This window comes from Dioscorea cayenensis, chromosome 6, assembly GCF_009730915.1.
Source record: "Dioscorea cayenensis subsp. rotundata cultivar TDr96_F1 chromosome 6, TDr96_F1_v2_PseudoChromosome.rev07_lg8_w22 25.fasta, whole genome shotgun sequence".
NCBI classification, from domain to species: domain Eukaryota; kingdom Viridiplantae; phylum Streptophyta; class Magnoliopsida; order Dioscoreales; family Dioscoreaceae; genus Dioscorea; species Dioscorea cayenensis.
The window spans coordinates 14,182,165-14,254,253 of NC_052476.1; the positions used below are offsets into that span (position 1 = coordinate 14,182,165).

General features: G+C 33.4%; 2 protein-coding genes across 2 annotated transcripts in view; one reads left to right on the plus strand and one right to left on the minus strand.

Annotated features, from left to right (window-relative positions):
• LOC120263849 overlaps window positions 1-723 on the plus strand; it is a 798-nt gene extending 75 nt beyond the window's left edge. Inside the window, exon 1 of the mRNA XM_039271824.1 lies at window positions 1-723. This exon is cut by the window's left edge and continues 75 nt beyond it. Within this exon, the coding sequence (XP_039127758.1) occupies window positions 9-569 (561 nt within the window). The 5' untranslated portion in view covers window positions 1-8 and the 3' untranslated portion in view covers window positions 570-723.
• Window positions 724-31,242: 30,519 nt separating this feature from the next.
• LOC120263570 lies at window positions 31,243-54,951 on the minus strand. Its single transcript, XM_039271528.1, is given in 21 exon segments — window positions 31,243-32,091; window positions 32,170-32,556; window positions 33,890-33,949; window positions 39,612-39,665; window positions 40,105-40,242; window positions 40,481-40,552; window positions 40,717-40,770; window positions 40,876-41,103; window positions 41,184-41,204; window positions 41,206-41,403; window positions 41,494-41,747; window positions 41,933-42,175; window positions 42,255-42,367; window positions 42,512-42,681; window positions 42,683-42,720; window positions 45,552-45,612; window positions 47,505-47,960; window positions 48,036-48,119; window positions 48,234-48,608; window positions 48,696-48,781; window positions 53,545-54,951. Coding segments are annotated over 21 exon segments (4,479 nt in total). The 5' UTR covers window positions 54,764-54,951; the 3' UTR covers window positions 31,243-31,923.
• Window positions 54,952-72,089: the final 17,138 nt, after the last annotated feature.

Genomic DNA, 72,089 nt, shown 5'->3' on the forward strand with positions numbered 1-72,089 from the left:
AAAATTTGATGGGCAAGAACAACAACAATCCCTACCACCAAATTAGCTTTTTCAATCCCACATACTGTTTACAACCTCTCACCTCCAAAGAACTCCCACAAAAATGCTCCAAAGAAAGCATGAGTTTCTCTTCCGGCCGCCATCATCTCACCCTTCCTTCATGTGAGATCGGTAATAACCCTTCTTCACCAAAAGTTGGCTGCATGGGCCAGATCAAGAAAGACAAGGTTTCTTGGCCATGGACAAATCCTTTAACAACAAGAAGCAGCAGTAATGGAAGCAAGAAGTTCTTGAAACTTGGTAGAGTGTTCTCGTCTCGAAACATGATAAGCCCAAGAGTGTCATCAGAGAAGATGGAGCATGAACCTTATCCGGTTAATACGTTGGCAAGTGTGCATGACATGGATCCACCATTGCCAGTGGTGAAGTATGTGATGAAGGAAGGAAACTCAGGTGATAGTCTTTGGAAAAGACGACGAGGAGATCAGAATGGACTCGAAGGTTTGCAGATCAACAGCAATGGCAGATGCAGCATGTCTGTGTTTACAGCAGATTCATGTGGGTCATGAGAGATCCAGCTGGTTTTTTACTATTTGTTCCTTTGTTTGTTAACTGTATTTATTTATGAACTATGCACATGAAGATTGACTATATGGTATGGGAAAGGAAAGAAGATTGGAAAATATTTTTTGGACATGGATGTGAGTTATTAGATGAAATGATGAAGCCCTTTTTGTTAAATAATAATAATAATAATAATTTTGGTCAATTATTTGATTGCACATGAAGTTTCATGTTTAGAACATGAGTAATGTGGTCATGTCATGCATAATGGGACCATTGTCTTCTAGTTTTTGCTTGCCATTCTGATCTAGAATGGTTTATTCTTGCTAGTGTTGGGACTATGTTCAGTGGCAGCATAAAAGAATCATGTGATGGGGTACCAAGAAGGATTTTAGTAATATGTTTTAGATTTAGTTTTTTGTTTTTTGTGTTTGTTTGAGATTATTAAAGTTGGGGCTAGGTTGGGTTTGGAGCTTAGCTATTGGTGAATTTATTTTGGAGAGAGAAATTTTATTTTCAGGTGAAAATCTTTTTTCTAATTAATTATTAATGTTGAGTATTAATGAACTTTTGAAAAGTATATATATATATATATATATATATATATGTACTTTTTGCAAAGACACTCTTAGGCAAATTGGTGAAAACTTGTTTTAGATGATGGTGTGTTTTTAAGATGTGAAGTTAATAGCAAAAGGATTGGTGATGAGGTTAGCTAGACTTAACAGCAATTTTCATAATATATGTTACTAACTTGAATTGTTGAATGGATTATAGGACTCCTGTTGGCGGGTTATTATTAAATAACTCAAGATTCCAGTCCAACAATATGAGTCATATGATGTTTGTTTATTTCTTTTCAGTGTGACTGTAAATGGACAATTGCGTACCAATTTAATTAAGAGAAATTAAATTGCATTGTTTTGGGTGTTTCCAGGATTGTTCTCTCCATGACAATTATTTTGGAGTTGAGGATTTTATTGTTTTTTATAATTCTATTTATTTATTTATTTTTAAATATTATCAATTTAAATATAAATTGAATTTTTTTAAAATTTTTTAAATGTACATACCATTTATTTATGTTTAACATCGCATGCACTTAAGGAGTGTTTGATTCAACAGACTAAAATGATTGATATTATAAAATCAAATTTTTATAAGAGACCTAATTTTTAAAGTGTGATTGTACTTTTTAATCAATCAAAATAGTGGGGAATAAAACTGACATTTCAATCATTTTCGTTGTTGATGAAAATTATATAGGAGAGTGATATGTGATAAAACTAATATCAAAAATATTTTCAAAAGCTGTATACAAATCTTATAAAAAAAATGAAGTTATATTTGCATGCATCTCAATTAGTAATATATGTATGTATATATCCCCAAAAAAATTATTTTTTATATATAGATAGTAGTAAAATTACTTTTCAAATCTAAAACTAAAGCATGTGAAATATTCATCTTTTGTTATGCATTCTTTTTAATTCTACCAAATTCAGTGTTTTCCTTTTAATTTATTTTTTAAAAAGAACCCATTAAAGAAGAAGAAGAATAAATATATATATATATATATATATATATGAAACAATTGCATTTTTTCTGGAAATATGCAATTGATTTTTTTTAAATAAGATAAGTGCAAAATTGGTTTAAATTTGTTCGAAGTAATACTTAGGTATACTTATTAGTATATTTATTTAAATTAAATTAAAATTCCAGTTTCTCAAAAAAAAATTGTAGAACTTAAAAACAATAAAGTGATACTTTTCATGAGTCCCGTTTTTTAACTTCAGAAGCCATTTTTGTGAAACAAATATACTAAGATTTACCAAAATAACCCACCCATTTCTGATTTCTATGGTTTCACTCCTATGAAATAAGCACCTCAGCTGAAATTGTCAGCTCTATATCATTTGGTTATAAGTGTTATCGAGTTTACTAATCTATATTAATGTGAGAACTACTAATATTTGGCAAATGGGCTAAGCAAGTCAAGCTCACCTGAAGGTCATCTTAACCATAGATTTCAAGTATAGGTAGGATTTACCTTCTTGTTTCTACAAGCATATAGCATATATATAAATCACTTCTTGTTTTATACAAGCATATATATATAAATCACTTATTTATAACCGGGCAAATAGGTCTAGCCAAACACACCCGTAGGTCATCCTACCTATGGGTGAATGGTGGGCATTCCCATCTTTTACAAGCATATAAAAGGCTTTTTTTTTTTTAATATTATAATTTTTTTTATTAATTACATAAATGAGCATGTTCTAAATTCAAAACGGTATACTAATTATCATTTTGTGTGGCTTTTATAGAAAATGGGATCAAGGTTCCCATTTTTATTTATGTAATTAAATAAAAAAATTGTAATATTAAAAAAAAAGCCCCATTATGAAGGATGCAAAAAAAATAAAAAAAAATAAAATAAAATAAAAAATCTACCAAGGATCCTAGGAGGTTTCATAGAATCGATTGGAATCTTACGATTGGATGAGGATTATAAGATTTAATAAAAGAAATGTTAAAAAATTCACACACAAGTAGGTTGTTTTAATAAAGAAATTATTCATCCCATTGATTAATGACATCAAACTTGAATTTACAAAAATTAATTAAGGCTTGTCATACATGATCCTTTATATTATCGTAACAATTAAATAAAAAATATCTATTTTATAGTTCTATAGCACTCACAAAATGTTCAACAAATAAACATCATTATGTTTGTTAAATTCCTTCAACAGGAAAAAAAAAAACTAACATATATAATCATCATAACTATAATTGAGATAATTAACATCACCATAATCTTCATCAGTAATAAGATTATTGGTTTAATCGTCAAAACTCTAGATGCATCTCAAAAAAATTTTGGAGAGGTAACAATCAAAATTGTTAATATTAAGGAGAGAACACCACTTTCTGATCTCGACCTTCCTCTATTTTGTTCCCTAATTTTCTCTCAATTCTCCTCTCTATGGCTGGTCAAGGAACTCTCTCTCTCTCTCTCTCTCTTAAATTTGGTGCATCATTGTTAGTGTGTTTTTTCTTAAAGGCTATCAGGTTTCATTAGGTTTTGAAAATATATAGATCAACTTAAATGATCTAGTTTGACTCAACTTAATTAACAATACCTTTCAACTATACCATTATGTGGAGGGTGTCTGACTCAATTAACTTAAGTTGAATACCATGATTGCAGCAATGCTCATTAAAAACTCTCGAATTATATATACTCACCACAATTACCTATGCATAGTTATTTCAAAGATCATCATATTGTCCTCTCAAATCTAGCATGAAAATGTTGATGAAATTTCCCAAAGAATCTATCTATGCTCCTCCTAGAATATACCCAAACCTTTCAAGTATCATCTATAAGTTCGACAAAATAGGTTGAACCACCTATGCATTTACCCTTTATATCACAAACATATGAGTGAACCAAATCCAAAATATTGTGTTTTCTTCTAGAAATAAGTTTAAAAAATACTCTATGCCACTTGTCGTAGAAGCAATGAACATATCAATTTAAATTTGTACACTTCTTAAAGAAAAGTAGCTTTTTCCTAGCAAGAGCTTCCATTCTCCTATCACTAATGTGCTACAAGTCTACTGCAAAACCTTTCTCTACTACATTCACTTCATTTGCAAAAAACCTTTTATGTCTTATAGAGCGTGTACCACCTTCTTCCTTTCGCTAGCTATCACCACTAACCCTTTAGCAAATCTTCAAGCGCAATAATAAAATTTGTATTTTGTGGCGAGCATTTCATGGCAATTTTTACTAAACTGCAGCTAATTACGACCATTGCAACAGTTTTGGTGGTAATTTATGAAAACAGATGTAACATATTACATTCTTAGCTGTTATTAGAAAACCTCCACAAATGTAATGCAATTCCTTGTGGTTTGATGAAAATTTTCACAAGTTGTATTACAATTCTTAGTGGTTTTCTAAAAATTGTAGCTAATTGCTCTGCAATTCTCAATAATTTTCTCAAAACAACTACTACTTACACTGCAAGCAATTCTGGAAAGTTTTTTTAAGCGGCTACTAAATGTAGACTAAGCAATTCACGGCAGTTTTTGATTAACATCCACTATAAACAACAATTTATCCAAAAATGATTATAAATTATTTTAATATATATATATATATATAATATTTATTTATTTCATTGTATATATTCCATCTCGATAACCAAATATATTTCAATATGAATGTAATATAAATATCTTTTATTGGGAACCATCTACATTTATTGATATATGGTTTTTCAATACTCATTAAAAAATTAAATATTTATAAGGATTAAAAGAGAAAAAAAAAACCAAAATCCTTTAATCCTTTAATATTTATATTATGAAAAAGATAACTCTGACAATTGATTTGGTTCAGATTTTGTAATTAGATCCATTAAAGAGAAGATTTGTCTTGAATTCATGTAAATTATATTAGTTAAAAAATTAGACTAGCCAAAATAATTTTTTACCCGAATTATCATTGTATTATTAATCATTAAGTATATAATTTAAATTTTAAAAATAAATTCTAAGGCTAGACTTATAAGAAAAAATAAAAGTATATTTCAATATATTTCAATGTACAATTTAAAAAATATATATATTTTAATGTAATATTAATATTATTATTTTGAGCCATTTATAAAAAAAACCCAAACCATCAAAATATACAATTTATTATATTTTTAATATTTTCGATTTACAAATTGAGAAATTGTTTAAAAAATCCATCTATCTTTTCCACTTGAGTAAAAGATCCTTTGATTTTTTACATATCCCCATAAAATCCTTGCTTTTTGAAAAGTGGAGTTTTCAGTCCAACACAAGGCTAACAGGGTTAAATTTGATGGAAATTGACAATAATGCCATTAGATCATAGTATTCAGTTTTCAAAAAGTATTAACAGTTAATGGATGATATCTTTCGTCATTCGAGAAGACTATGGGAACCCATTCCTCTCCTCTATGAGTTCCTTCTTGCTAGCCGGAAAAGGACTACAAACCGGAGTGGTCAATCTCGTGAGAAGATATAGAGAGGAATGAAGAGAAGAAGAGCGACATTGTTTATAGTAGATTTTCGGGTGACCCAAGATTAGAAGATCGGAAAAAGGGGCCTGAGCGAAGAAAGGCGAGGGAGAAGAAATTCATAAGGGAAACAACCTACAAATACCCCCGTGGTTGAGAGATATGAAGGCTCGATGACATCCAGGGCCAATCGACACCCATTTTTTCCCCAAAGCATATGCAATTTGTGCAAAATGGTGTTGTTGTGCTCTAATTCCAATAGTAAATAACAGAAGATAATATTTTACTTTTTATTTTCATGTAGTTTGTATTCAAATTCTACAATAATTAGTCAAAATGGCAATGTTTTACATATCTAAGATCATTGTGCAAAGTTTAATTGTTTCATTGTTTAATGGATTTTAGTAGAACACCAAGGCTCAAAGGAATTCATATTGTCTCAGTGTATCCATGTTCAAATTCTATGCATATCTCCATTTGTTGTATGCAATTTATCCGTCAGTTTATTAGAGACAAGAAGTTGTTAACATAAAGTTGGTTAACAAGAGGATGATAGTGTGTTTGAAGAAATATTCTAATTTTTCTCTTGAAAACATATGCTTGGAATAATGTAATTCATCATCTTGTTCATTATCACATGACTATGTGTAGTTATAACATATGAAGTAGATATTATTATGTTCTTGTATAGTATCAACAAAATTTAAAGGCTTACTTAGTATATTAGTATTTGTACAAGAGTTTTTGTTTACTTTTGGAGTTTTATTGAAACCGTTTATAGAAGAAGGTGTGTTTTGGGAAAATACCATGTATCCTCTGCTACGGCCAAAACAGTTGCGGAAAATAAGACAATGTCACTACGCTACTCGAGTCACTTAAGGGAACAGAAGTAAGTAACTATAGAACTTTTTATATAGAATTATGAGTAATTGTACAAGAATCCGCACAAATGTTCATATTCATATGTATGTAGATCAACTTATGTGATTAACTTTAAGCTATGTGCAAATAAAATAATTTTAGTGTAAACTATTTATTACCCTTCTAATATGATCTCTAATGTACAAAACCATTTATATTACTACCTCTTCATTGTTCGAGTATTAAATAAATTGTTTAAAATTCATTTGTTGTTATGGCCCTACTTAGTCCTTCATTGCAGATGTTTTCCTTTAGATTATAAGTTTCTTTTGTTAACGATTGTCATATTTTGCCAATTTTTCGATTTGGCACCAGCCAACCAGGCTGAAGTTGACCTCATTGGTCTTGGAAGAGCCGTATGTACGAATACACAAAGAACCTGGTGGATTTGGCTATTGGTGTGCAAGCATCAAGCTTCAGTAAATTAAGGACAACAAAGGCTTCTCTCATAAAGAGTCGACAAAGTCGCAGTCATTCTGTCTCATCTAGCACAGAAAAAATGGCTATGGAGGATGAGAAATTCATGTTGGTGCTCAATGAAATGAAAGCACTCAGATCAGCAGTTATTAAACTTGAGACAAGATTGAATGCGTTCGAGAAGACTATGGATCAACCGAACTGAAAATTGGAATTGGAATCTGAACCTTTGCAAGGAGAACCCTCTGCCCCACCCCAAAAATGAGTAAAAAAGGTTATCGTCAAACCCCATAAAGCCCCGGATGATGAACTTGTAGAAGAGACCCAATACAAATGACCCGTCACCCTTGTTGTATTGGCAACAAAGGCCCGGGCACCATGGCCTATACCTGGCCTCTCCAAGAAAGCTGTGCCAGCTAAGAAAGGGAAAAAAGGGCTACACAAATACAAACCCCTTATGAATTCACTGTAGTCAATGAAGAGACAATCAATGACGTTAGTAAAATAATAGCGTCCTTTGCAACTTTGAAGAAAGAGGAACTACTAACCGGCAATGTTATGCTATAACCACATTTTCTGAACACGATCAAGTTGACAAATCAGAAATTGCTCCGGATGCTAGCGTCATAGAAAAAAATATAGTCAAACCTAATGTACGAGTTGATTTCATCGCCCCTCCCAAGAAACGGCCTACAGGTTTCGCACACCTCGATCAGTTGGAACAAATGACTCTGTCTGGTTTTCTCAATACCTGAATTGACAGATGAGAGTTATCGAACTTTGAAATAGTCCTATTAGTTTGAAATTGTGTGCAATATTGTTGTTGTTCATGTGTGATTCCCATTTGAAGTTCATATATTTCATGCTTACAGGCCATCATTATTACAAAACAAAGTGGTATCTCCATAAGCATTTAGTTATTTTGATTGCTATTTACTTTTATCATAATTTATTCTTCCATTTAGTTACTAGGCCAGTTTTTTTTTAATTGTGTATTTACGGTTAACATATGTTTGTATTTGAGGATTTGGTTTCGGATATTAATCACACATAAATTACTTTCCCTACTTATACTAGTACAATTGTTTGGGCCAATAGCTACGGCTATACTTGTGCACATTTGTATGCATTTTTAGATGGAAAGCAGTTGGTGCTGGATAACATCGTCAATGTTTTCATCTTAATATTGTTAGATGATATGAATAAGCACCCAAGCAGTTACAAGATATCAGCTACCATTACCAAACCGCATATCCTCGCCTTATCCAAACAAAAGCTTTCTCGCAAGGGGCTGGATGACTTGATTGCCCTGCTATGCATGATTATCCCAATGTGCAAATGGTGCTTATGCCATTTGTGCTTAACAAGCACTACCACCTTGTTGTGCTAGACAAGGCAAAAAAAGAATACTTTTATTATTCCTCACTTGCAAGCATTGTATATAATGAGTCAGCAAATGCTATGGTAATCTCTGAACTATGATATCATAGTCTGTTTTGAGAGTTCATTTGCATAATTTGGTTTCCATCTTGCTTGTAGCGTGCATTGTTTGACATGTACTTGTAGATGAAGCTAGACATTACCAAAACAAAGCCTTACCGCCTGTCACATGTGCGAGACTATCCACAACAAAAGAAAGACAGTGTGGATTACTCTGTCTACGTCATGGATTTCATGGAGAAAATATTACATGCTGATCAACTATATCTTCCCCACGGTGACGTCTTGTAGGTGCGCTTGTAGTATGTTGCACAAATATTAGCAAATGGTATTGCCCACAACCCCCCAAAGAAGGATGATCGCGCCCCCATCTTAAATGAACACACCAAAGATGACAAAAGCTCTGTAGAACCATATGAGAATTTCATTGTCATAACAGATGCTGCAAAATCGCAAGCTATAAAGCCACCAAAACCATATGCCACTTCAGTGCCTTCCACAGATGAAGATGCCAATGAGACCACATTAGATGATTGCCTCGGGACTACACATTTATAAAAAAAGGCTGCTTATGGTCGTTTATGTGTCTCGTATTCAAACAAAATTTTGTGTACTTTTTTTTATGTGCACAACTATCGTACTTCATTCATAATCATTGGATTGTGCGTAAACTCTTTTTAAACTATTTATCAAACTCGTACTTTATCCATAATCATTGGTAGTTGGCTACTATCTATTAATACTTCTTGTCATTATATTACATTTACAATTTTATGAACAAGTTTAGAATTGTTTTTTACCATTTACATTTCGATGGTATGTAATGAATTATTACTTGCTACCGTCATATTTTACATGGACAAGTTTAGTATTTATTCGTCACTATCAATATCATGCTATTGTGTTCAAAAACTTTCTGCCATTACCCTTCACAGGGTGAGATGTTCTACTACTTCCAAAAAAGAAATGTTTAACTTTTGTCACATTTTTTAGTCTGCAATAACTGCATAACATGTAGCTCTATTATTGTTGCACAACCACAAGCGCACGGCTTTGCCAAGTAGCAATAAAGTATCGATCCCACAAGGACCAAGTATGATTACCAATCTATTACAACAATAGGTTATCTAGACAATTAAAAGAGTGAAAATTAGAAACAACAAGTAGCAAGAAATAAAACACAATAAAAAAGCACAGGAATGCAGGGTTGTGGATCAGAATTCATATTTAGATGAACTTAGGTTTGGGAACTCACCACAAAGTGTAAATGAATGATATGTTGGATCTAGACTAGATTTGGGTAGATCTCTTGAAGGGCATAAATCCTAAGTTACTTGTCACTCTCTTTCAAGATATAACAAGTTGGTATTGATTAGGGTTATCTCCTACTTTGGTGGTAGATAAACCCCCTTTGAAACCCTAATAAGAACGGTGATTAAGTGATAAACCCTCAAGAATTACCTTTTAGTAGATTCATGGTTATTTAAGAGGTTCCAAGACCCAGGTTACCCTTTCAGTTAACCTAGATCTCTAAGATAAGCAAGCAATGCTTTCACAATCACAAGCTGTGTAACTTAAATCAGAAATCAACTCAATAAATCTACCTTTAAGCACGGAAAATCCATACAAAAAGTATCAACACATCAAACAATCACCACCTTGGTCTAACCCCAAACCTAAGAAAGGTCTTACATACACATTGTCTCAATTACAAAGGAAAATAGAAATAAATAAAAGTTTTGCAAGACACCGCACAACAGAGCTGAGAAGACTCCCTATGTTGTCTACAAGGATCTGTTCTTCAAGCTCCTAGCTCTTCGTTCCTTCTCCAGCTTCCTTCAAAGTCTTCGGAATTTCCTTTTCTTCTTTTCCAGCCGCCAACCCCTTTCTCCCTGCCTTTACTTGCCCTAAAACCCCTTTCTTGGTCCCTTTTTATAGTCAGAGATAAATCTGGGCCCCAGATAACTTGAGAGTAGTTTGTACAAAAAGAGAGAGGGAATCATTATGAAGACTAGGAAAAATGCATGATTATTAGCTAAATATATGAGGTTAACAATGCAATTTGAAAATGCAACAATTATGCCCAACTTCATAACAACGATTGCAACGTAGCTCCCTCATGTTGAATGCTTGTGATTTAATCCTCCTACGTCTTGGGAGCCCAGGTTTTTTCTTTGCAATAGGTGGTCAAAGACGTAGAGGTTGGGAATCATTTTGGTTTGTCATCATCTGGTATAGGAAATATAGAGCTTGCGTATGCTGCCTTGTATGAAGCGATTGTGTGATATTCATCCACGAAATGGTGAACATTAGTATCAGTCTGCATGATCGGTGCATGAACATGTCAACATGGTAGACCATAAATTTACAAATGTCAGCAAGAGCATGTCCTATCACGTAAATTGATAGAGTTGCTATATCGGTCAATAATCTCATATTGTTCCCCATTAGAGTGGCTAACGATAAGGGGACCTGCTTTCCTCTATCATTTCCTCGATCTTCTTGTGAACCACAAGACAAAGATGGGTTTCCTATTTCTCACATTGTTGGTACTGATCATACCGCATGTTCATTACCTTGTACCTATAACAAGTATGGATTAGACCAAATGTAAACAAAGAAGTGTGGATTCCGCATGTATTAAAACAATACTAAAGCCAACGGCTTTGTAACCATACAGTAATAAACATAACTAAACAAAATAATAATTTAATAAACACATAATTAATATAATAAAGAATAATCGATAATATTAACTAGGAAAGACAAATACTAACAATAAAACTTCTAAAGTAATCTAAAACCCTGACAAGTAATCAACAAGAGTGATAAGTATAAAAAAAAAATAAAGTTGAGGGCACCTAATGGTGATCCTGAATGAATAAACTATTCAACAATACAGTTACAAAGCTGACGGACAACTTACCTACTAGTGTTGGGTGGGTATGTGAAATATGAATATGTGAATATATAAGTATGTAAGTACACAATAAAATATCGTAATCAAGCCCGTAATACCGCAGCGGACGGGTAGTCAAGTTATACCTCGTGGATGAACATGAGGGTCGTATTTCCCCAAGGAATGGCGAGAGGCTCCTATTACTTCCTTTTTATTTAATCAATAGCCTAAATATTTAAGTTCTCTCTTTAATCTAATTGTACAAATTATAAATACAATACAATTGGAGATGTCATTAAGCATACTTGGAAGGAGTGGGAGTATGCATGAAGGTTATTTTGATTACTAATTATGGTAGGCATTAAGTATCAATTATGTTCTACGATCGAACCGGGAGAATTCAAAGGCCTACTAGCCCAATAAACCATGGCGACTAGGACTAAGTCACTAGAAACTTAAGATGGAATTCCTCCACCCCGTCACTCGGATGGAATCTAATTCTCCTCAGCCTCCGAAGCTTGCCTTAAGTACGGGAACCCTATGAGAAGAAATCAATCAAACCCTAAGTCTAAGGGTCAATCGATCCCTAATCCGGAAACCTAGCTATGCCTAACCTCTTAGAACATGCATAGATCTATTATGAAATATGTATCATCAATGTGGGGGCATATCCTACTCATCCACATCAACAAAGATAAATAATTAAAGCATAAAATGATTAAGAAAACTAGAACGATATATATTGATCAGTCAAGATTCATAAACAACAACTGAGGGACCTAGATATATAATTCCCCTCGAATTAGGTTCTAATGGATCAAAGATAGTAAAACATCAAAGTGCAAAGAGAGAAACAAGAAAAAATAATGAATAAATAAACTTTCATTGTGTTCCTAGACTAACTCCCTCCAATAGTTCTCCAATGGTTGGGTGATTAATGGATCCCAAGGTTGTCTGGATGACGTGTGCCATGCACGCCCTCCTCCAATGATGATCGTTGATCTTCTTTTAAGAAACTCGCCGGAATCTGCTGAAATATCGATGAAAATCACCTTCAATGCTCTTGCTCTCCAGAAATTCGGCCGCCCTAACTCTTTGGCAAGAGAATCTCCCTTCAAATTGAGAAAACTAGGATATTTATAGTAATCGGCTCCGCCACGGCCTCACCACGAGCATTATGATTCTCATTGTGAGTATTTTGTTGCTTGGGCTCCACGTCGCATCCTAGCATGGTCTTTAGGCATTATGCATCTTGACAACGGTCTTTATGGACTTTACAACGTCTGTTGTAAGGCCATTATGGCTTCTCTGTTGTTACCAGTGAGCTCATGCTGCCATGTCTCGACCACGACAGTGGTAAGTATAGACAACGGGCATTATGAGTTCCTATAATGCCCGTTGTAAGTCATGGTACAACCTTGATTTAGTAACTTGCTTCATTTTGCTTCAAAACATCCTTGAATTTGCTCCTTTCTTCATAAAATAGAAATAAAGATTGTTGTGAACACAAGAATGAAATTTTGTCCTAATGAGATGCTAAACAAGTACAATTTCATACTAAGATGCAGTGTAAATGATATAGAAAATATGATCAATTTAGCACTTATTAGAAGCAAACCTGATTGAGTCAACCATGTTGCACACAGGAAGGTGGTGTTCCTCTCTTATCCATGCATTAAAAGATTTAGCAACGTTCAAGTGCATCTCACCCCATCAGTATCCTAAGAATAAGTAATTACACCAATGCTTCAAGTCTAATTTTTGGAACAACTAGTTCTAGGCCTGTGCCGAAGTGAGTAAGAGTTTGTTTACAACATCGTCATATTCTAAAGATGTGCATGCATATGCTTTACATATAATTAAGCTCCAGCACTCATCTTTCAATATCCTTCCTAGCTAGCGTTTTGATTTTAAGAAGCTCACTTGAAGATGTCGTAGGCAATATACATGTGGGAAAGAAGGGAACACCTTGGCAATAGCATTCACAAGGTCCTTGGATCGATCAGATATGAACGTAATGATCTTATCATAGTCATCTTCATCATACAATGCGTCATCTAATGTCGATATGAATCACCCCCAGGTTTTATCAGTCTCATTATCCACGATAGCAAATGCCAAGTAGAATAATCCTTTATTTGCATCCTTACTTGTTGCACCTAAGAGTATGCCACTGTATCTCCCAAGTAGATGTGTTCTGTCAAGAAATAGCATGGGTCTGCATCCCTTTCAAAATCCATCAAGACAAGCACGAAAAAAAAAACCACGTCTAAATCGCTCACCATCCTTGTCAATGATAATAATGCTTCCCTGATTAGTTTCAACTAACTTTCCCAATTACCATGACAGCAGATCATAAATTTCTATATCACTTCCATGGAGAATTCCTCATGCTAACTCTTTAGCTATCCAAGCTTGTTTGTATGGCAAATAAACACCTTCATGCAAAAAATCATGTTGTATATCCACTGCCACAGAGTTTTTGTATTACATGTCTACTAACCCATTTCTTTGATGCTTTTGGATGTGAAGTTGTGACGATACCTCCACTACAAGTATGCACCCCTTGGGCTGCTTTGATTCTAAATGTTTGCAAGTTGCCATTCTCTTGAGGCATGGACACACCATTCACAACCATAGGCAGCACATGTCTCGGTAACTCTCTCTTTATCATTTTTTTAATGAATTGAAAGTTAAAATTCCACTTGATAGCATGATCACACAAGGCTTCCTTGAGTTGTGTTGCACTTTCATAACACTGACCAACTGTGAATATGTCGGGCTCAAAATTGCTTAAAGAGTTGGCATTACTCCCCAAACAAACTTGATAATGAAATGGGGTATTGATTAAATACAGCCCTTAGTGACAAAGACTCCCAGATTACATCAATATGAATGTTCAATAGTTACTGACATATGTAATGATGATTGTCTGAAATTGAATAGAAAATAACATATGTAAACAAACACTTTCATAAATAAACATTTGGTTGATTATAAAAACTCTACCATAGAAACTTCCACATAACGAATGACTTCTAACGATAAAATAATGCAAAAAAAAATGTTAAAAGTTGAATTTATATGATTTAGTGAGATTGAGAACATTATTAGGGGTGTAAATGAATCAAGCTGCTCGTGAGCTACTCGAGATTGGCTCGGTCCGTGCTTGAATTCGATTTGACTTTTTACAAGCCGAGCCGAGCTCGAGCTATTCGTTTAATTTGGTGAGCCGAGCTCAAGCCTAAAAATACTCGGCTCATGAGGCTTGCGAGCCTAAATGAGCTTCTATATATAAAATATTAAAAATTAGTTATATTTAATTTACAAAAATACTTAAATATATAAGCCACACTATTCTAATTTCTAAATTCTAACCCCAAATTAGTTATATTTGGAGCTTGAGATTTTATTATGAATATAATGAAGATGAGTTGAATTTGGAGTTTTATTATGAATTGTATTAGATTTATTTACATTATTTGGAAATGACAGGTTAATCAAGCTTAAACGAGCTCAAGCTTCTCGAGCTTAGTTTAAGTATAAGTAATTTCGAGCTTTACGAGCCAAGCTCAAGCTACTCGAGCTTTTCATCGAGCCGAGCTTAAGCATAAGAAACATGGATTGAACAAGCTCGAGCCAAGCTCGAGCCTTTAAAAAATATAAACGAGCCGAGCTTGAGCCTAGTGATATTTGGCTCGGCTCGGCTCGTTTACACCCCTAAACACTAAGTGGATATGATAATTACAATAATACTAATGACATAGATGAGTCCTCTATAAATCTATTGTCAATCTTGACTATCATATCCCACCAAATTCTTGCTAAACATATAGTGAATGTGATACATCTGCTGGAAGTCGCTTTCTGAGCTAATGCAAGACATCGTCTTGTGCTTATCAGGCATTAAATACTTCATCCTCACACGTGTAGTTTGAAGGTTCCACCATTCACATATTTTATCTACTATCGACCCACATGCAGTTAAGACAATGAAGTGTAATACATAATTCTCTCCCTTATGTCTAGTAATACTGTAAAATATATCCATCCCTGCATCAACAAAAATTGACGTAGGTGAGATAAAGATTAAAATGTTCATTAACATATACATCATAAGCTACACAAAAAAAATACACCACTACAAGATGTTTGTTGTTTGCACTTTCTTTCCTCTGCAAGCTTTCACTCCCTACCAGTCTTCTACACCTAGGCCATGATCGACTCTCCTTCCCAATAAGTTAGTCTTTAGATTGAGAAGAGACTAACTGCATTCTTATAAAAAGATTGAGTATAAACATTATTTTTTATCCATATATTCAGTCACAAAATTCAATAATACCATCTTTTTAATAAATATTGTGTAAGGAATGGAAAATGCTGAACTTCAATTTGGAATGTCCATTTGAGATCATGTGATATATAACCAAAAAGAAGCCCAAGGAAAAATGTGGAGCACGCTTATAGGATTGGGACTTGACCAGAAGTGTTTGATGAACCTGGCTGCGAAACAAGGAATAACAATCGAAGATTCTACCACTCCCTCAAAAAATAAATCCCCATTTCTCCACCACATGACATCATCACCATATTCATCATATGCCCAATATCCCGGTATCAATGGACAACCATATGCCTTCCAAGCTTGTGTTTTGTAGCATCACCAAGATTTCATTGTGATAGCTTATTACAAAGGTTGATATAATTCACATGGTTTATGCAGGAAAAGCACCAAAGTTCTTACTACCTCTTTTCTCATGACCACTCTCTTATGTCATATTCGAGGATAAGGCACAAAGCAAGTGGCAGTCCTAGTTCTTGTTTTGTTTCTTCACTCCTGTTAAATTGTTAAATTAACCGAAGATAAATGCAGCTTTTGCCCAGTATTGAGAAGGCCACCATGCCCATATACTAAAGAAGGCATCACATCTTCCTTAAATGAGGGATTCAAGCAGCTTTAAGAGGCAATTGTGAATATATATATATATATATATATATATATATATGTATATTTTTCTTTCTAAACTTCTGTATGTCCTCTACTTCATTATATACTCCATTTTCTTAACAACTTACATGTAGCTAAGGTATGGTTGAAACTTTAGATGAAAGCAACTAGCGAGTCATATAGTGAGGGTCATTCTAAATTTTAGCTGTTTTTAACCCATACATGAAATGAATTTGCTCAATTTAACCATTTGATGTTAACCTACGCATAATGTATAATTGTCTCTTGCTTGCATCCAAAGTGAATAAATTGGTATGTTTAGAATCCAAAATGAGGTTTTATTTATTTAGATTTTATTTTATAGACCAAAGTAAACAATCATCCCTCATTGTAGGGACCAAAATTTTTCATGCGCAGTTCTATGCTTGTACAAGTTATTCATTGTACTTGTCATCGAGAAGGTATCAACACACTTACAACCAAACTTTGCTTGTATGTAGACAACTAACACTATCTTTTCTATTTGTTGTAGAAATTTTAAAATTCCTTATTTTATGCACAAACTAAAAATGATAAAAACTATTTTAACTTGATGCATCTTATATTAATGTTTTATCCTATTTTTCCAACTATATGAGCAGGACTCATACCATAGAAAAAGTTCTGAAGTTGTATTCTCCAGCTAGATTATCCCTGAACCATAACATTTCAACTACAGCACATTATCAAGCTGCTTGGCCTTGTCCCAACTACAGTCTGTTTTTGCCACCATTAGGCCGATGACTTCTAATCCATTCGGTCCTTGAGGGAAATGCTTTTCTTTCAAATCTATAAAACTTCTCTCATTTTGTATCATCCAATCTAATTTCCTTAACTTGACTATTTTCCTTTCGAGCAATGATAAGATTGATATGCAATTACCACAGTGGTTTGACTTAGCGACATCATATGCCTCTTCTTCGGTCACTGTTTGATGGATTTTGATGCAATCTTAATTTAGCAATATTCCAAACATTTTATACGGATAATTATTTGTGTATGTTAATGCAAATTGATTCTAGTTACAAAACTACTCTTAGATGCCTAAACTGCTCACTTCTAAAAAATTGGATAATTGCTAACATTTTTTTTTTATTTTGATAGACATATGTATAGGAAACTAGAGGAATGTAAGTAAATATGATGTTTATAAGATATAATAATAATTACGTATAAGTTATAAAAAAATTCTATAAAATTTGCAAATTAATGATAATTTATTTAAAATTTATCGTATCTAATAAAATTAACTAGAAAAACATAAAATAATAAATATAAGAATTCAAGGCTCGTTACAAATACCCACCAAATTACTTTAAAGTTAGTGTTGCTAGGGTTATACTTGTGAAAGTTCTAATAGAAGTATATGGAGTGCATTCAATCATCTTGCTTACATTGACTCCACACACTAGCCACTACTCGTTCAATTCTTACACACAAATGCTTGTTTCTTGTTAGTTATAATACTTATTGAGTTAGACAAAATCATGCTATTAAATGAAATTTATGTTCAAATCATGGAAATTCATTTTACAAATTAAATTCTGTTAAATTTGTTTACATACTCTTATGTCATTTGTCAATTACATTTATTTTCTATTTATGTTTTTGTGTTTGAATAGACACCTGTCATTTTATTTGCTTTTCCATTCCTCTATTTCCATTCTCTTATTTTCTTTTCCATTATTTTTATAAAATATTTTGTTTATATCCAATATTATATGAAATTCAATTATGATTAATTAAAATGTTTGAGTTTATTTATGATGGCACCCAAATAATTCATTCTTTTAGCACTAGAAACTATTAACAAATGTTTACTACTATAAATGAAGGTGTGGTTTGCTTCATAGGTAGCTTTACTTGGTAGCTCTAAAAGCATTTAGCAATGCTCTTGAAGCATTAAGAATTTGAGACTCAATTGCTTCAAATTTAATTCCCTTACTTTTGCCCTTCCTTTTTTTTTTCTTACATTGATAATACCACCCCTCCCCCTTCTCCCCAAGCATTAAATTCATTTATTTATTCATAAAAATTTTATTAATGAATAAATGCTGCATATTGTTTATGTTAGTAAATAAGTATGGATAAATCATGGATTACAATGCCACTGAACTCATCTAATTTCCAAGCAATTTCTGAAACGGTATACAATTTGGTTCTTTCATGGAGAGTCCCACGCTTAACATACGACTTATGTTTCAAGAAACATTGAAGATAAATTAGATAATAATGTTGTTGTTGAAGATCCTATTAGAGACATGGTAAATGATGCTTTTGGTATGTATGAACATCATTGTGAAGAAGGCTCTCACACATCAAATGAAGGGATTAGACAAAGCAATGATGCAGCATCAAATGTTGACCAAGCTAGGAATGTAGTTGATGAGTTGCATGAACTATCAAATGATGCATGATAACCTTTTTATGAAGGGTGTGCAAATTGTTCAAAACTATCTTTCATATTGAAATTGTATCACATTAAGTGTCTTTGTGGAATGAGAGATAAGGCAATGACGATGATTTTTGGAGTTGTTACCTGACCCATTTCCATATATAAAAATTTCAAGTTCCTTTTATGAGGTAAAAAAAAATCATCACAAAGCTTGTATTGAACTATGAGAAAATACATGCTTGCCCAAATAATTGTATGCTTTACTAGGGTAATAAAGAAGATGAAGATAGACAAATATGCAAAGTTTGTAATATCTCTAAATGGAAAGAGAAAAAAGAAGGCTAGTTTGGATGAGAAGTATGGCAATAATAGAGTTAAAAGGAAGGTCCCTACAACAGTGGTTAGATATGATATGGTTAAAGATATCATATGGCACAGCGTGGATACTAATAATGATGGGTTGATGAGACAGCCAAGAGATTCTAAAGCATAGAAAAAATTTTGATTTGACAAATAGTTGGTTTGTAGCGGACCCTCGAAATATGTAGCTTGCATTAGCTACAAATGGATTTAACCCTCATGGGAATATAAGTCAAAGTTATAATATTTGGCCGATTGTTCTTATCCCATATAACATGCCACCGTGGGTGTGTATAAAACAGACACCTTTTATCATTTCAACAATAATTTCTTATAAACATATACCAGAAAATGATATAGATGTATATGTACAACCTTTCATAAGGGAGCTGAAGAGTTGTGGTATGATGGCATTGACACATATGATTGTTCTAAACATGAAATGTTCATGATGCATATTGTTTTGATGTGGACAATTCTAGGAAATCTATTTGGGTGGAATATTTATACCATACGTGCTTGTGTATATTGTAACTATACCTTTGAACCTTGTCATTTGCTAAATAGTAGGAAATGGTGCTTCATGGTTCAGCAATGTTTTCTTAATGGTGTCCATAAATTCAAAATGAATAGGATTCAATTTAATAGAGAGCAAGAGCTACTCACTCCTCCGAGATTACTATTAGGAGTAGTATTAATATCATATTTGATTAGTGTGTGGATATCCAACTTGGTGGGAAAAGAAGACACAGTGCAAGCTCTTCTTGAGATGGGTCACAATAGTGGAAGAAGAAATGCATATTTTTTTAGCTTCTTTATTAGGAATATAACTTATTACATCACAATCTTGATTTGATGCATAAGAGAAGAATGTATGTGATAATATACTTGTCACATTGTTGAATGGCAAATTCTAGCTCAAAAGATCATCTTAATGCTCACAAACATCTAATAAGTAGCACCTATGGCCAAATGACAATGGAAATTTTCCTCCAACAATCTACACAATGAATAAGCAAGTAAAGAAATTTTTCTTAAATACTTTGAAGAATATTTGTGTGCCAAATAGCTATGCAACTAATATTTCTTAATGCATTGATGTTAATAATCTTACAATAGTTGGAACACTAAAAAGTGAAGATAATAAGTCATATACTAATACAATAGTTACTACCACTAGCCATGCTTGCAAAGGCTTAATGGTAATGTATTAGCAATATTACTTGAGTTATGTTTATTTTTTGACAAATTTGTGGTGAAGTGTTGAGTGTTACAGAGTTGGATAAACTACAAAACATAATTGTGCTAATATTATGCAATATGGAAATGCTTTTCCCACCATCATTTTTCACATTTATGATGCACTTGATTGTTAATTTGGTTGATGAAGCCAAACTCAGAGGTTCAGTCCATTACCATTGGATGTATCTAATAAAAAGGTAACTAATGGTTAATCACTTTATTAGTAATTGATGAAAATAAAAACTTATATATATATATATATCATATAACTATTAACCGTTTGATTTCATATGTACTTGGGACTATTAAAATCATATGTGAGCAACAAAGCATGACTAGAGAAATTTTATTGCAAAGGCTTACATTGCATAAGAAGCTATTGCATTTTGTTCATGATATCTAGATAAAATTAAGACAATATGAGATCGACCCAAACGCATTGATGATGAACTTGACATTTCTCAACATCCAAACATTTGAAGTGTGGAATTATTTCCATGTGTTGGAAAAACAATATGTGGTTTTACATGGTTTACTTTGACATCTATTTAGAGATTGTAGATCATCATCAAATACTAATCAAAATATACATTTGGCAGCACTTAAAACCACCAGGAAAATATCCACTATATTCAATTGGCATTTAGCGGCAATTATTTTGACTGTTCTTGAAAACCCTGCGAATTGTGTCCCGACGCCAGTATTGAAGGCAGTTTTAGAACCGCCGCTCTAATGATTTTAATGTGGTTCAGATCACCGCAAAATGGCTTATAAGCCACAGTAAAATGCATGTTTTCTTGTAGTGAAGTACCGTTCCAAAGTGATTGTTAAAACCATCTTCATCATGGTTACCAGGTATCTTCAAGTTAAGTCTAAGATCTAGAATATGCCTTACATTTTTTAGAACCAATCTACATCTAATGTTAGACACATCATGAATATCATCAATTCCCATTATCTTAGAAGTGCCATGATTTCCTATTCTCATAATACCAAAATCACCTTACTTGTAAGAAGTAAATAGTTCTTTCCTTGGAGTTGTCAGCAATCCACATAGTATCCTAATATACAATACTAAGGTGGTACTATCACAAGCTAAAAGAATAGAAATATTATTATCTAATAAGGCCTTATCTTCATGTTTTCTTTTCGGTCTCTCTTTATTATTCTTCTAACAATCTCTATTGATATGGCCAAACTTACCACACTAATAGCATCTAATTTTTGTTCTTGACTTAGACATTCTTGTATATCCCCCATGACTCTAAGGTCATTTACTCATAGTTCTTCCCCTCTATTGTATAATAAAGGCTTAAGACTATCCTGTATCTGATGATTTTCTTCTCCTTTTATAATTAAGTAGCCTATTATTAACTGAATGCATAGTAAGAAATCCATCTAGTGCAAATTTATGCAAGGAAATTACCAAAACTTCCCTACTATCTAGCATCAAACTAAGTAATAATAGTGCCTACAACTCATTATCCAAAGTCAATTTCATCAAAAATAGGTGATTGGCACGATACTTTACATTTTTTTTAAGTGCTATGCAAGCAATACCTTCATGAACCGTTAGATTTTAATAGGCTTTCTGATCAAAAGAGCCTAATTGTCAATTTTTTCTCTCAGATAGGTATTTCAACTTTTTCTAAAGAGAACATGCCCATTTGTCATTTAACACAAGATGAAATACACGGCATTAAGCCACTAGGTGATGTAGCTAATTGCTTTACTATCAAGCTTATTGCAACCTACATCAAATATACCTATTGGTTTGGCTTTATCTCCTACTATTGGTGCATAAACTTCTTTACCAAATAACATATTTTCCATCTTGGCCTTCCAAATAATCCAATTGCCACTGTTAATCAAAATAATACTCCGTCTCTATCATTCCATGCTTCACGCAAAGAAAAGAGCAACCTAAGACATCTGGATTATGGACTCCAATACCACTTATTGGAAAAGAAATTATAGTCTTCCCACTTGTGCCATGGTCACAAATTTACCAATCTAAAGTGAAAAGCACAAAAGACCCAATTACATAAAACCAAGTTTACATTAAAACCCCTTTCTAAAAATGCCCGTGACAAATCCACTATGGATGATAAAATTAGGGTTACAAACCTTCCTCAAACCATAAATCAATTATTTGAGAGTACACTCTCTTATTCTTGTGTAGGTTAATGTATTAATCACCAAAACTCTTTATGCGCCTCAAGAAAATATGGAGAAATAAAAATTAAAATTGTTAATGTTGAGGAAAGAATACCATTGTCCAAAATCTCAAACATGAAAAATTGAAGCTTCACTGATATACAGATCTCCCTCTTTCTTTCTTTTCTCTCTAATTTCCCCTCATTTTTCCTCTTTATCACTAATCCACAAGATCCTATGACTTCTCTCAAACACCATTATCCAAAATCCCAGATGTGAAAGATTGAAGCGTCATTTAAATACAAATGGCCCTTTCTTTCTTTTCTTCTCAAATTTTCTCTTATTTTTCCTCTCCATCTCTTGTCCACAAAATCTAATGAGTTCTCTCTCTTCATGCTTAATTTTTAGGGTTCTTTTTCTTAAAAGCTACTAAGGGCCCGTTTGGTATGATGTAAAATTGTTACTTTCCCTGCAAAGTAAGAGGGGTGAATCTATTTCAAGTGTTTGGTTCTTAAAAATAATATGGTCTCCTTGTAATCACTTTCCACTTGACTAGGGAAAGTGATTCACAGGGGGGGTGGTGTGAAAGTGTTTACATCGTTGGATGGGAAAGTTTTGGTAATTGTCAAATTACCAAACTACCCTTTATTACATAAAAACTCTTTTCTCGCTTTCTTTTTGTCTTTGAAAAACCCTAACGCGATCATATTTCCAATTCGGCGGAGAGTTGTCGCTTCTTCTGAATCAGAGAAATCCTGGTAATATTTTTTTCTCAAGTTTGTTAGATTATTTTGTGTTAAATTTTTGTTAAATTTTTCTTGGTGTAAAATTCATATTTTAAATGGATCAAAGATAAATAAATTTCATATTTGTTTGGATAAAATTTTTATTGGAGAATTTTTGTTTTGATTAAATCAAATATATGTTGAAATAATAATCCAACATGATAAGATAAGAACTTGAGACATATATATTTTACTTGTCCACGATTGTTTTTTTTTAATTCCCACTAAAAATTGTTCTGTATTTGTAGTGAATCAAAGTTTTTAAAATATATGAGATATATAAATAAATATTAAGTAGAAGCATTCAAATCAAAATATTAATTCTTTAGTTTAACAATATTATTTCTTGTCTCTTTTATCATGTTTTGTATAACATATATTTTTATTTTTATGGGATTTTATTGTAGATATAATGGTGCAAACCTTTTTCTTATGTTCATAAATTCCATATTTTGCTAATTTTTGTTAACTTAGTAAAATTTATGTAAATGAAAAAGGATGCCTTTTGATATTTACAAAGTTGATGAAATTCAATGTAATTCATCAACATTTTAGGGTTTTGCTTGCGAATTTCATACATTCTTTTGAAGATTGGTTTATTGAACTTCATATATCTTCTTTTTTCCCTTTTTTTTTTTTAATATTTATGTTGTTGTAATAGAAAATCTTGAGTAATAGATATGATGTAGATAATAAAACTACTTTGAAAACAAAAGTAATGTGAACTAGTGTGGATAATCAAATGGTTCTACGTAAATAAATATTAAGTAGAACCATTTGATTTTTAATTTATGAAGAATAGGTTAATTATTATTTGGACTAAGTTAATAATATTATTAGAGTTGAATAAAAACCCAAATTTAGTAACTATAACAACTAAGGGCAAAAATGAGAATAAACCTAATTTTACATTGAAAACAAGTTCATACCAAATGTGGGAATTAAGTTTGCATGCAAAGTAATTACAATTTTGATTGGGATAACCAAACGTTGTAATGTTATTTTGCAGGTAAAGTAATTGCATGCAAAGTCTTTCCCTGCAAAGACTTTACATGCAATTACTTTCCCTGCAAAATGCCAAACGGGCCCTAAGTTTCGTTGGGTTTTCAAATTAAATTAAGTAAATTAATTTAGTTTGTCTTAACTTAATAAGTTTAAACACACAACACCCATTTAGTCGTGGGTATATGATGAAATGAGTATTTCAGTTGAATAGAGTAAACTATATCCTACATGAATGATTATAATAATAAAATAATAATCTTAATTAAAAACATAAACTAAATTCTTTTTATAATTATTTTTCCAATTTTTTAAAAGCTATTTTATAAAACATATTTTCCAAATAAAATTCAAATTTTTTTATTTGTTAATTATATTAAAAAATAAATTTTTTTGTAAAAGTGTATAAAAAAATAAAATATATAATTTTAGAATAAAAATAAACTGCTTAAAATTATTTTTTTAAATAACAATAATAATATGATAGGTAATGTAAATGATGCGGCCAAATGGGCCCCATACTTTACCACGTCAAATATTACATCATTTTTTATTTATTGTCAAAAGAAGTATTTATTGCAAAAAGAAAGGGTGAACCACAATTTTTATTTTATATATAAAATAACCGCACCACAACTTTTGATGAAGTGTTGTTTTACATTTTTTTTATAAAATCCTTATGTTTTAAAAGAATTATTTCTATAAAAAAAAATTACCAACTAGTATTTAAGAAAAAACTTTCGATAGAAAAATTTAAAATATTTAATTTAATTTTAACAAATCTAGTACGTCATCCCCGCATACTCTTGAATTGTAACAAGAATAGTTAATATACTATTCATATTTTTATTTTTACTTTTAGTCAATACATACAATGAATTTTAAACTTATGTATGTATATTAAACTTAGTGAATACGAATGATCAGCGATTATATTTTTTCAATTTTAAAACACCTATTAAATATTGTTATATTCTTACAAAATTAAAAAAAAAATCAACAATAGTTGATATTTTAGGGCTTTCATAGAAGAAACCCTCCAATTTTTTAGAACTTATACAACATTAATGCAATGGTTTATACAATATATTATTTTTAAATATCTAATTCATCGTCATTACTTATATTTGAATCAAAATTTTGAGAAATTAATGATTAATATATGTAATTAAGTTATATGTTTATTTTTATTTTTAAAGTATATTAATAATAAATAGATTTACAACCGATATTGGCCCATGTAGTCGAACCATTGTTTGTTTTCATCCTTCAAATAAAAATATATTCATTTTAACTTCTTAAGTTATGTATTTGATTGTTTAGGGCCTATAAAGAACCATAATAGGATATAGAATTTTAATGTAAACATGTGAAGTTTCCCTTTAGGAAATCGAGATCTTATTTTATTAAAAAAATAATTTGTTGCACAATACAATTAATAACAAGCAGATTTTCCTTGAACATGGAAATAATTTTATATTAAATTTGCAATAATTTAAATCCAAACTAACTTTTTCCCTCCCAAAAAGGATAATCTTATAATAATATTTTCATTCTTGACCTTAAATCAAAATTAAAATATACGTATTTAGATTCTTAAATCGGAAATTTTGTTTTCCCCCATTTAATAAATATTTAAGTAAAAAGGTGCTCATTTATATTTTTGAATTAGATATTATTACGTATTTGGTCATTTAACGAACATAGAAAATATTATTAAAACACACATGAAGTTTATCTGGACAAAAAAATTCTTTAATTTTGTTATAAACTTTAGCATTTTAACTGAATAAATTAAAGTTATTTCTTAAATATGAAATATTTAAAATCTTAATGAATGATTTACCCTATATATATATATATATATATATATACTTCGAACATGCATTGAATACATAAGAAACTCATCATAACCATAACAATCAAAAGAGAATTATGAAAATATTTATTTGTTTGAACATATACATAATTACATTTCTTTTCTGCTAACTCTTTGTTTACAAATGTAAGCTTTTACGTTAAATCAACACCATAAAATAAAAAGTAAAATTAACATCAACATTTTTCATTTTGCCCAATCTGCAATGCCTCAATACCAAGTGCACCACACCGTCTCTTCCACAGACTAACCGAGCAAGCCTTCACCGCACCAACATCCTTTGGCAAGGGCAAGGGCAAGGGCAAAGGCCGGTTTAACTCGAAAACATCCTCATCATCTCTAACCTTCACACTATTACTGTTTGCTATGACAGGATCAATAATAGGCTTAATTTGATCTTGTATCCTGCATGGCAATGATTTGTTCCTCTTGATTTGGCCCACACATCCAATTCTTGGAGAGGAGGGATCATGAAGGCTATAAACACAAGGAGATGGAGAGTAATGGTTGGTCTCAAAGTGTTTCCTTGGGACAACTCTATTTGTTGTGGGTATTATGCAATTGAGGAAGCTTATCTTTTGGTGGTGATGGCTTTTCCTTCCCATTGGAATATGGGGAGGTTTTTTCCTTGGGTTTGTTTTGATTGAATGATTGATTGATTGAGTGAATGAAGGATGATGGTGTGAGAATGAGAGGAGAAGTTATAGAGGAGTAGACTTTGAGCTGGTCAAGGTTAGTATTTTAGTCTCAAAGACTTTTTCATAGTTTTATGAATAAGAATAACAAATTAGTGATGGAAGTTGTGACAAATCCTAAGTTTTGAATGGATACTTATAGTATTTACGGTCAATAGTATGGTACCACAAGCAAATGTAATCATCCCACTTGGTGTGTATAAAAATAATAGGTTTTCTTATAAAATTTTATGAATTTTCCTTTTTTTTTTTCTTATTCTTTCGTAATTGTATATCATTTTTAAAATTTTTATTATTATTGTGAAAACCTTCCTCTGACTTACAATTAATTATTGGTTTGGCATTAATTCAAGATGTGAAATGAGAATATTACCCATGCTGAGTTTTTTAAAAAAAAACACACACACACACACACACAAAATGAACACAAGTGTGATGGAGGTGAAAAATTAAAGGTTTATACACTTTATACCTCCTCATTAATTCTATTTTTTCATTTCTCTGTTTTACACAATACAAAAAAAAAGCACAATGTTAGATAGAATATTCATAAAATATTCTCTGGGTTTTTGAAATTTGATAATCTGTTCAATTATTTGTACATGGGTGAAATTTTCAAAAAAAAACTTTAGAAAAAAAGTAAAAGATTTTTGGGAAGTACATGAAAAGGAAAGCATAAAATAATTAAATAGTTGGAGGACGACTGATTTAGAAGAGTTCAAAATATGCCCTAATGAGAACATGGCTTTGAACAGGCTAATCAGTCTTACATTCCAAATGCCAAAATGAAAAGGACCACTCAACAGATAATTGCCCTTTGTCATGCTAATTAGATTAAAATATACCTCTCTTGACAAATACTTTTTTGAGGAAATTACAGGCAATTCCACAGTTGAAAACCTTTTGTTTTTTTTTTTCGAGATATGGATAAGCCACTTGTAAGAGGTGTGCACATATATGAAAATTAGTCTTTCAATATAACTGCACTCTCATCCTATATAAACTACTAGGTTCAAACCAAACTCATCTCTTCAGTAAGACATAAACACCCTTACAGAGAACTCGATGTCAATAAACCAACACGTTGTTGGTGTTAAAACTTTTTATTTTATAATTTCAAACATGCAAGTAATACATTATATTTTCCACTGAAATAAAAATATATATATATATGGCTCTATTGGGGTCTTTATTAAAGCAATTGGTCATTGCATATCATCTAATTTAGAAAATTTGAAAAAAAAAATATGTACAAGAATAAGTTTCTCATCCTACCATGTTAGTAAAATGTTTGTTTCGCATCTAACATGGTATTAAAACTTGGTTTATGTGATTAATTAAAATAGTCCAATATACTCAATTGAAGGTATGAATCTGTTGATGGTTGTGTCAACTATGATCTAATATTGTTTATGAGATATAATAGTTTTGTATATTTTGGGGTTGTTATCAACCTTCGTGATATCATTTATATTTTCCGTTAATAATTATTGGTTAAAATTATTTATTTTACCAAAGAAGCCATTAGTGTGAAAGAACCCTAATTCCAACGACCACCATTTGGAAAAGTAGCTACACACAAGGTGTGAGAGAACAATTTAGGGATTATGATCACTTCTAAAGATGAGTTATGAAGCTTTGTCATCAAGTGCAACATTATCTACATCTTGACCAAGAAATGGCAGTGTAGTGGTATCTTGAGTTCTTGGTAGCGTTAAAGTTTGACCTTAATGACTCTAGTAGTTCAAACTTCAAAGGATGGCAACTGGGGCCTCTGCTTCACATATCATGGCTTTCAAGAAGCGCATGAGTTTGTAATTTCAACCTTAAATATTGGTTGAAATATCAAGTAATGTCACACAGCTTTTAAAGAGGGTAATGTCTTTAAAGAACTTGGATATATAATTAAAATGAAAACAGGGATGGTTAAAAATGAGCACAAAAGTTAAGAGAGACTTTAAAGGCTTAAAATTTACGGACTCAGAGGTAATTATTATTTTTTTCAGGTATAAATATCCAAATGGTCCCTCTATTTTTGTTTTCCGTCCTTTTAGTCCCTCTAATATAAAATCCGCCCTTTTGGTCTTTGTATTTGTACATTTTCGTTCTTTAGTTGTAAAATTCGCCTTTTTGGTCCTCGTATTTACATATTTTCATCCTTTTTGGTCTCTCCAATTCATCAACTGTAAGGACCAAACGGGCAGATTTGTCAATTAGAGAGACTAAAAAGACAAAAAATATAAAAATACGATGACCAAAAAAACGAATTTTATATTAGAGAGACTTAAAGGGTGGAAAACGCAAAATAGAGGGACCATTTTAATATTTTGACTTTTTTTATATAAATAATTATATATATTAAACAATTTTTTTTTATTACTATGAATAAAAAATTGCTTGAGTGAACGCGTCTAGTAAGGCAAACTGAATCATTCCTGAAAGCAGTAAAATAAATCTATCTGATATGAAAATATTGGTTGAAAACTGATTCTCATATACATACATTTACATCCCCTATGGACGTCCAATTATCAGCCGTTGGATCATGATCCAGACGGTCGACATAATGAAACGATATTCATTGCCATCCATATTCTCGTAATGTCTACATTCGTGATGATTGCTAGTCAGATCGAGATCGATTGGCGATAATGGACATCCATAGATTTCTTATCTATGGATGTCCATAGAGTATTGGTCCTTATATATATATATATATATATTTATATCCGTTGTAAATTAGCAATTGGACAAAGACTTGAGTTTGTCCAACAAAACAGGCGGCCAATGGTGCAAGGGGATATTATCGTTTTTGAAGGACATCTAAGTCTGAACCTTATTTTATTGTGTATTTGGTTAGAGGTCCTCTGCCCTTACAATCATTATTGGGAGCTAATTCTTGAGTGGGCTTAGAATCTTAGATTGGGTATTAACAATTTTGGACATAAATAGGTAAATCTATTTATTAACTCATAAAAATCGGATTAAATACGCAATAATAAAGTTTTACTTCAGCTTTTTCTTTTTATTTTTTCTTAAAAAAATCACCAAGTTAAAATACGCCATGATAGTGTTTTTATTTTTACTTCAGCGTTTTTATTGGATAAACCTAAGGGGGTGTTTGATTCGCAATAATGTGAAAACATTACTGGAAATCTGGTGGTAATATGTTACCATGTTTGGTTACTGTAGAGTGGTAATGTGAGATTAGTAATAGTGAAATATTACCAAATAAGATGATAATATGATTACCACCAAAATAAGTGTCCATCCAGATTACCAAGTTCGTGATAATGTGTAATTTTTTTTTTACAATTATGCCCCCACTCATTTAATCTAATTCCTTATTACACTCATTATCAAAATCTTAGTTTTTATTTTCCCTTATTATTTTGATATTATAATTTAATTATTTATTTATCTAAATATTTTAAATTAAGTTTTTCAAATTTGTATACATAGGGGTATTTTGGGAAATACAAAAGTATTTTAAAAAATTATGTAAAAAATAATTTTTGATATTATAATTTAATTATTTATTTATCTAAATACTTAAAATTATATTTTTCAAAATTTTATATGTAGAGGTAATTTGATAAATACAAAGGTATTTTAAAATTTCGTAAAAAATAATTTTTAATATTATAATTTAATTATTTATTTATATAAATACTTTAAATTAGATTTTTCAAGATTTTATATGTAAGTGTATTTCGGTAAATTTGACATTACGGAGGTGATTCCCATAACTAATTAAACATAGTAATAAAAGATTACCAAGTAATGTAAATTCTCAACTAAACATGGTAATATCACATTACCACAACATACATATAACATTTCTGACCTCATTACCACGATAATCTTATTAGCATAGTAATATAACATTACTGTGAACCAAACACCCCCTAAATAATAACCAAAAACCCAAAATTGTTAAATCCACAACATCTCACTCCCATAAGTAGGAGTAAGAAGAGTTAACCATAATATGAGCATTAAGTTTAAAAATAGGTCAAATATTAAACCCACCAGAGGTCAAATACCGTTTTACACTAATTATTTAATAATAATAATAATAATAATAATAATAAGGATAACGTGTGGTATTGCTTAAAAATGGCACTTAATTTTTTTTTCTTTTTAAAAACCTAGATAAATAATACTCTTCTGCACTGACTTAATCCTCTGCCCATTCAAACATACACAAGGTCTAACCATAATTTTTAGTACCTTATTAATCTAATCTTCCACCTTATTACTGCAACTTTATACCAAACACTCTTCGCTAACGCTTTTCAAACACAGCCAGTAAATAAAATTAGCCAAAAAAAACTCCTAATTCTCCACAATCCTATGCTTAAATCTCCCAAACTACACGATCGAATGAAAATTACATTTACAATAACAATAACTTTAACAGCTTTAAATAAAAAATAAATAAATAAATAAATACACACTCGGTATAGTACATAGCATGCTGTCTTAAATCAGAAACTAAAATAATTCCAGCGACATTATTGACCATCTCAGAATCTAACAGGAAAGTGTAAGCGGCCGAAAGACATCCTTGAACAGCAGACAAATTTCCATATTGACATTGGGAAAGAACTAGAACTAAAGCATATAGCTCAACCCAAGTGAGAACAACTGTGCTTGTTAAATGAAATCATGAAGAAAAAAGACTGGCACAAGCAAGAATTTACAGAATGGCTGTACAAAGATTTGAAACAATAACTATTTAGACCCTCACCCATTTACAGTTGAAAGGAAAGAGCCCAGGTTCTTTCTATGGCCCTTCAAACTGAGCTGATCAAGGCCCAGCAGGCAAAGCAGGCAGGCATCCACTGCCAAAATCCTGCATCATACATTTAATGGAACTCTCACCTTTTGTACAATTGCGCTCAGTTAGTTGTACAAATCAGACATCAAAACTTCTGATCTGGTGAACCTTGGCCAAATGCATCCCTTCATCTCCATAAGACTTTGACCTTCTGTCAGAGTAGTTCTGATCAAGGTTCAGCATCTTTACTGAATTTGTATTTCAGGGATTGTCATTGTAGCCAGGAAGAGTGAAACTGAATAAACCAACAGCTTTTCCCTTTTTCATCCTACCCACCAGGCTCTTGTGGTTCATGAGACTCTGAATCACAAGGGGGTGGTGTGTTATTTGCAAGGGTGCTGATAGGGACGTAAGCAAATCCTTTTGGAAGCCGTTGATTCTGCATTGACGCTTCATCTGAAGTCATCACCAATTCTTTTTGAAAAACTTCTGCATGCTGCAACAGTGGGAATATTTACAAGTCAGCATGATTCCAATGAAAATTTAACAAAAACCTGGAGAAAGGTCCAGGTACCTTTCTTGCCTTGGGCTTTTGTTCATCTTCCTTAGAATTTCGTAAAGCAACAGATGTTGGTCTGTGAGGAAGTTGCTTGCTTGAGAAAGCTGTCCTGTCAGATAATTTGCGTTTGACTGCCAATGGAGATGTTGAGCTGTCATCGTTCTTTCCCTCAACATCTCTACGCAATGGGAGTCTCAACACACGCCTCCCAGAAACCATACTGTCCACCGTTACGTCATCAGACCTTTGGATTGTCCCACTATAAGACTTGTTGTTTATAGAAGTGGTGGCAGATTCTGAGCTAACCCCATGATGGAAGTATGAACTTCGTACAAGCATTGAGAAAGCAATGCTGTCTCTTCTTGATGCGAGTATCTCATGTGAGCAAAGGGCCAGGTCTTTCTGAGAACAGTCAAATGGTTAGCAGCTTATAACAAAGTACAAATGTAAATTTAAATTCATGTAATAGCAGCTGATACAGATGATGCACACTATGGATAAATAATATTAGTAGACTAGATACTGGGAAAGATATTCTGATATCATGGCTCATTTGATGGATGATGATTAAAAAAGATCACAAATCAAATCATTCCCAGACCAGACCGTATTTAAAAATAGCAACAGCTGAGCAAGTTATTACCTAACTACAATATTGTGTAATAATAACAGTTAATCAAATAAAAAATAGAGTTATTTATTGTCATTAGTTTCAAGATGACTGCAGCTTCCTAAATGAAGATATCCTTAATATTGTGTCTAAAGGAAATTTAAAAGTTTTGAACCTATGAACTTATAATATAAGATTTTCTTTATAGGTCATCAAGCCCAAAAATTTCATCACATTGACACTAGCAGGCATACAAGTTTTCAGCCAATAATCCCACATCACAACTCAACAAGACTATAATTGGAAAAGAACATGTTCATAGCCTGGGCGGAAAATAAAAGGTCTCACTCGATAATTTAGGTTAGGAAAGCAAATTGTAGATTCAAGACAGTGTCAACAAAACTATTACAATTTAGGTTGGGCAAGCAATGCATAGAATTTATTTATGGTAGCATTGTTGGATACACCATTGCATAACCATATCAACAAAACAATAACAAAAACAACTACCATACTTAGCTATATACAGCTAAAAAAAAACCAATTATTTTACATACATGAGATTTGAAATAATACATATTAACGCCTTTTTTTATAAGGAATACATATTACCGTTGAAAAAATATGTCAAATAAACAAGAGGTTTCTAAAAGACATGGCAAGTGCCTTTTCTCTCTCAGGGTAGCTACAAGACAACATTCATCTTCATGGAAAAACCTAACAACTCAAATTAAGTTATTTAATTTAAACAAGATCAATATTCAATTCTTCACATTTCAATTGTACAGACATACAAATAAATGATTAAAACTAAAATTGAACAAGTTGAATAATCAAACTAGTTTAATTATATCTTGAACCACAACTAAAATTTAAAACAATAGTTCAAATCAAATAAATAAAAACATTACTACTTTCCATGTAAAGTTTATCATTCAGAAGTTATGTCACACAAGCATCAGCAGACATGAAAGCATTTCGCCTTGTGTCGCACCCAATATCTAAAAAGAGCCTAAATACATTCAAGAACTCTTTTAAAAAAATAATTCAAAAAAAGAGTTTCTTTTTTTCTTTTTTTTTCTTTTTTCTTTGGCCTATGATAAAATCAACAAGAAGCTAGTGTACCTTAAGCTTTTCCCTTTTCACGATTCGCTCACAAAGAAGGCGGATTTTCTCAAGTTCAACCTGTCACATAAAAGATGTAAAAGAAAACACTCAATTAGAAGAGCAGCTTGTAATAACTTAATCCTGTCAGGAAAGCAAGCAAGTGAGAGCATACAAATTAAATATTTATAAGGAACGAATATGTTACTCCAATAAAGAATCAAATTGATAATACAAGCAATATCATACGATATAAAATGATATAGAACATAAAATTAACGACAAACATTCCAAGTCAAAAGAATAAGTTTCAATTAAACAATCACAAGTGATGCAATCAAGCATCCAAAGGAGACACAATTCTCATCATTATATTTCTTTGAAACTCAGGTCGTGGGCAATTGCTACCTTCCCTGTTCTTCAGCATCTCAAGCAAAGCAATATTTTGGTTTTTCTTTCAAGTCCTGAAACTATGCTTTTACGTTATATCATTTTTACAGATTGCCCAACTTCATATTTAAAAAATAAATAAATAGAAAGGCTTCCATGAAACAACCTAAAATAATTACAAGTGAGATTTTCATAGAAACAGACAAGTCATCTGTAACTTTGAAAAGACATAATCAAAATGACACTCTCGCAATGGCCCTTGACCTTGCGCAAATACCCTAGTTAGTCTCATTAGTTTCTTGCATTATTTCTCCCGAGCATTCTTGTCTCAGCCTTTCTTCCCCCGTTCTCAGCTTTCCTTCCCCTTTGCCATGGCATGCGGGGGAACCACTCCTCTCCTCCGTCAAGGGCAGACATCACCGTGACGGTTCAAAGGCGATCCAACCCTTCTCCTTTGCAGAATGGTCCAGTGCTATCAAAGCTCAAAGCCAACACAACGACGAGTTCATTCATATGGACAGAGATGCTATGTCGAGAGCCCTAATGCGTTTTCAAAACTCTCTATATGGTAAGTTTTTTAGTAAGCCTCCCCCATTTGATCAGGTAAAGCTGATACTTCACTCAAAGTGGAGTAATATAGGGCTTATTCATATATCTCGATCTTCCTAATGGCTTCCTTCTCCTTCGTTGTGAAACGCATGAGGCCATGCAGAAACTTCTATTTGATGGCCCTTGGGAGGTCAATGGAATTATTTTGCAATTAGCACCATGGCAACCCTTCTTTGAGCTTTGCTTTTACTGAATTAACTACTCAGCTATCTGGTTGCAATTGCATAATCTCCTAGTTGATTTCTGGGATGGGGATTCTTTGGATACTATTGCTTCTCATATTGGCAGAGTTACTGAAGGTTGATAAGTATACAACCTCTGTCCCGTTCTAAGTTTGCTCGAATATGTGTTGAAATAGATCTAGCCAAACCTTTCAAGCAAGGATTATGGATTGGTGATGATAATCATCAAGAGTTTGTTGTTATCTTATATGAAAAATCACCAACTTATCGTTATATTTGCGGAATGGTAGGGCATGGTTCCAGCACTTGCAGCCGCCGGAGTTAGGAAAATCAAGGTCAGACCTTTCCACCCTCCTGCTCGACTCCTAGAGATCAACAAGGGGTCGACGATCAGGGAGATCTTGGTTCAGACGAATGAAGGGCATGGAGGCAACTATGAAACAAGAACCTTTGGACACCGAAAAGCTAATGGAAAGAGCCTGATACAGATTATGGTCCGTGGATGCTCGTCTCCAGATAGCGGAGGTGGCCGAGGTCGTGGAGACGCCGGAGGTTCGGCCTCTCGAACAGTGCACACGACCACACGATTCGAGGCAGGGGATGCGTCCAAAGCTCATGATGCACGCAACGATACTCGCGTGACACATGGAGGGGCAAGTATTAGGGGGAGAAGAAGTCGTATCGAGGCTCACACCTGTAACACCCATCTTGTTACTGTTGAGGAGACTAACTTTATGGATGATGGGACCTCTCCTGCTGTCGGTGAGATGATCACAATTGTTGATCTTACGCAAGGTAATGGAGTGGATGTCACTTGTCAACCCATGCTGGAAATGAGTTCCAAGGAAAAATTGAGTCCTAATGTGAGGATGAGTTCCAAGGCTATATTAAAAGATCCCCTTTACCCTTCTGCCCTTCCCCCTATCCTTCGGACTTCTGAGAGTTTGCATGGAAGGCTAAATGATGGGGTTTTCCCTGATAATCATTCGAAAATGGTGGATAAAGTGGCTACTGCTCTCAAGCCCCCTTTTCAATGGGGATTCTGATCTTTCAATAAGTAAAACTGAGTCTGAAGAAGGAGAAATGAATGACTTTGAGGACCAGGAAGAACTAGAAGAACCAGGAAGATTCAATGACCTTGGATGAGTATTAGCATGGTCTCCGAAAAGAGACACTGGCACGGAAGGTTCCCCAAGTGCAAACAGCTTCCCACAAGAAGGGAAGGGTTGAACAAAGAAGAGAATACTCCTAGAGTTCTTCTGCCAGCCTTCTTTTCTGTCTTTCGTATCTCAATTAGGGATGTTCCTTTTCATTATCGGGTTCTTTTATTTATACTGGTTTTCTTTAAAGTTTAATCAAAATTATTTGTTAGAATTGCAAAGGGTATTTCAGGTCGAGACACCACCTCCTGAATCATTCATCTGATGAAAAAAATTAATCTTGTTTTATGTCGGGTAGAAACCAAAGCTGATAATGATAGACTTGACAGGTTCTGTAATACGCTTGGTCGTGAATGAGATTGGGCAGTTATAGTAGCCGAGGGATACTCTTGCGGAATAATTACATTTTGGCGTAAGAATATAGGGATTGTATCTCCCCTAGCTTCGTCCAGGTTTGCTCTTCATCTTGTTCCTTGATCATTAATAAACAACCCTCTACTTGGATTTCCATTTCTAGAGGCCTCAGATAGGGAGATCCTATCTCTTCTTATCTTTTTATCATAGTTTCTCAAAATCTGACTCAAAATCTGACTGCTCTCAAATTTTGCCATGAGAAACCATATGATTCATGGTTTTAATTCAAATTTTCGGTGTAATTTCAATCACTTACTGTATGCTGATGATTTAATCCTCGCCACTCATGCTACAAGAAAAATTGCTTGAATTATTAAACTTTGTTTTGCCATCTATGAGCAATAAACTAGTCAACGTGCTAATTGTTCGAAGTCTGAGATATTTTTCCCAATAGGTTTAATAGCAGACTCAAAAGGAGCATTTATAATATATCCTCAACTTTAATTCTGGCTCATTTCCATTTACCTACGTAACCTACTTGGGTATTTTAATCTCCTCTAAAAAGTTGGCCTTATCTTACTTCCCTTCTATGTTAGATAAAGTTAAAAAAGCTACTGCTTCTTGAAATAAATCTAGAATCTCTTTAGCAAGCAAAAGAATTCTGATTAATTCCTCAATTATGTCCATCCCTCTGCATTACATTTCGGAGTGTATCATGTCCCTGACAATATTTTAAAGGAATCTCTAAAATTGCTAGGAAATTGTTTGGTCCAAGGACAGCAATCAAAATGGCATCAACTTTGTTAGTTGGACGGATATTACACTTGATCGTATTGAGGGGCTACCTCTATCAGGAATCTTAAAGCACTCAAAGTCAGCTTTGATGTCGAAAAATGTTCTCAACTTTCTTAATAATTATGATTGTGTGTGGGTTGACATCCTTATGCATAAATATGGCAAGATCAATATTTGGTCTGACTTTATCCCTCCTGGCTGCTCTTGGATTTTCAGACGCATGTGCCGAACTACCAATATTATTAAACCTTACTAGTGGTTGAAGAATGTGAATCCTTATAAAACTAATTTTCTTTATGACCCTTGGTATTTTGAAATTCCACTTGTTTTTAAGCCTACGTACTTGAACATGGATATAAATCTGGACTCTTATCACGGGCTAATCTTCTTTTGGATACTCACTGGAATTGGAATGCTTTAAATAATCTTAGTCAGAACAGTGTGGATTTTGAGAGTGACAAGAGATGGGTGTGATATCCAAATTCCTGTGGTAATAAGTTGTCTCGCATGATCTATGCTTATTTTAACCATTCTGTGATTCATCAGGCTATCTGGGAAGGTTGGAAGAACAATTGGAAGTTAATTGTTGTTCCTCGGGTGCAGCATTTTATAATAGGATCAAAACTTACGACTATTCGTTCCTTGAATTTAGGACCTTAAGCTTTCTGTGATCTCTGTAACCTGTAACCTGGAAAATGAGACTGTTGAGAATCTCTTCTGTTATTGCAACAAGTCTCAAATCATTTGGAGGTTGGTTGGTAATAAATCAGCAAGACTATTTCATTTACTAATGGTATCACTTCACGCACTTGGATAAATTGTTCTCAGTCTGGCTTTGATCATTTCACTCAATCTATAATTGCAGCCACGGTTTGGTATATTTGGAAAGCCTGATGCAACTGTATCTTCAAAAATGAAAGATTGGATATCCATTCTATTGTCAAAAAGGTTGTTGCTCATGTCAAGGAGTATCATTACAATTCCTCTTCTCAAATGGAAAAACCAAGAGAATAACAATACACACGAGTGTATGGCATGGCAGTTCTCAATCTGGCTTTTATGCAATACTCTGTCACCTTTTCCTTGAAGAGGTTTCTGAAACAGGGACAAATCTTAGAATGCTTGTTATATACAATAACAATACACAATGTTTATCAAAGTGGCCAACAAACCATACAGAAGTATTTATAAGAGCATTCGCATTAAAAGGTCAAGCAATATTTTTGCCTGGGATTCAAGCTAATGGGGAAAACTTTTAAGAGAATAAGCTGCGTATGATTAAAAAATTGCCTAGATTTAAACAACAAATTTTATGATCCAGAGAAGATAACTTACTTGTTCGATTATGTAAACTAATGAGAAGTTGGCATACAACCATATTAATTGCAATGAATGACCAAAAATCTTGCTCATTTGATGCAAGAAAGAACTAATTGATACAGGGCTCAAATTGTCAGAACTCAACTGACAAGTTGATCCACTAATCTTCTTCACTGACTCAGAACCCATTAGTTGTGTTTCAACACATCTACCCAGTTTTAACCACAAACTTATTATTGGCCCATAATATTAAATATTCACTTAAGCGCAACATGCTGCACAGCTAACAAATCAAATTACGGGAGTTTGAATCAATGCGGCCTTTCACCATTTATTCTAAGTGTGAATCTATGTTTTTACATGTTTATAGCCACAACTTTAATATGAGGTTTTTCAAAAATCAGAAAAATAGCTTTTTGAAGCTTTTTTATTGCATCCAAAACATTGCAGATACTATGTCTCAGTGTCATAAGAAAAAACGTCCAAGGCTCAATCTGGAAGAAAGATAGCATTGAAGAGAAGAAAATGTAACACAATGCCTGTGGAAAAAAAATAATATTTTATTTTGGCATCTTGGTTGTAAGAAGATATAGATGTCATTCCCTAAACAATTTTCATTTCTGACAGATTTGGAAGACAATTAAAATTAATCCTCCCTAAACTGGGTTATAACATTTTCTTTCTGCATAATTTCCAGACACCAAAACACTAGAAATCTGCTTTCCACTTTTAAAAGCATCATTTTTCATCTTTTTACATAATATCAGAACACAACCCAAGTGAGACATGAAACCTAAGAAGGATCCAACATCGCACTCTGAAAGATCACATCTTTGGAATTTAGGAAAGGTAGAAAGCATAAAGGATGACTGTTCTAATTTCCTATTGACACCACCAAAATAAAATAAAATACACCATTAAATTCTCACTAACCCGTATTTGTCTTATATTTTTAAGCTCTTCAGCCCCATGTTGTTGGATATCAATCTGTGAAACACAATTTGAAAAGTAATTATTAGACATAATAATTTTGTGCATATGTAGGAACTTCTATTCTCTATGAACTATTTGAGACCCACAGATAAGATGTAACAATAATGTGCATGATATATCAACTTCTATTCTCTATGAGCTGTCAGAGAACCAGATGACATGCAACAAGAACGTGCAGATATATCTCAACTTCAATTCGCTATGAGCTGTCAGAGAACCAGATAAGACATAATTATGATGTGCACCATAATTTAATATATGCGCTTTGATATTCCATAAGCTACAAGACATTCAGATGAACCAGTAATAATCACATGAGGGGATAAAACAATGGCCATCATAAGCAGGCTCAACAAAGACCATGAGATGGCTGTTGATAATAATGCCTTATGCAATGTATTAAAGTCTGGGACAAGATAAGAATGAAACTGACCTCTCTCTGTTCTAAACTATGCTTGTCACAATAAGCCTTATGCTGTAATCTGCCACCAACCGTCTTTACGTTCATGTACAAACCAGTGTTCCGAGCACAAGTAGGGTGAAAAGCAATTTGACACTGTCCATAGCTGCACTGCATGCGTAAAAAGTAACAATTATTCCAAAGCAGAAGCATAAATTTCTACCTATTTTCCTATTGATCAATTGCAGATTCAGATTTTGGGTTACAAAAGAATCTTTCAAGCACAATTTAGATTTCAACTTTTTCCAACTTGCAGAAAATTCAGACAAAAATCAACATCAGAATATTACAGAAAAGTTTGCAAACAAATAATCTAAAATCAATTCAATTATGTACACCTAAGTCCCACCTTAACATAGGCACCAACTTTGTGATGACAGATACAGCAAGACAGCATGTTGTTTTCCTTAGAAACCGCATCCTGAAAACATGTCAAACAGCGGGTATACTGATTAATACAAAGCAATAATTCCAAAAGGAGAAAAAGGCATAATCACTTCAGATACATTAACAAGCCAAAATACTGTTCCATCCTGTTTGATAAAAGAAATTGAGAAGGTAAACAACAATGCATAAATGCATTACCAATCCTTCTATGGGATTTTGTTGTCCCCTTCTGAATGTTGATTGCAGCAACCACTAAAATCGCACAAATACCAAGTGAGAAAAAGTCCCACAAAACATTAAAAAGAAATTATCAGACAGTTTTTCTGAGATAGGAAAAAATGCCCGGGGTCCTACTACCTCGGCACAGAAAGCATGAACCCAGCGCCCATCTGCCGTCTTTCTGAAGGCCCCACTTCCACCACCACACAAAGCACAATCAGCAATAGTGGCACCTGATATCTCCATACTGTCCATTGTTGGATAACCAGGGCTTCTAGAACGTGATGCCAAGTCCTCGCAAAGCTCACATTTCCAGGACATGATGGGATTTTTCAGCTTTTGATAACAATCCAAGTGAACTGCGACCTGCAACATTTCTGATGTCAGAAATGAAAAATTAAAAAATAAACAGCATATATGAAAAGTTTGTGAAGAACCAATACAACCTTACAACTTGAACAAACGAAAAATCCGATTCAACATCGTCTCAGCTCGCCTGCAGATCTCACAAGCCAGAGTATTTCCTTTCAAAATATCAGGTATCTGAAAAACATCCGAATGCTTATCAGAAAGTATTTTAGCAACAGATGTCCTCATGTTATCCTTCACTTGTGGGACAAGAGGAGATGCAGTTCTCCCCATCACAGTTCCAATCTTTTGGGGACTCTGCAGACATCAGAAGAATAAATTATACTATGATATTGTCATAATCACAAATATGTCAAAAAAGAAAATTGAACATATAGCATGCAAAACCTCATGATGGCTAGTAATCATGTCATCAACTTGATCTTTTCGTAATGAAGAATTCCTTGAGGAAGCTGCTACAGCAGCAGCTGCAGCAGCAAGAACAGCTTGCGCTTCTTTGTGCCTTTTCTCTCTCCGACCGCGTTTCTTTGCTTCTCGGACTTCACGAAGAAACTGATTGACCAGTACAAGATCCCACCTTTGCTTGTTCACTGCATCAAGCTCTCGAGGAAGATTGCGGACTACGCTAAATAGTAGATCTTCTGCAGAAGTCAATAGAAAACCACAATCATGACAAGCAATTACATAAGGTATGCTGGATGATGCACAAATCCAAGAATGTGGAAAAAAAAAAATATTGCCCTTTCTAGCTACATGAAGGCTCAGCAACTTCTAATAATTGAACAAAACATCAATGACTGAAACAAATAGAACAGCCATGATGTACCACATGTACGCTGGACAGCAACAGCATTATCAAGTAGCTTGGTTTGTAAGTAGAGCAATTCTCCTTCAACTTCATCCCCGGGAGAATGCTCCAAGATGCCCATATTTTTGGCTTTAGATAACAGGTCAACATCAGTACTAGATGCACCATTGCTTGCATCAGGGCAGCTAGAATGAAAACATTGGTGCTTATAGGAAGTAGGTGAAGTATCCATCTCGGAGGAGATATGCATCGCAACACGACCTGTCAGGATGATGAAACCAATATTAGTATTTAGTGAGCATATAACCATCACAAACAAGAAAAGGAACCGAGAGTTCACCATTGCCGTTAGCTTCACCATTTTTCTTGCTAAAAAGTGTTGGATTTCCCATGTGCTTGAGCCTCATTTGGATGAATGGATGAATACAAGAACCAGCACATGTACCAGCAACACTAATTTGAGAAAATAAACATGGAGAGTAACTAACATGGCATAAAGGGGTAAAGCTTGCAGTATTTGGAGGATATATCATATAACTATTACAAGATCCATTTCACAAAATTTAGAAAATGAAAATAATAGATTTCATGACATACTTGGTATCAGGGATACCCGAAACAGCTGCATCGACATCATGATCTTGATGGGCCAACTTGTCCCCTTGCAAGATATTATGAACATTCACAATATCACCATCTGTTTGGTCAATGCCAGAATCAATAGATGGAACTCTCTCTACTGAATCTTGCAGCTGTGTCTGTGCCTCATTATTCAAGTCCCGGTCTATTGATTTTCCCTAGATTTTCTGCCAAATGAAGCTGTTATAGTCAAATGTCATCCCAAACAAATATTAAAAATAAAATACAGCAAAAGGCACAATAAAGATGAACATATCAGTGATAATAAGTAGTGGCATGAGCTTCATGTAATTGAGGTATTCAAAAATAATGGTGACGCTTCAAACTTCCATGGGTCCTATTACTATATCACTTATATGTAAATGTCACACAATCTATAACCAAAAGGTGGAAATGGCTTCCTGTGGGTTTGATTATTTTATGAAAAAGAACCTTGACAGATTTCCAAAAGGTGTGGTCTTCCATTGATGAAATATTCACTCTGATGACTTCAACCAGAAGTCAGAAACAAAAACTTTAAATAAATCATCTACGTCAGATTGACCAAGAGGTACAATAAACTTTTGAGTCTAATCATGCTATTCAAAATCATTCATCCTGAGGAACCTTATCATCATAGTCCTCGGGTTGTAGCTATGTGAATTGGAAATTGATGGACATGGAAGCTGCCTCTTCCTTCAACTATGAAGCTGAAACTCAGGCTCTAAGAAACTTTCATGGGAAACCACATCATACTTTTATATTGTAAAAATTTCTGTACACGAATCTTCAATTTACTGAGGAACAAGAAAATCCAATAAATTCAATAAAGCATTTGGTTACTGCAGCAAGCATCAAATGTCTGCAGAAATGGTTCAAAAAATAGGATGTTTATTCAACCAGTTGGGGGCCAAACACTTTCCAGTTTTGAACTAAAAACATTAAAATGAATAGGATGCAGTGATTACCCATGATAATTTTATTAAATTAGAACAGCACAAACAACATTTCCAATATATTATTATTTTCCAAAAAGAGTTCTAAATGTTTATTGTTTTTCACGTTAAACAGGGCCACATGCCCCTTCTAAGTAGAGCCTCCAACCTTATTGTCTTCGAAGGATGCCCCTTCTAACTCCATCAATCATCGCAATCCTTCTTTCATATTCTCGGCCATTCCTAATCCCTTCATCCCCCAAACCACCTTGATAAAAACTGGCATTTCCCGAGCCTGGCAATTGCCCTTGTGCCACCATTGTTTAAATGGCTAACAGGTAAGTTGACCTAATAGATAACCAAATTCAATGTAAACGAAAAAATTTCAACCTAATTGTGGCTGAAGTTATCCTACTTTGGCGAAAATGTGGCTCATACAGCATATACCAAACCTGCATCTCAATTATAAAGTGAGATGGGTGAATATACCCACACAAGTAGGCACACACCAACAACCTAAACTGCATTTTAACATACCAAGTTAGAGAGAGTATGCGAACATTTCTCCAAAGTAATTAAAAGACTCTTACTAATTTAAAGATGTTGCAGGTATTGTAGCAACTTGAAAAATAAAGAACTTAAAACACGCTATACAACCAAGAGTTGGCTGCTATCTTGTAGCCATGTAGGTAATATTGGTTGAGCTATCAAAGTTTGTATCTTATAAGAGCTACTTAGTTGTATTTTCTGTTTTTCGTTTAGTTTTGTTTGAAGAGATTACCAGGATGCATTCTCAAAAACAGGTTTATTTGTGGCAGCAAGACATGCCTCTTAGAATTTACTTTGGAGAAGAGGACATCAGAAAATCCTTCAAATTGATATTTCAACTATGTGGATAATGCATATTTATATTCAGGAAAAGTTTGATATTATGTTGAATTCATGCAGCATCTTATCATTGGAAAAAGAACAATGTCAAGAACAGAAATTTTTGAAAAATAAACTAAGATCAGGGACCAATCAACAGGATAAGCATCATATCTCACTTCAAGTTATACATGTTACGACTCTTAGGAGATCGGCCATGGCCACAAAAGAATCAACTTATGATGGTCAAACGGAAATGTTCTTACAATCTAGATCAGGTGATTAAACAATCCAGAAATAATATACAATATTTGGCTGGCTAAACAAGCACATTGCATAGAGAAGTTGACACCAATAAAAATACATTTTCTTCTTTACATCATTGGAAACTCTATAATTTCTTAGCTAGTGGTAAGAGATTAAGCTTAGGCTAAAAAATCTCCGAGGATATTGGTGCTGCTTTACTTCATTAAATAATATTTTTTGGTGTATTAGATATTAAATTAACTTCAAATGGCATGCAAGACAAGAGTGCATTGTCAAGAATCAACTCTAGATACCCACAGAACAAAGAAAATAAAACAAAACATTTTATGAAATAGAAAGAGGAGAGCTTCAGATAAATTGAAATCTACTGTGTATGAAGAGCCTATGTTGGAAAAAAGAAAAGGTGACAACAACAACTGATAAGAGAAAGACCAGTGTTATTAAATAGATTCAGGAAAGCAAAAAGGAAGTAGTAGTTGTGGTCTCATATCATCCCTCTATATTTAGAGTTGTAAGAGTCAAAAACCATGCAGTATGATGTTCCTTTGTAAGTTTTTAACACATAGAAAAACATAATACCAGTTTCCAACACCCAATAACAAACAGTTAAGATTCTAAAAACACCCTTTACCCAACTGAACAAAAATAGTTCTAGTAATGTCCTCTTTTCTGAAGTAGATCCAGAACATGACCAAGTATACAAAGTAAAAAATAAACGATATCTGCTTCCAGTAGTCAATTTCACAGAGAAAACTATCACTGTCATCAACTCTTAGTCAAGAAAAAAGAAATCCTCCAGAGCGCTACAATTACAACCCAAGTGACTGAGAGTTAAGAAACACAAAACATGCATTATACTTCACAGTTCCCACTATCCATCAAATAGAAAAGACAAAAATAGAAGTTGGATATTAACATGAACAAACAAAGACATAGCTAAAGAACTGTACCTTCTGAAGCTGAATTCAAGAGCGATGTTGATATAGGACGCTTTGGAGTGTCATCCAAAATCTACCAAAAAACAAACCACAAAAGACCAAGGTAAGTCAAAATAAACAATCAAACAAGAAACTCATGAAATACTAACTACAAATCCTTTGCACTGACCATGTTAAACAATAAACACACTGGCTTAACAGCAAGGACACAGCACAAGTCTACACTAGTACAAAGGCATCAAAACAATGTCTGCATATCATAAATTGAAATATGATTCATCAAGTGGCAAAATGTCCCAGTGTATAAATGCTAGAAATTTTGCAAAAAATGCAAATTTCATGCACATAGCAATTCCACACTTCCTAAAAGATCTTGCATTCGTAAAGTTCATGTTGAAACAAAAATAGAATACCAAAAATGCCAGAGCTTGCAAATTAATTGAGCTGTATTGTATCCACAGAAACAAACAAATTAAAAGAAGCTCGAAAATTTAAATGAACTGAAATATCATGCCACATTGATCAAAGATTTCGAACAGGAACATGCAAAATGAAATGCCTACATTCTGCAGAGACTAAAACTAAAAAGTTATAATAAAGTTGCCAAAAAATTATAACATTTCAAAGTTGCAAATGGCTTATAAAATGAACAGAACTGATAGCAAAATCAAGTTCCATCAAACAATAAAAATAATGAGCCAAGACAAATGCTATATAACTCACAAGTAAAGTTCTAGAAAAATTATAAAATATGAAGTTGCAAATGACATATAACATTGAAAATAATTTATAGCAAAAACAAACTCCATTAAACAAAGAAATATAGAGCTGAGACAAATGCAATAACTCATAAGTAAACATAAAGTTTTCAAGAATAAAATTTGAATTTGCAAATGACATAAATTTTGAATATAATGTTAGATAGCAAAGAGTGGCTAAATACAGAGCTGACACGAATGCTATACACCCTTGTGACCATGCCTTAAATTGATACCATACCTAGCAGAACTTAGATGAATTTGTAAGCAAACATAATCTCAAAGATCTAAAGAGTTGCTACAGATTAGATCTCAAATAATCAAAGTCATTATCATAATAAATAAAAACTTAACTTGAAAGTCACAAGAAAAAAGATATTCATCATTAGCCTAGCTTATCTATCTTCCACTATTCTTAAACTTTTCAACTACAAATGCGTTGCAACCTCGCATTCTATCATGGATGAGAGAAAGAGCAAGGTACAACAACTCAATAAAACTATCTCATACCCATACAATTAACAATAAGCACATGACTTTCATTAATTTGAGACCCTTAGACTGTATCTTCTTAACATTCTGACATTCATTCTGTATATCTCCTCTGGTACAACTAAAAGTATAGAACACTGAACATTCCAGCCAATAACATATGAATGTTGTATTTTGATAAACAAACTACATGCACTTATTGCCTTAATACAAATCCATATAAATATGCAGCTATTGGTACTCTGCATGCATACATGTTAATAAATAGGGCCACTAGACCCGCTGCCATCTACACCAGAATAGATGGAGTTTCCAAAGGTTTACATGTCAATAAAGTTAATTGAACATTCAGCTATTTTTTAATCAGTATGCAAAAACAACCAATAAACAAATAACAATGCATTCTAAACACCCCTTATTGACAAAAATGGGCAGATATGACTTTATTCCCTGGATCCAATAGTCAACTTGGCAGTAAGATTCTTAAGAGTGAACTTTTCAGTAAGAAGTTACACTCTCTCAAGGCTGCCAATTTCTCATATGAGAAACAATTGAATCATTCTGATATATATACATATGCAGAAATTCAAAAAATAGACAGCAAACTAAGCACATCTTTTATCAAATGCATTTCAAAGGTAGTTAACCAATAACTAAGCCAATCTTTTATCAAATGCATATTAAAGGTAGTTAACCAATAAAGAAGGTCAATTACCGGATTAAGAGAATCTTTCCCTTCAAAGGAGAAATCTTGATCACCAATATGAGTATTGTTATTATTGACATCTCTGCTTGAATCTTTGGAAAGCACGATTGGAACTTCGAGATCACTAGCCAATTTTTTATCTTTCTCTTCGCTAAAAGTATCATCAGATGAACACAATGCTTTATTATCTTTCAAAATTCTGATGTTGCTTTTGGTTCTTCTCCTTGGTGGCAATGACTTGATAAGCACATCATCTGGCACATCAAGTCCAGCAACTGTGACAGCAACAGGAACATATGGATCTGTTACTTTAGCAGGATTGACCATTGCAAGTTTATTGCTCGACGGCAACGCAGATACACTTCTATGTTTCAAATGTCCCACATAAGCAGGCACATGAGCAGAATCTTGAAGCCACTTGACAATTTTAGACCTTAATCCCGGCGAGAAAGATGAAGTCTCACCCTGCCAATGAAATGAAATGAGTCTTAAGAAAATGCCAAAACAGATCAGCGCAAAGCAACATTATCCTGGTAATACCACAAGGGCTGCCTCCAAGGAATCCGGAGAAATGTCCATCTCTGATGCAAAATCACGAACATTGATTTTTCCCCGATCAATTAACTGCACAGCTAACAAAGGAAATTGTTCAAATAAACTCATGGAAATACCACACAACTGACCAGTCACAGAGATAGCGTAGATTTGAGATCTTAACATATATCAGCAAGATACTACCTTTCGCAGAATGAGAGCAAGATTAAGACCATTTGACACACTGTTATTATGATCAATTTCACTATCTCCACTCTTATCTGGTTGTGCTTCACCATCAAAATCAAGCCTAACAGTAACAGTGTCATCTTCCAAAGAAACCTTCCTTGTATCCATTTTCTCAAAGCCTGAACCCGTAGATTTATTTTGTACCACGCTTGCATCTCTGTTCTTTTGACTGAGTCTTAACTTGGGCAACCTGGATTTCACTAAAGCTGTTGGTGAGCCTTTAACTATTGAAGAACCATCCCCAGAACATGTGATTAGGTTCCCAGAAATCTCTGAATGGCCATTATTTTGAGGAACCGAGTGTTTTGAGCAGAAGGCTCTCAACTCAACCTACATAGAGATCCAACAATTATGTCAGTTAGTACGATACGCTATCAGACAAACAGCAGGAGAGATGGAAAAATAATCAGCACTGACATTATCATGTGACACCTTTCCCCAGACCTCCATACGGTGTTTTGCTTCTCTTGCACAAACAGGATGGAATGATGTTCTGCATGTTCCTAAAACATCATTAAAGGACAAACAAACATCTCTCAGTAAATGAACACAGTCGAAAACAAATTAAAAGTCTTCAATTTTTTTATTGGCAAAGAATGCACAATAATAATAATAAACAAGGACTGGCTAAAGAATAGCTAACAAGAACCACAAAAAATTAATAATAATAATAATAATAATAATAATAAATAATCTTAATCATGAGCAAACAGAGTCTAAGAATGGTAACATATGGCACATGAAAGAATCAAAAAATATAGAGGGGCATTCAGTTGGCCTGTGAGAGAGAAGATGGGCAGATTACAATCATTTCAATGAGGCAGACAAAAAGTTTTGAAGGTTCTGATTAACATTTATTTATAATATGGATGATGCGAAATCACAGCTTTAATGTCTGCCGTTATTCTGATTTTGGCAACAAACAAACAAGACCAAGAGTCTGAAGCAAACATATTTCATTAGAGGAGAGTCATTAAGACGAGATCCACATTTTACATTCAAAACAAAAAGAAATTTCAGACAAAAAGCTATGTCATATCATGACTGCTGTGCATGCTAAACTAGAGAAAAGGAATTTTTGTTTTAAGAAAAAAGTAAAGCTAATCCATAAAGCTAAACTAGATGAATATCCTGTAGTTGGCCATAGCCACATACAAAAATAAGTAGCAACAGAGAAAAAAAGAAAAAGAGATATCACTGCCATAAATCTAATAAAAAGAAACAAAATCTCGTAAAAAAGTAATAATCTTTACGTTGCCTCGAATAAAATTAAAATACCAAGTACCAACACTGACTAGGTTATAAGATATGAATCATGTACTAGGTTTTATCAATTAAAAAAATAATAATCATAACACACAGTTACACAATAAATAAGTCCTGGCATTAGTTCACCAACAACAACTCAACTTTGAAGAAGATGTAAGATCTTGGTGAGAGAGAGATAAATGTGCACAATGCCCCAGGGGGAATGCGGTAACCAACTACCTTATATAGTTTTTTCAAGAAGATATAATGATAGTACTAACTTGGTAAGATATTGTCCTAAAACAGCAAGCAAATAAAATGTCAGTTCACATGGAGATCATGAATCAGAATTCTCATACTCCACATTCAAACCAAACAAATAGCATCTGTAAACGTAACTGTGACAGCTTAATGTTTATGCATCCAAAGGGAAAAGGAAGAAAACAGGAACCAAAGTGTCAACACTCTCCCCACCACACACAAAAACAAAAAACAACACACACACACATATCAATTTAAGCTTTTATTGTCTTTTCTCCTAGCTTTAAAAAATAACTGTTGAACTATCTTAAAAAGCTCTCAAACTCATCTTGTTGCAATTTAAACAATGCTCCATATTCTCATTTCCAATATTCTTTTACCATGTTTCGAATTAACCTCCGTAGGATAGGATTTAAACTTGAACACAAAATTATTAGCAATAAGGAAGGCAATAAAATTCAAAAATCCAAACGACCTAGAGAAGGATAAAATGAGGAAACTAGAACATTTAGAAAGGAACACAGAAGGAATAGAATTAAATACTGAAGAATATCACTAAAATAACAGACAAAAGGTGCCCATATATGAACAAAATTCTAGCCCAAAATGTACAAAGCACCATTCTGTGAAACATACCAGATTTCAGCTTCATTTTCTAAACTCTCTCACATGCAACCCACAATGGCTAATACTACATTGATAGTTAATAATGAAGCTCCATATGTCAATAATCCTAGAACTAATTGTGCAAAAAAGAAACAAAAATCACAGTTACGCTGAAACCATTTTAACCTTCAGTTTTATCTTCTGGGTTAGTTTTATTTAAAATAATACTGTGGATTCTTTACAATCCATACATTATTCAAATCCAAGCTAAGGGCTACAGAATGGTAGTTTCATGAAATAAATATTTCCAACAAGGATATGATCTACAAAACACAAGATTCCAATAAAAACTTGTCTTAAGGCCAGTCAAAGCCAACTTAGCCAGATTTCATCAAGCATCAATGAAAATGTCAATATCATAAGCCACTAGTTCATCCTATTTAAAAAGAAAATGTCCCAAAGAAGTTTCATGCAGGTGTGTTTCAGCTAGCAGGTATAATAAGCCTCAATGACATCCTTCAAATCTTATTTGGCTTGGAAGCTCCTGATCAAAAGGTGACATAGAAGGGATAGGACTTAACACAGAAACCTTTTATCTGTAAAATAACAGCAATTTTGCTCTTCCGCCATTTTGGTCTCTACAAAAGATACACTAAAATGATCAATTAAGTATTACAAGTTTTTTTTCCAAATTTTCATGGCAATGAAAATTAGCATTAGCAATGTTCCTGCTAAGTGGCTATCGTACAAGTTCCACCATCTTTGTATTTGTTCACAAGCAAGAAATCAAGTCACTTGATTTTCTATAAAACAGACAAAGGGCACAAAATATACTATCTAGGTAAGGGATAAACATTAATCACAAACTAACATAAAAATAAACTTGCCAAACCAACATCATATAATTCTTCTCAGTTCTCACTCAAAATCCCTTACTATATGAGATCAACACTGTGATTTACAGCAAATTCTCAAAGCTTTTCAGATAGAAGTAATTAATTCACGCCTCCAATTGCTAGAGGGCAAGCCATGTTTGTCTCATTAAAATGCATGAATCAAGATATGCCTATAAAGTGAAAGTAGGCATTGACATCATACAGATGCATTAACATCATAGAGACAATCTTTCAGAACATGTAATAGTTATAAGATCCCAGTCAGGAACCACAGAGAAATTTTGCATAAATAACTACCCAATTCTAAGTGATAGAACCATTTCAATACAGTTGCAAATTGAAAAGCTTTTGTTGCATAATTGAAATAAGCCTGCCTGACATTATGTGGTTCCCACTATTATGGATATTGAGAAGACCGAAACTTGCAAAACTTTGCATATCCCAAGCAACATGGAAAATTTGAGGAACTACTGATTTTCTATTGATTAGTTGATGTGAGCATTTCATCCCTTTCCCAACACTAATTCAATGAGGACGGTAACAAGCAGTCAGGGTAATAACTCTCCATTAGGACAGTGCAACCAGTTAGGGTAACTAATTCTCCAGTGCAAATGTTTATCTTCTGCATGACAGATATAAAGGCACAATGACCACCAACAGGGAAAAAAAAAAGAACCTGGCAAAATTCTACTCGAACCTATAGCATCAAAAGTTGAAATTGCACAATTATGGCACTTGAGCAAGGGGTGAGATTATGCAATGGGCAATGAATCTGAAAGTCTCAATTTAGGTTCCATGTAATTTACACAATATTTCTACAATTAACTTGCCAAATTTACACAATATTTCTTCAGTTAACCTGCCAATTACAGCCAGCATGCATCGATGCTTTTCCAATTAATTGGTGACATGACAGAGATCTGATGAACTTTGGATTACAGAACAAGATTGAATGTGCATAGCCAAGCTGGCCATGACTGGAGAATGTTTCAACTAAATTTTGTTTCCACTTGCTTAATGTGTTTTCCAATTTACAAGAGTTTAGGGCTTAAATAGAAATCGGTAACTGATTGCATAAAACAAACTTAACCGATAAAATTGGATAAAGAAATAAAAATCTAAATACAACTCATAGAATCAAGCTTAAATCTAACATTCAAACAAATTCATTAGGTCTGACATAATATTATCAAAGATCAAGCCAAAAGCCAATCAAAGAATTGTGAAACAGTTGACCTTTCCATTCTTCTAGTGAGTTAATGAAAAAAGGGGCACTCAAAAATTAAATGAGGACTTATAACATACTCGAACCCAACCCTAACCCAAATAGAACTTTACTATACATCAATATATCTGAACATGGATCCTGCTGGCATTAGTGGAGCTGTTTATGAAGGGTGCTGAATTTTTCAATAATTGCTTCCACACGTTTGGAAGCAGTGACCCTTGTATGATACTCTAAAATAGTATTCAAGAAGTCTTTATCAAATGGCAAAAACAAAAGGTATGAACTGGGCTTATCTCAACCACTTGAACAAGGAAATCTACACCACTAAGCAGGAAAGAGTAGCCTTTTTCAGTCTGCATATCAAAGCACCATGGTTGAACGCAATCATTTGAAACAAAAGATACAATGAATAGCAAACATAAAAGGGACGCAGAAGAAATAGATGGATTAGAGCAAAGAGTTCTAACTAATGAGAAGATACAAAAGAACTATAACTGTATTTGTATACTCATTCATCAACATACTATAACTAGGCCACCACAAATGTTGCATTATTAGGAGAAAATAGAGCTTGATGATCAATAATTGGAACCAAATCTAACACAAGAAAAGCATGTTTAGGATATAATGGCATGCAAAAATACAAGGAAAATAATTGAAACTACTCTTACAGGACATCTAATGGCATAAAGTAGTGATTCAAGAATATTGAGCAAGAACAAGATGGTTTGGTACAAATTTTAATAGCTCAAGACCTAAGAATCAGAAAACTTGAAAGCAATCATCTGAAGGCCTTCATTGATGGCATTGAATCCAAAAATGTTACACACAACCCACAATTTGAACATGCTGCGCTAATCAAAAGATAGGCGTGCAAATACTTCTGTAGCTATAGGATGCAAAGCTAACTTTACAAATTTATTATTTCAACTAAGTGACAGTTTGTCTGATTTATTTATTAATACCCTAAAAAAACACTTTCTGCACATTATTTAAAAGCCAAGGAAGAGGATAAAGGAAACCATACCATGGCTACATCGTACGCATACACCATGCTTCACCTTGCACACATTGCAAACTAGTTTCTTCCTCGTCTCTTGTATCCCTCCAAAGTTCATTAAAGGTTCCATTGCCTCAGTATCCTCAACAAACAATTCTGGCGCCCATAGACTGCAAAACAAGTGTGCAAATTTGGCAGCAGCACCCCTTAATCTGCCACCAGAATCCCCTGCCAAAGGTTTTAGTGCACCCCCTACTTTCGCACAAAGCAAGCACGGCCTCACATTTAGTTCATCACTACCCTTTTTGGATGATTTCCTCACTGTTTCCGGCTGCCTACACCAAGAGCATAGCCAAGCCTCTTTGGGAACTTCACGCACGCCATAGCATTTCTGATGCACGGTGACCTTGCAAGATTCACATGTAAGAAACTTATTTGAGCTCACGCAAGACTCCACTGAGCAACAGAAATCACATAAAGGCAAGCCTTCTGCTTGGGAACCAGGGAGTAAAAGCAACCGATCCAAGCCAGCGTCTTCTCCCAATAACTTGCGTTTCTTGTTTGGCCTCTCAGAAGCAAGAAGGCATCTATGCTTGCAACCTAGTAACCAATTTATGGACGATGGCTCATCCCCTTGTTTCTCCACAATTTCATCAATTTCCATCTCTTTCCGCTCGTCATCTGCTTCAACATCAGTTTTCACAGCCTCTTCCATCGCAGCCACTGGCACTGGACTCGAAGTCACTACGACTGGAACTAAATCAAAATCTTCCTCCTTCTTCACATCTTCTTTCCCATCTCCCAAGACCGGAATAGAAAGGCAAGAATCCACCGGACGAGACACAAAATGCACTCTAGGGATTAAAGCATCGATGTCACCCAAAGTAACAGGCCGGAAGTACTCCTCAGTCGCTATCCACACATCCCGCGTCCGGCCATGCGCCGAGGGCTTCGCGGCAGGCTCTCCATGAGACTTCCGGTGCTTCCGCCTCCCCTCGGAGTGGTTCGAAAGCGCAGCCGCGAAGACAGCAGGGAGAGTCGGAACCCTAGATAGGGCCTCTTCGGATTCAAACGGGGATCGATCCGAGAGCGCCTTGCGAGCCTGGGAGTAGAAATCAAGAGAATTTCTAAAATCACGAGACAAAGAAGAGGACCTCGAGAGGGAACAGGGCTTCTCCTCAGTGCCGCATCCTCCATCGGGGCCTCTACCCATCATCTTCAGCCGATTGCATCGGACGTCGGTCATCGCCCAGATCCGCGACCGGAGATCATCGAGCAGGACAAGGGCTTCTTCACCAGCGACGGTGGCGTTCGAAGGTGCGGGGGCGAAGAACCTAGGGTTAGGGTTAGGGTTTCGTGCGTTGTTTTGGTTATGGTTTTTGGCTTTCTCTGGCCTTTCGATTTTCTCGCTTGCGTTTCGGATCCGAGAGAGAGCACGGGCTCTCTTTTGATTTTTCCGTTTTTCACTTTACGGGATTCTTTTGATCTTTTTGGGTTGCTGTTCAGGTTTAGCTTCGGGTTCGGGTTTGAATTTGGGTTCTGATCGTTTCTGGTTCGGGCTCGGTTCGGTTTAAAAATGGCACCCAATTATTATATCAGGTCGTTAAGGTTATAACGAAAATTTCATGATGATCATTAGGTTTTAAATATTTAAAAGTTTTATCATTATTTTAGAACTAATAATAGTTCTTTTTACTATTTCAAAAAAAATTAATTATTAGATAAATAATTTTATCTTCCTAGTATAAAGCAAATCTCAATGATTTGAAAGTTATTTAATTAAAAAAACAAAAGGCTGATTAGAGACATTTGTGGCGAATGATAAATAAAATAAAAAAATAGCATGAGTGAAATTGGAAGGTAAAGGCTAAGAGTTTGGCTTTGGTATGATACTTACATAAAAATTTAGGGACGGTAGAATTTTTAGGTTTAATGTTTACTCTAATAATGAAATTTCTATAATAATGAGATGTTATACGTCTGGAAATATTGTAATAACTTATTATAATCACATTTGGTTAGGCATTTATATTGCGGCAATATTTTATTACTTTATTAAATTAGTCATGATATGGTAAAGTGCTAAATTTTCCAAAAATATCTTAAAACCTAAAATTTTCAACAAATTTAAAATAGAAATTGAACAAAATTTTTAAGTGAAATATAATTAAAAAATTATTAACAAAAATTAATATATATCAATTGTAATATAGTTAATCACTATAATTATTGTAATATGATTAAAAACAAGTAATAACATGTATATTTAAAAAGTTAAAATATTTTAATTGTGAGTGAGGAGCAATTCAGTATGATCATTAAAAATATAAAGGAAAACTCATTTTAAATAAATTACATCTATGGGTAAAATTCTCTAAAAATTTCAACTTAAATTACCACCACTCGATAATTCAAGATAGACACATGTCTTTGAGGTAATTTGATTATCATGTGTCCTTGAACTATTTCATTATTAGGATTTTCAAATAATCATTAACATTACTGTGCTAAAATTCCAAATGCAACAACATTTATATATTAGTGTGTGATTCTTTGGAATATTTTCACATAACTAAGAACCAAACTATCCCTAGAATAAAAAAGTTCTTTTTCTAGAAAATTAAAGAGATGCTAAAGCCATAGCATAAAAGTCTATATCACAGTTACCTCATGTTTTGAAATAAAGTATTTAATAAATTAATGTTTATTTTACCGCTTTATCTAATTTAACAGGAGATGTTATTAGATGGAAAATTCTTATACTCACTATGATGCATTACACAAAGCCATTTAATATGTCTCATATGGTATTGTAATGATATAAATGTTGTAAATTTATTTCTATTGCCATTAGGGGTGGACATGGGCCGGGCTGGGTCGGGTCGGGTCTGGGCTGGGCTAGACTCAAATATACAACCCATATATTCGGGTTGGGCTGGGCCGGGCCATGTTCGGGCCAAATTGTTTTGATCCAAACCCGACCCATTCAATTGTCATTAGGCCCAGGCCCAGCCCAACCCGACCCAAAAAATAATTAATTTTTTTATGAAATAATTGAAATAACTAAATAAAACTACTACTACAACCCCTTAAATTTTTTCAAACATTTAAAAAAAATACAACACAAGTATTATAAATGTTTACTCTTTTCAAGCCTATTACTATTATATATATATAATTATATATATATTATAAATAATATATGATATATATATATTATTTATTTATTCGGGTCGGGCCGGGTCGGGTCGGGTCAAAATTCATCTGACCCAAACCCAGCCCGAAATTCAATCGGGCCAAAACATTTGAGCCCAACCCAGTTTTTTGGGCCAACTTTCTAAACCCAGGCCCTGTATTTTTTGGGCTGGGTTCGGGCCAGCCCATGGGTAGCCCGACCCATGTCCACCCCTAATTGCCATATAGTATATATCTATTAATTTAGTGTGATTCACCTAAAATAAAAAAGTTTTCTTTTAAACTAAACAAATGGTTAAAGTCATTAATGACACTAAAATTTGTGTCACGATTGCATATTATCTTGAAATAAAAGAAATAAATAAATAAATAAATGTCATTTTACTCCTTTGTTTGATCTAACAAGTGATGTACTTCTAGATATGACACATTTAGAGAAGTTGGTTAGACAAAATATTTTATATACATTATGATACATTGCACAAAACTATTTGATATGTGCTATATGGGATCGTCGCCATGTATATATATTGTGAATTCATTTATACTACCATGTAGTATATATCTATTAATTAACAACAATACGCCTAAAATTAAAAGGTTTTATTTAAATTAAAGGAGATAGTTAAAGCTATTAAAGACACTAAAATCTATGTGGCTATTTAATTGTTTTTTAAAAAATAAATTAAATAAATAATTATTGGTTTTCCCCTTTCATCTAATCTCATAGGTGATATGGTTAGATATATGATACATTTACGTGAGTTTGTCAAAACAAAAAAAATTATATACACTAAGTTGCATTGCACAAAACCATTTGTAATACCACGTTGTATACATTCTATTAATTTATAGCAATATATCTAAACTTGAAAGGTTTTCTCAGGGGTGTCAAACGGGCCGGCCCGGCCCGGCACGGCCCGGGCCCATAACGGCCCATGCACTATGCGTGCTCGGGCCGGCACGGCCCGTCTAGAAATCGTGCCGGGCCGGCACGGCCCGCCAACTCACCAGGTCGGCCCAAAGACGTAGCCCTGGGCTATTATATTATATTTATATTTTTTATTTTAAACCCTAAAAATATAAAAAATACCCTAAAATTCAAAAATATAGAACTAAAAGCCTTATTGACTAAAAGAACAAAAAATATACAAAAAAAAAAAATTTAAAAAAACTTACATTTAGCGTGCCGGGCCATGTTGGCCCGAAGTGGGCATGGGCCGTCTGACCACGGGCCGCAGACTCTAGCCCGAAGACGGTCGGGGTTTGGGCGCGTGCGGCCCGAGCACGCGATCTGTAGCACCGTGCTTGGGCCAAGCACGGCCCAACTCGTGCCGGGTCGTGCAGCTGGGCCCGGCAGACGCCCGTTTGACACCCCTAGGTTTTCTTTTAAATTAAAGCTATAGTTACAGTTATTAATGGCCTCAGTCTATATCATTAACACCTCTAGTCTTGAATCAAAATTCATCAACAAATAAATGTTATTTTTACCTTTCCATCTAATTTAATACGTGATGTGGTCAAACATATGGCACGTTTATCTAAGTATTTTAGATAAAAAAAAATTATATATACTATGATGTATTACACAAGACCATTAGATATTTGTCATATGGTATTGTAATGAATACAAATGTCATGGATTCATGCATATTGATATGTAGCACTATCTATTGATTAAGTACAATACACCTAAGATTAAAACGATTATCTTAAATTAAAGAGATGGTTAAAACTAATGTTATCAGACTCGGCCCGGGCATCTACCCGATATGGCCTTTGGTTCTAAGGTAAACTGGTTTAATCGTTGGGTTATTCAGATCGATGTTGGGCTAATTTTTTTTTAAAATATTGTTTTTTAAATAATAAATTATTTTTAATTGTTTAATAATATATAATATTCATTCATTAGTTATAAAATAAGTAACATGAAGAAGAAAAACCAAATTGTTAATCCCTTAATTGAAAATACTTACCAAAAAAAAGGGCTAAACTTTTTATAACATAAAACCAATGCATAACAAAACTTCAAAGTTTAAGCTTCACACAACTAATTTGCAATAAAAGTTTACATTTAACATCAAACCAAACTCAATCCAAATTTATACCAAACCTTCAAAATTCAAATTACACATCAAACTGATAAGTGTTATATTATACATGTAGTATCGATTAGTTTTGACACTTAAGTTGTCCTCAAGTATGTGTTTTATGGATAACTGGTACTTAGTTGTTCCATTATTTTTTATAGGACAAAAGAAGCACAACAAAAGTCAAAGAAAGAAAATCGAGAGTAAAACGGTGCCAAAAACAACAAATAATGAATACACGGGTAGGGTACAAGCCCGTGTACAATTCGGCAGAGGATCAGCCAAATCATATGGACATCGTGGACATATTCGTTTACTCCTTAATCACCCTCATACCGAGAAAAACATGGTTGTGTAGATGAAGAACACGGCCATTGATTAATGTTAGAAAGATCATTTTTTTTATATCATTTAAACTGCATTAAGCATGAAAATTTACATGTTTAGCACCTTATTAGGGTGAAATTTCATTCTTTTGTTCATCACAGCCTTTATTTATGTTTTAGGAAAAAATATGCAAATTCAGGGGCATTTTGATTCAAAATAAATCAAGTTGTTGAATTAAGACTTCACCACGGCTAACAACAGGCATGATGGCAAGTCACCACACCTATTGTCTACACTTACCACTGTCGTTATTAAGCTGTGGCAGCATGGAATCACTAAAGGCAACACAAAGTCCACAGCGGCCTCACAACAACAGTTGTTGTAACCATCATGACTGTGATCTCACTAGACAACGCCCAGAGAGCCATGCCAAGACGTGACTTGAAGCTTAAGTAATAACTTACTCATCATGACCATCACAATGCCCGTGGTGAGGCCGTGGCTGACTCGATCACTATAAAAACCTCGGTTTCTCTAAAATCAGGGAGATTTTTTTGTCGAATAAGGAAGGGCGGCCGAAATTTGGAGATCTGAGTAGCTAGAAATGAGTTTTCTCCCATATTCCATCAGATTTCGGTGAGTTTCTCAAGAAGAAGTTAATGATCATTCTTAGAAGTGTTAGGTAATATCGCAAAAATCAAATAACATCATTAAGGCATGCGGAAGCAACAATATATTTGCGATATATTCTAATTGTTTTAATGAACACCATAATTTAATTAAAATGCCTAGAAAATTACCTCTTAATGTTTAAAAGCTTTTCTTTGATGTGCCGAATTTATCTCTCGGATTGTCGTAGATCTCCTAGCGCCGAACGAAAGTCCCATGCCTCTAGATCACAAACTGGAATTAAGAGACAATCTCCTCTTCTTCTCTAAATAGCGGCTTGGGTTAGAGAGGAAGAGAGAGCTTGGGGATTTTCTCACTAGAGAATTAATTGATTTTTTTCTATTGTTAGAGAGGAGTCATATTTATAGAGACTTCATAAAACATGATAAATATTTTTCAATTATGAGTTCTATTCAAAATATGAACCTTCATAATATGATAAACATCATTCAATTATGAAGTCCTATTGAAAATATGAACCTTCATAATATGATAAACATTACCATAAAGGTTCTATTAGAAATATGAGTCCCAATCTTACTAATATCACTTTTGTCTTTGAGTCCTTATAATTTTGATTATCTATTTAACTCCATTGAATTTAAATCAAAATTTAAACTTAAGACAAAAACCTTAGACCAATTTACAATTTCACTCATCCTATGAAGTAAAATTATAAATTGATAATTTTACCCTTGCACTCAAAACGAGGCTGATTTTTTATTCCTTTAAGCGTAACTCCCTAGGTTCATTCGGATTGGCAATGAGAGGATACCAAAGAATGTGGGTGACACCTATCTAGCCCCGTGGCCCCACGTCGTAACCCAATTGAACACGAATGAGTAGATCATTACGAATCTTTCCAATTATGATTACCATATGTGTATAAATTTTTTGTTCTTGTATCCCAACCGAGTGAGAGTCATGGTAATTGTCAAACTCACTGAACTCGATCATATGCAAATAACTATAGTGGGATGAGATTACCAAACTACCCTTCGTGTCCCACATGATTAGTTTGACTGCCTTGGCCAAGGTCTTTTAATCTCACATACTTATAATCGCATAGGATACTAACTCGTTTACTTTCTAAAGAACGAATTCCTTTTTGGTGATCACTCACAACTGCTATTTACCCGGCATAGTCGCACTTCGAGGTCGGCCTTACCAAAAGGTAAACTGAGCCTAACAACTCTAGTAACAGACTAGATGTCACAAGTATATTGTGATCATCATACCTCAAGTCTAAGGTCTACTCATATAATCATAACCAACAATCCCAATCATTGACTGTCAAAGAGTAAAACCCATGTGATTGGATTGGTATGAGTCATGTTCAAATACACCAATCCTAATGATGTATTTATGACATATGCTCCCACTATTCCATAGTGTTCAATTAGCACTCTTCGTTAAAGTATATGACATATAAATCCTTACGAATCTTTAACGCCCAATTAAAGATTCTCTTATTCGTGAACTATTTAAGTATATAAGTATCAAACCCTTCTAGTGCTCTCCTCTTTATCCCACAAAGAGTAGAAGATTTAACTTAATACACATGGACTACGATATTCAAAACTAATTATAATGCCATCACAAGATTTATATGAACATCAAAATAAATACCTATTAAATAAGAATATGAATGTATAATACAAATGAAATGCCTTAATACAAGTACCCTCGTTGGCATTCGAGGGCATAATCCTAACAAGAAGGTGCGAGTGACACACATCATCTAGTCAAGCTTGGGATCCTCTCATCCTCAACCTTCAGAGACTTATTGGAGAGAGTTAGTTTAGAAATATTTTGAACGCATATCTATTTTTTCTTTGGTCTTATGGTGTTCTCTTGCTTTAATTGTTTATTTTGTAATCCACAAGAACCTAATTCGAGGACTATTGTATGTCTAGATACCTCAATTATTATCTTTGAATCTTGATTATTTAATCCAATATATCTTTCTAGATTTTGTGAATTATTTTGCATGTTCGCTTGAATGATATTCTTGTTAATGTGGATGAGGAAGATATGCCCCCACATTAGGAGGCCCATGCTATGTTAGATCTATGCATGCTCTAAGAGGTTAGGTATTGCTAGATCTCTGGATTAGGGATTAATCACCTCTTAGGCTTAGGGTTTGATTTGTCCTTTCTCCTGGAATTCCCACACTTCAAGGCAAATATAGGAGGCTGGGGTGGAAGAAATTTCATCTTAAGTTTCTAGTGATTTAGATTTAGTTGCCAAGAAATTGGGATTAGTAGATCTTTGAATTCCCCCGGTCCAATTCTAGAACACTATTGCCACAATAAACGTCTAACATAAGTAATACTTGATATAACTATCATACAACCTCTAAACTCCTTTTAATTATGCTTAACGATTCTCCAATTGTATTGTATAAAACATTGTAGAAGTAGATTAAAGAAAGAATGTAAACGTTTAGGCTATTGATTAAGTGAAAAGGAAGTAATAGGAGCCTCTCATCATTCCTAGGGAAAATGCAACCCTTGTGCTCACTAACAAGGTATTAGTTGACAACACGTACACTTACGATATTAACAGACCAATTGTAATACTAATTGCATATTCGCATATTTATATTTGCACATATTTCACACCACACATCTGGCGTCCATCACCCGTGTAGATTTGAAGAGTTACAAAGCATATTCCAGACAAGAACACGGGCAAAAGCAGAATACATGGTCTTGCAACATGATAGTTGAAACGAAGATTTTGCCTAAGAGTTACACGGCCAAACGAAATGTTAAATGACCATGTACAGTTACCCGTGTATCTCGGGATGATAGTTTTTTCAGCCAGTTTTAGGAGTTACACAGGCAAGATATACACTCGTGTATTTGCTCGTGTACTGGTCAAGTCCTGGGGATATAAATAGAAGTTTTTAAGGGTTTAGGGCATTTTAATTTTGACCTAATTTGAGGGGCAAGGGCAGGGGACTATTTGGTTAGGGTTTGAAGGAGTTTCCAAGGATCAAGGAGGAGATTAGAGTAGTCGCCAGAGTGATGATCTGTTGGCAACGACATCTGGTCACATCTACTCCAACATTGAAGACATTGGAGGAGGTTCCCATGGCTTGGGTTGTAGAGATTAATTCCATATTGTAGAGATGAACATTGGCCCCATGGAATGCTAATTTTCTTGGGTGCCAAGATTGATGTAGCTTGGGAATACTTTTATCTTGATATTGCTTTTTAATATAGATTACTTTTGCTTTTTGGATTCATCTTTGTTTATCATTGATTGGTTTTGCATATCAAGAGAGACACTGCCATTATGTTTTCACAATAGGTATTGAGAGATTCTTCTGAGGAGATCACACTTAAATGAATAAGTATTATTGATGCTCGCTAGAGAATGTTAGGGCGCCATATACCTTTCAATTAGAATCTTGGTAGTTTATCTCCAATTATTGACATGGAATTCCTAGAGTTTAATTCAATCTTGCAAGGTAGGGATAGGAGACATCCACTTTTACCGAAGAATAGGATTAGATACTAAGGAGTCTTGAGAGAGCACTTAGTGTATCTTTAAATTCCTTCGATCCGATTAAGCTAGAGGATTCATTTATATTGAATTGCAATTACATTATTTGCTAAATTCCCAAGTGAAGTCATATCCGGGCACCATTTTATTCATTGCTTCTAGTTGTCATTCCCTTTGATTTGGCCTTTTACTTTTTCCATTGTTTTTTATCTTTGGATTTTAACTTGATATTTGATTAGTAGTTAGCTAGTGAGTATAGTGAAACTACTAGTATTATTTAGTCTTTGTGGAGTCGACCTTACTCTTTTGCATGTATTATTTCGATTAACATGTACACTTGAGTGTACTCGATTTAGTCAATCAAGTTTTTGACCAATCCACAATACAAGTTTAAATTTAGCATTAAACCAAACTTAATCCAATACATAACAAAACTTCAAATTAAACATCGAACAAAACATAATACCAAACCAATCCTTAATAAAATTTCAAATTTAACATCAAACCAACTCAATCCAATACATATTAAAAGTTAAAACTATACATCAAAGTTTCAAACCAAACTTAGCATAACATCAAACCAATCCATAATACAAGTTCAAATTTAGCAAAATTTAACAAATTTAACATCAAGTCAAATTTAATACAAAACATGAGAAAACATCAAACTAAACGTCATCACATACTCAATCCATCTATGGCCAAGGAAAAGGAGAAGTTGAATTGTTGCCAAGATTTGCTTCAATATCATTTGTCTCATGACTCTCATCATCATCATCATCATCATCATCATTAAGAATTGCATCCATTTTCAAATCATCTACATTATATCAAAGTTAAAAATCTACATATATTCTATAATTTAATTTATGGATAACAAAGTTAGAGTCAACTAATCAAATTTATCTAATTACAAATTTGAAATAATCAACATACCATTGTCTTGAATGTTAATATCACAAGAAGCAAGATGTTGAGTGAAATCCTCCAATTTAGAGCTTGATAAAGTATTAGGCTCTTCGTCAAGCACCCAATCTCCAATTTCCTCAAGGTCTTTAAAATTAAGAGGATCAAAATTGTGACCTTTCAAATAATTCTTAAAAAAAACACTTGATTAGTCTTTCTTGACTACAAATTTCATAGATGATTTTATAAAATCAGAACTTGATACCAATAATAATGGTAAACAAGCATAATTTATAAATAGTACCTTTGTTGAAGTCTCAAATTATAATGCAAGTATACAAGATCATTCAATCTTTGATGTTCTAATATATTCCTTTCCTTTGACTAGATATGCTCAAATATGCTCTAATTTCTCTCACAACTTGAAGCATTGTAAGTTTGACTAAAGACACAAATTGCTAGTTTTTATAAGTTTGGTGTCAAAGTCCCATAATATAACCACTACTCATCTAAAAATGACATATAACATTTTACTTGAGCATACAAAATAAAAATATACAAACAAAAATGATGAGATTGTGAAGGAGCTTAGAGCCATCAAATTACAATCGGATATGGCAGACCTTCACCCAAAGTCTCCTTGAGTTGTTCTAAAAAACCTTATCTCACTTGTCAACTTAGTTCTCAACTCAGAATTTTTATTTGAATAACTTTCAAAGACATCTAATAGCCTTGATATAGTATGCTTGTGCCTTTCCATCTCTTGGTTGCTTTACTAGAATCTTGGATTCAACCAATAACCAGCAACATGAAGATTTTTGTGTAATTCACTATCCTATTGAGAATCAACAGTCTTCAAATAAGACTCAACTATTTTCTTCCTCCTTTGAAATCTTTATGTACTTCTTTCTAGCTTTGTTAATAGCCTCGTATATAAAACCCATAGCAAGTATATCATCACCATCAATAATGCTCAAAACAAGCACAAGAGGCTTAGTGACTTTCACAATTATAAAGCATTCTTTCCAAAATAAGAATCCAAAACAAGATCAACACATTTTTTTTCCAACTATTTCCTTTGCATATGTTGATGTTGTCCACTCTTTTGATGTCACCATAACTTGAAGTGCTTCTTTTTTTGTGCCAAAATACTTTGTAAGGCAATAAAGTTTGTTGTAAAATGAGTTGGTGCAGGACAAAGTATTTCTTTCCCATTTGTATGATTTCTCATTAGATGCAAAGCAAAGCAATGATTGTATATATATATTTTGTGATTTTAGAGGCATGATCAATGCATACTTCATCCAACTTTACTATCTTGCAACATCAAGTTTAAGCAATGAGCTACACCAAGAAACCAATAAAGTGTTGGAAATGCTTGTTCTAATAACTTTCCCGTTGCTACATAATTCGTTGTATTATCTATAACAATGTGAACCACATCCTCTAGATCGACAAATAGTACAACATCTTTGAATAATTTATACAATAAATCTGCTATTTTTGAGACATTTGAAGGATCATTAGACTTTAGGAACATGATACCTCTTGGACAATATACCACAAAATTAATTAAGGTCCTTTTGCATTGATCTGTCCAACCATCAGCCATAATAATGCACCTGTTTATTTCCATGTTTATTGATAGCTATCAACATTTTTTTTTTTGTTTCCTCCACATTTTTTGCTATCAAATAGCCACGAATAGCATGGAAATTAGGGCCTTTATAATCAACTCCTATACTTGCCACTACATCAATCATAGGTTGGAAGTATACAGAAGTAACTGTATTAAAGGGAATAGAAGCATGATGGGTGTAGAACTTGTCATATGCCGTCTCTTGTTTCCATTTATAACGTGACCTAATAATTAAGGCAATTAATCTCAAAATCATATGGTCCTTAGTGAGTTTTTATTTTCTTTATTCTAGGAGCATATATATATATATATATATATATATATACATGGAATGTTTTGTTTTGTTATGTAAAATTGATGTTAGCCTTATCTCATGTGTTAATAGATATCATGGTAGTTCTAAGGGGTTTAATATTATCGTATATATCTATAGGTCCTTTCGAGGAGATTTGACCTATCGTAGGATTTGGGAAGTATTGTTAGTTGCTATTCATGTAAATGTGGGGTCCTTTATTCTTACTCGGACTTTAATTAAGATCGACCGTTAAAAAATGATGGATCACCAATCAAGTTTTAATTTTTTAGACTTCAAGGAATTGTGGGTTCATGACTTCTATTAGGGGCAAGCCCCTAATGTTAATTAACCCAGACTAAGTATGGGAACCTCTGATTAAGAACAAGTGTGAATGAGAAGTAACAAATACGCGAGAAATTAATTTTATTAATTTCAAAAGGGAAGAAGAAAGAATTACATAAAGTTGATCAAGAATACAAGAATTACAAGACTGTAACTCTCATATTTCTACTTTCCTAATATTCCTCTAGCTTTACATAATTTGAGTCTATTTTGAATTTAATTTATCCCAACTTTTCACCTTTCGTTAAGGATGTCTACTTAGACTTTTGTCTGCTTGTATCTTGAATATTAACTGGATTTCAAGTTGTGACTTCTCTATATTTATAAATTACAAACTCGATTTCATTTGATTTAGGCTTTTAAAAAACTTCTGCATTTCATGCTTGTGAAGCTTTCAGTCTTGGACTTATGAAACTCTCTAACTCTTTGACTATTAATGTCTTGAGATTCTTGAACTCATTTGTTCCATCATTTGTCCAATCATTTGAACTTTTCAAGCATCGACTCTCCTATGCTTGTGAGCCTTAGGCCTTGCTTGGATGAAGTTTAGTAAGGGTTCATAAAGTAAGGTAACGGGAGGGAAGGGAAAATAAAGGAAGGGACCAACCCATAGCTTGTTTGGGGCAAAGGTAAAGTAAAGGAAGGTTTGGAAGGTAATATAAAGTAATGTTAGACACTATTTTACCAAAATAACCTTTCAGTTTAAAATGTTATATTATGATAAATAATGGATCAATAAATAAATTCTATTCAATAATCTCAATTATATATGTTTAGAAAAATGATTAATTAACATAAAAAAATTATAAATATTTTCAAATCTTTTATACAACCCCATATATATTAGTAAATATAAATAAAAAATATTTTCGTTCAATAAGATTATAATTAGAGATTCCGGTGGATCTCCGACAAAGAGAGGAGGAAACTTAATCTTAAGGTTTTTATTTATTGCATTTACTCCCAAAATATAAGGATATTAGTAGTGTTCAACATATTTTCCACTTAACTCAAGAGAGTCTGAAGAAGTAATGAGGAAACTCTCACAAGAAGAGCTTTCTACCACTACATTGGACTTCAACATGAGCGGGTGATCTTCAAGAGACTTTCTACTCAACTCAAGAGAGTCTCAAGAGGTAATGAGGAAACTCTCACAAATATAGCTCTCTACCACTACATTAGACTCAGCATGAGAGGGTGATCTTCAAAATGTTTTCCATTCAACTTAGAGTCGCAAGAGGTAATGAGGAAACTCTCACAAGGAGAGTTCTCTATAATTACATTGGACTCAGCATGAGAGGGTGGTCTTTCAAATGCTTTACACTCAACTTAAGAGAGTCTCAAGAGGTAATGAGGAAACTCTTACAAGAAGAGCTTTCTACCATTATATTGGACTCAGCATGAGTGGGTGGTCTTCAAGAGACTTTCCACTCAACTTGAGAGAGTTTCAAGAGATAATGAGGAAACTCGTACAAGGAGAGCTCTCTACCACTATATTGGACTCAGCATGAGAGGGTGGTCTTCAAAATATTTTCCACTCAACTCAAGAGAGTCTCAAGAGGTAATGAGGAAACTCTCAGAAGGAGAGCTCTCTACCACTATATTAGACTCAGTATGAGAAGATGGTCTTCAAAATATTTTCCACTCAACTCAAGAGAGTCTCAAGAGGTAAGGTAATGAAGAGACTCCCACGAGGAGAGCTCTCTACCACTATATTGGATTCAGTATGAGAATGTGGTCTTCAAAATGTTTTGCACTCAACTCAAGATAGTCTCAAAAGGTATTGAGGAAACTCCCACAAGGAGAGTTCTCTGCCACTATATTAGGTTCATCATAAGAGGGTGGTCTTCAAAATATTTTTCACTTAAAAGAGAGTCTCAAGAGTTAATGAGAAAACTACTATAAGGGGAGCTCTCTACCATTACATTGGACTTCAACATGAGTGGGTGGTCTTTAAGGTAGCGTTTGGTTGGATGTAATTCTAAATGCAGTGAATTTCTAGTTACAATGTAACTGGAAATACTTGGCTTTCAAAATACAGTGCAGTCAAATCTTGTGTTTGGTTGAATGTAACTGGAATTACTGTATTATAAGATTTTATGTTTGTTTGGAAGGATTTGTAAATCTGGAATTGGAAAACATGTGTATAAGTGTATGGATATGTCTGCGTATATGCATATATATATATATATATATGTGTATTTATATATGTAAACATACTATATATAGGTATATGTGTATATATATGTGTGTATGTGTATGTGTATATGTATATGTGTATGTGTGTATGTATATGTGTATATGTATACATATATGTGTATATATGTATATGTGTATGTGTATATGTATATGTGTATATGTATATGTGTGTGTATATGTATATGTATAGATTTATGTATATGTATGTGTATATGTATATGTGTATATATGAATATGTATATGTATAGATTTCTGTATATATATATGTATATATACATATGCATATATACTGGTTTTGAACTCCCGGGATTTGGTTTTACGGTCATTTTGACCGTAAACCAAAATCCCTCAATGATGGGATTTCAAAAGCATATGAAAAATGAAATACATCAAAACAAACACCGGATTTTAAAAAGGTAAGGGATTTAGAGTTACATGTAACTCCAAATCCTTTGAAACAAACACTACAGAGACTTTTCACTTAACTTAAGAGAGTCTCAAGAGGTAATGAGGAAACTCCTACAAGAAGAGGTCTCTCGTGATATTTTTTTTCTCCCTTTTTTTTTGCATTTTAATCCCTCTCATGGTATTTTTGCATATCTAGTCCTTTGAATTCTTATTCTTTCACAAAGTTCAGGATTTTTGCAACTAAGCCCTCTAATAAAGAATTTGCGAATACACCTAATTTTCTGCACCTAGACCTCGAATTTTGTATTTTGTTAATAATTTTTTTGTATTATTTTTTAGGAACTTTTCATATGGGCCCTTTTTTTTTGCCATGTTTTGTAAATTTGGCCATAAACCCTCCAATGTTCATATTTCTATATCCTTCCCCATGAGCTATACAAATATGTCCTCAAACACAAGCAAAATCTAAACTTTTTTTTTTATTCATATTTGGACAATGGTGTACGTCCACTTAAACACCTTCTAAGAATCCACACACTATAGCATTTCAGTTAAGCAATCAAAACATATTTGCCTAACCATTCATGAAATAAGCAGTAGCATGCAATCCTAACCAAACAACAACAAATGATCCAAACTAGGTAGGCTAGTATTGTCATATCCAACTTCTTCTTTATTTTTTTTTGTTTTTGTTTTTGTTTTTTTATACAATCAATATAAGAATCACATTATTCTATTATCTCATTCCTTTTTTTTTTTGTTAACATCCCATGTTAAGATTCGAACAGAGATATAAAATATTAATAATATGATAAATGCCCCTTCATTTTTTTATTCGGCATTATTATCCTCAACATCAATATTTATGACAAACAAGGAGAATGAAAATTATAGTATTTAACAACGGCTCCAAGATAAGTAATATCTCATGGTCCATACTGAGCACATTCGTATGATTGAAGATGAAACAATTAGGGATTCTTGAGAAAGGGGATGGGAGAAACATGCATCAATGCATCAAATAGTTAGACAGATAACTAGAATGTATGTGCATGTGGTTCTTGTGCTATGAAAAAGTGGCATATCACTACAAAAAAGTTGGGTTATTGCGATTAAATTTAGCTGCAAATTTATAAATTTGTCACTATAATATATCTATAGCAGTGCATTTTCAAAATAGCCTCTATAATGTATTTATAGCAGCAAATTTTTGAATTAGCTACTATAGACACAAGTTTATTTATTATATTTTTTAACAATAGTTTTTATAGTGACAAATCCATGTATCAGTCGTTATATATATAAAAGTTAAAAAATTATATATAATGGCTGAAAATAATCTCCACTATTTTTTATCATTTATTTAAATAAAAATTATTTACGGAAAAATCTATCATTCCTAATTTTATGGATTAATTTTTTATTTGAGAAAATTTTAACAAAACTTTTTAAATTTTTATTTATTTATTTATTTAAATATTAAAAATAAACAGCTTAGAGATCAAAATTGCATATTTTTGCATTATATGACTAAATAATACGGTTATTTTAGTAGTTCATGAATCAATTATGAATTTTAACCACATATGTTTCACCCAACTCTCAAGTGCTTCTTAAGTAGTACATCCGAATACAAAATTTCTTGTTTTTTTTTAAATTTTAAAATAGTTAAAATATAATTTTTAGCAGTTTTTCTATTAATTAAATTATAAATGGGGTGATATGCGAATAAAAATAATTTTAAGGACTTAATTGCACAAAAACCAAAACATGAAACCGATAAAAGAATTCCCATGGCCTTGTCGATGCTTCGGCGACACGATATTGACCTCGCATTCGCTGCATCTTCCCATCACGAATGAGAGTTCCAGAGATTTAGCTCTTGAGAACCCTAGAAATTTGAATTTCGATCGGTGTTTGCATTGAGGATTCATTGCCATGTCGGTTTGTGGTTTTGATGCAGAGGAGATTGGCGATGTGTTCGTCGTGGCAGCATTAAAGAGCTGTTTCTCTTGAGGGATATTTTTCTTGTTGGATCTTTGTGGGATTGAGGTTTTCTAGGGGTTTTGGGATGGATTTGTTTGGTGTCAACGAGGAGCTGGCCGAGATTGATGGGCTGATCACTGATGTTTAGCGCATTGTCATTAGATCGATTTGGATCCTTTTTAGGGTTTGGTCTTTTGATTGTTTTGTAATGCCTTTTGATGTGAAAGAGTGCTTTGGTATTCTAGAGATCTGATTGCTCATTTGATTTAAATTCATTAATTTTGGTCTTCTGTAAAATGGTGATTTATTTTTGTGGGGATTTCTTGGATTTGGAGGAATTTAGTTTGATTTTGGATGTCTTGATGATAGAAATGGAAACCAGAAGTTGGAGAAAATCAAGGATCTAAGTCGGCATAGCTGGCAATTGTAGGAACTCACAGGGAAGATGTGGGAATGCAAAAGGTATGGCATTTGTTGATGATGTATGCAAATCCTTGTGTAGAATTTATGTGATCTAAGATTTAAGCCTCTAATTCCTAATTTTATTTAGTATTTAAGCCATCATCTGCGTGCCCAGTTGCCTTTGTTAGAGGCTTCTATTTTTTATTTCTTTTCCTTTTTTTTTTAAATGTTGTTGTGGATTCTATGGTTATTGCATTTGCAAAACAAAGTAATGATTAGAGAGATATGAATAAGTTGTGGGATATAGATAAGATTTATCTCAGTTTTAAATTTACATTTTGTAATAGAGCTTTAAATGCAATAAATGCAGGAAATTTTCTCCTAACCTTCATTTTAGGTTCTTTGCAACATTCTCACTATTACTGATCCTTGGATATATAAATTTTTTTTTGGTGGCTTTTTAGATAATAATATCTAAGGTTGTGATGCCTTGAATGATTGCTTGTAATTCTAACATTGTATTTTGGCTTTAATTTTTCACAAATGTGATTATCTGTGATTATCTTTTTGTTGGATCATTTTTAATTTTTTAATTTTTGCC